The 72,089-nt window shown below is 38.7% G+C and overlaps 4 protein-coding genes across 18 annotated transcripts in view; 2 read left to right on the top strand and 2 right to left on the bottom strand.

The window, feature by feature from the left end:
• The window catches only part of adcyap1r1a (adenylate cyclase activating polypeptide 1a (pituitary) receptor type I), a 29,923-nt gene extending 26,305 nt beyond the window's left edge, over positions 1 to 3,618 (bottom strand). The window contains exon 1 of one of the 7 annotated variants that reach the window (XM_083525307.1): positions 3,235 to 3,618. The gene's annotated coding sequence lies outside the window, so the exon portion shown is untranslated. Of the gene's footprint in view, positions 1 to 2,822; positions 3,052 to 3,234 lie in introns of those variants that run through there. The other 6 variants (XM_083525304.1, XM_083525302.1, XM_083525306.1 and 3 more) reach the window with 6 other exon arrangements.
• Positions 3,619 to 32,315: 28,697 nt separating this feature from the next.
• fyco1b (FYVE and coiled-coil domain autophagy adaptor 1b) lies at positions 32,316 to 51,453 on the bottom strand. 8 transcript variants are annotated; one of them, XR_014530809.1, is made up of 20 exons: positions 51,234 to 51,451; positions 49,745 to 49,850; positions 49,411 to 49,517; positions 49,181 to 49,306; positions 47,879 to 47,985; positions 45,269 to 45,412; positions 43,191 to 43,284; positions 41,255 to 43,000; positions 41,076 to 41,168; positions 39,981 to 40,099; positions 39,717 to 39,884; positions 39,458 to 39,601; positions 38,608 to 38,801; positions 38,134 to 38,275; positions 36,960 to 37,064; positions 36,017 to 36,227; positions 35,740 to 35,849; positions 34,014 to 35,657; positions 32,568 to 33,950; positions 32,316 to 32,522 (listed from the first exon to the last, which is right to left on the bottom strand). XR_014530809.1 is itself a non-coding variant. In XM_083525268.1 (18 exons), the coding sequence occupies exons 2-18, from the start codon at positions 49,800 to 49,802 to the stop codon at positions 35,588 to 35,590; spliced, it is 3,735 nt and encodes a 1,244-aa protein (XP_083381394.1). In that variant the 5' UTR covers positions 49,803 to 49,850; positions 51,234 to 51,453; the 3' UTR covers positions 32,316 to 35,587. The 8 variants fall into 8 exon arrangements, 5 of the variants coding, with proteins under 5 accessions (XP_083381394.1, XP_083381393.1, XP_083381392.1 ...); XR_014530808.1 differs by having other exon boundaries at positions 32,316 to 33,950; XR_014530810.1 differs by having other exon boundaries at positions 32,316 to 33,950; positions 49,745 to 49,892; positions 51,234 to 51,450.
• Positions 51,454 to 53,967: 2,514 nt separating this feature from the next.
• On the top strand, positions 53,968 to 56,699 carry xcr1b.1 (chemokine (C motif) receptor 1b, duplicate 1). 2 transcript variants are annotated; one of them, XM_083525329.1, is made up of 2 exons: positions 53,968 to 54,053; positions 54,319 to 56,699. In XM_083525329.1, the coding sequence occupies exon 2, from the start codon at positions 54,320 to 54,322 to the stop codon at positions 55,352 to 55,354; it is 1,035 nt and encodes a 344-aa protein (XP_083381455.1). In that variant the 5' UTR covers positions 53,968 to 54,053; position 54,319; the 3' UTR covers positions 55,355 to 56,699. The 2 variants fall into 2 exon arrangements, with proteins under 2 accessions (XP_083381455.1, XP_083381456.1); XM_083525330.1 differs by having other exon boundaries at positions 54,052 to 54,179.
• A 4,586-nt stretch (positions 56,700 to 61,285) lies between these two features.
• xcr1b.2 (chemokine (C motif) receptor 1b, duplicate 2) lies at positions 61,286 to 64,496 on the top strand. The gene has a single exon (XM_083525331.1). The coding sequence runs from the start codon at positions 61,629 to 61,631 to the stop codon at positions 62,652 to 62,654; it is 1,026 nt and encodes a 341-aa protein (XP_083381457.1). The 5' UTR covers positions 61,286 to 61,628; the 3' UTR covers positions 62,655 to 64,496.
• The last annotated feature ends 7,593 nt before the right edge of the window (positions 64,497 to 72,089 follow it).

The following is a 72,089-nucleotide window of genomic DNA, read 5'->3' as shown; positions in this document are numbered from 1 at the left end:
GATGCCGTTCTGGAGCTTATAAACGAATTCAAGCTTCATTTGTCTTTCCCGAAGTTCTTCTTTCTACTCGTTCACTCTTTCTGAACTTTGTTTCTGACCATGACCTCATTGCAATGTTCCTCTGAACTTCTGTGCCACAAAACAGATGGCAGAGGTGTAATGACAACGCTGTCATGGAGTCCAAAGCGAATTCTACACTGCTGTGCAGTAAACTAGAGGCTGACTTTATTGTATACTGTAAATGGGACAGTCCTTTTTTCCTTTATTTATCCATACAATTGGTGGTTTATTTGTTCATCCTCTCTTCATAAAATATTTCATCTGTTTACCAATTCAATCAATTCATTTATTCATCACAAACATATTTATCTGTGTGGTTTCATTTATTCATACATACATACACACATACATACATACATACATACATACATACATACATACATACATACATACATACATACATACATACATACATACACACACAATTTACTAATTACTTTGTTTGTCCATCCATCCATCTATTCATCCATCCAACATCCAGCCAGCCATCCAGCCAGCCATCCATCCATCCATCCATCCATCCATCCATCCATCCATCCATCCATCCATCCATCTATCCATCCATCCATCCATGCATCCATCCATCCATTCATCCGTCCATCCGTCCATCCATCCATCCATTCATTTGTCCATCCAGTTATTCAATTCATCTGACAATTAATACATAATGTATTACTGATTATTAATATATATATATTAATTATTATTATTAATAAATATATATGACAGTTCAACTCATTTATTATTCCATTAATCCATCCAACAATTCACAGTTTTTGTTCTTTGTACATTTTTACAGTCATTCATTCATTCATCCATCCATCCATCCATCCATCCATCCATCCATCCATCCATCCATCCATCCATCCATCCAACATTTCATTGATTCATTTGCTTATTCTTATATCCTTTTCAGTAATTCATTGATTAATTTACAAATTCATATATTCATTTTATTTTTATTTTTTTATTAAAACATTCCTTCATTCATCCAGTGGCCTGTCCTTCTTTTTAACTATCTATTCATTCCTTCACTCTTTCATCTTTCCATTCCTTCCAAGATACAGTCATTCACACATCCTTCACGCATTCCATTTGTGCATTCCTTAATAGATGAATCTCTGTTCTTCTTCACCCAGCCATCATCAATTATTTTAATTATTTAGCTTTTTGCTCTGTCTCTTAATTATGTTTTTTTATTCGTTTATTAATTCACTCATTAAATTATTTGTTGGTGAATCATTGATCCACCCAATGACTGATACCTTCAACAATTCATTTTCTCATTAAATTATGCATCCTTTCAGTCCTTCATCCATCTATTAATCCATTAAGTGAATAATTTACTCATGCATCCTTGCATTCCTTCATGCATTATCTATCCTTCCTTTCACCCATTCATTCACAAATATTCTCAATGATTTATTCAATAATTAATTATTTCAATCATCTTTACGCTCATTCATGCTTTCAATCATTCGTTCATTTGTGTATTCACCCACCTTGTGTATTCATCCATCCTGCCATCCAATTATCTATTCAACAATTCAGTAACACATCCCTCCATTCCTTTATAGATTCTTATTCAACCTCTTATTCATTTACCCAATCACTGATTCAATTCCTTACCCATTCACTTAATCACTCAATTCAATCTCTCCCTCCATCCCTCCCTCTCTGCCTCATTCAATCTCTTATTTATTCGCACACTCATTTAATCTTTCACTTATTCACTCACTCGTTCTATCCCTCACGTGTTCACTATTTCAATCACTCATTCCATCCTTCACTCATGCAATGTTGCATTTATTCACTCACTCACTCACTCACTCACTCACTCACTCACTCACTCACTCACTCACTCACTCACTCATTTACTCACTCACTCACTCACTCACTCACTCACTCACTCACTCACTCACTCACTCATTCTACCCCTCAATCATTCAATCCCTCCCTCAATTATTCAACCCTCATTTGTTTACTCAATCACTCACTCACAGCAGCCCAGGTTATGATTTGCCATGACTGCAGCTGCTGTTTTACACTCGTGCAAGGCAGCTTTATTGGGGGCAAAAACACAAATTCCAAAAAATCTGCCTCTTCATTTTCCACCACCTCCTCCCATATCACCAGAACACACACACACACACACACACACACACACACACACACACACATGCACACACACCATAAATTTCTTTTATGTAGTGGGGAGAAATTGTGTAGACGTGTCACCTTTCTGCACGAGTCTCGTCTAAGAAGCAAAAAAAAAAACTAACTCTGAAAGTTTGTATTCAAATCAATGTATAAATCAGCAAAGGATCGAGGAGAATTGAGGCGGAATGAGAAGAAATGAGGAGGATTAAGGAGAAATGAGTAGGAATGAGGAGGATTTTGAATGGTAGCTGCTATATTATGAGCCTTGTGTGGTGACTCACTGTTGCATCAATGTGCCATTGCAGTGTCTAGACAGGAACTATAGTTGAGCTACTGAAGATGAAGATGAAAAATGATGATGATGATGATGATGATGACGGAGACACCATATGATGGAATATATGCCTTGTTGTTAGTTGATGTCTTTTCAACCCAGGCTTTCACGAGGTTTTCAAAGGCTCCATTTCTACATCGAAATTCCTTTTTCTTTTTTTATAAAAAGCAACTTCCTTTTTTTAAACCGATAAAAAGCAGAAATTGCGCATGCACGCGCAAAAGACAAGTAGGCTGCACGTGCATTGCATTTTTTTCTTCTTCCTCACCCCGTTCACACACTGAGTGTGCGTTATAGTGTGCAGACCTTCTTGATTCCTCTATAAGGTGGGATGGGAGTAACGGTAGCACTGCAGCTCGCGCGTCTCTGCATCAGTCCTTGTGCGCATGCATCTGTCCGCTTTATCGTACACATCTCACAATTCTGCACACGCCGAAAAAAACCTCCCAAATAAATAAAATGCATGATGAATAAAACTGCGTCGCTGCATCGTGAGCCAATCATCTGGTTCTCCAAACGCTCCACATGCACCGTGCCATGCAATGCACCGCTCGCGCCCTTGCGCTTCATCGCTACGGAACACGCTCGAGCCGAATTTCTTATCCAGGCATCTCGGTGACACTGGTGCGTGAATGAATGAATGATGTTTCTTCAAAAAGACTACTCGAGGTTCTACTCACCATAATCTCGTGCTTCTGCTGGGACGCCTGCGATCCCTCTTTTCGCTTTGGGGTCTGATTGTGGTACCCGAGAGAACGCGCGATTCATGCGTGCGGTTTGCGCGCACACACACGAACACACACAGTCGCGCACACACACACACACACACACACACACACTAGCACACGTACGCATGCACGCGCGCGCGCACAGGCACTGCGGGGCAAGAGCTAGGTATAAAGCATGCTGTTTGCCTTCTAGTTTCCTCTAAAGCATAGGTCTTTTTTTATATGCCATGCGTCCTGAAATTTATATATTTGAACCAGTCCACTAAAAAAGAAAAAAAAGGAGATCCTCTCTGTGAGACAGTATCCGACATCGCAGTGTTCATCAGACAAATACCCGGATGCTACAAATCCCAAATCACTGGACAATAAAAAAAAAAGTGCATTTTAAAAGTTCTGGCATGTATAAGTGCATTAAAAAAACGCACCCAGATTCCATAGATGATCAATGCACCATATGGACAAAAGCCATACGTGGTTCTTCTCTAAACTGTTCCCACAATGCACCTGTGCACAAATCCATCTCCAAGAAGATATGATTTGAATGGGTTGGAAGTGAGATCTTCCTCTATATAAGTCTGACCTCAACCTTATTAAACAATGAGTGTGAGGCTCCCGGATCTTGTCATCTCACCTACATCAGTACCTGACTTTACTAACACCCTTGTGGCTGAAAGAACCTTCTCAAACATACTCCAGATCCAAATCTAGTGAAACATCTTCCCATTTAGGTGAAGGTTACTATAACAGCAAAATGGGAACTGAATATGTGGTGGAATGTTCAAATATAAACACCAATCTTATTGTTTCAGGTTTTCAGGTAGGGGTCCACGAACTTTTTTTTATATATAGTGTATTATGGGGACACCATATAAATCAACTGTGCATGAATTTATGTTGATTCATTCTCAGGTGCCCATAGGGCAGTAAAAAAATGTGTAATGTATTTTATTATTACAGGGTTTTTGCAGGGTCTTAAAAAGTCTAAAATGTGCTCTTCTAGGTCTTCAATCGGTTGAAACAGGTCTTAATTTTTGAAGTTCTTTCTTTCGTTAGTCCAAATATAATCAGCTGTATTATGACTGCAAATGAGCAGCAGCCAATCAGCTTTTCTGGTTTTGGCACAAATCTCTCTCGGATTGTACCACAGACGTGAAAAGGATTTTTTTATTTCAAGTTTAATGATACTTGGTCTAAAAACTAAATTTAGACTAATTTGGGGCGGGTTTAAGGCCATTTGCCAACACCGTATTTGGGTGTGTGTTTTTAATGTTGTTTAATGTGTAATAAAGGTCTTAAATTTCATTCTTAAAAAGGTCCTAAAAAGTCTTACAAACACTGCATTAATAAAACCCCAATGACGTGTATATTCCCCTACCAGATCTTTGAGAATTAAGACTATTTCATACTGAATAACTCGTACAATACCTCATACACGTGTCTAGTTTGATCTTTAAATGACGTGTGTTACTTCAGGAGACACAAAATGCTCAGTGTTTATTATCAGAAGCTCAGCGGTTTGGGATTGTTGAAGCAAAAGATGTAAATGTTGCATTAAGTAGACTCTGGGGATTTGCAGATGTTCCAATGACCTTCAATATAGTCTTGGTTAATTATTGGTTCCCAAGAACTGTTGTCCTAAATTACACACATTGGGTTGAGCACTAAAATAGTACTCCAGTGAAATTCAAGTGTCTGTGAAATCAGGATTTTATCAGTAGATAAGAAATAAGCAATGTGGTGCCCAGTGATGGACTCAGATCCCATCCAGGATGGAGTCCTGCTTTGCAGTCAGTGTTCCTGGAATGGTCTTCTAAATATGAGGTGGTATCAAATAATTTTGAGACTAGTTTTGAAACACACCAACAGATGGCAGCATAAGGCTGCACGCACAGTCACGGGGAGCACTGACCTTTGTAAGTTAGTGTGCAAAAAGACATCGTCCTGTGTACATGGTGAGCCGTGCAACTGGTGCTCTTCTGACCCTGGCATTACCACGTCTGCTATTCTGCCCACGTGGGCACCCAGTCCTGTCGGAAACAACATGATCTCACTTCTGCACTCATCAGATTTGGGACCTTACCCCTTTCCCAAAAATGAAGATTCAGCTCAAAGGTTGCCTTTTTTGACACCATTGGGAAGGTCCAGCATGAATTGCAGAAGGTGTTCGACATTTTCCAGAAGTGGCAGGAACACTGGGAGCACTGTATTGCTGTGGAATGGGGACTGTTTTGAAGGTGACAGTGTGTAAACATAGTATGTACTTTCTTGTAAACAGAGCTAGTCTCAAAACATTTTGATACCATGAGGATAAATGCATTTGAATGATTGAATGAATGAATGGATGAATGAAAAATGCATGTCCATGCCACTAAGCTCAGAGGTATTAGCTTGGCCTGCATGATGAACAAAGCTGGCTGAGTTGTTAGAGGAGTGATCTTGAGCTCCAATGGATTCTTCCTTGTGTGTTCTTCAAAACCTACTTCTGTTAGAAGCTGTCATGATTGAAGGAAGTGACTTGCTTTACAACAGAGCTCTTCAAACTTATCAGCAATAAGCTGAAGGTTTACAGGCAAAATGGACGCACACTTGACAGTTAATTGAAAACTACGATGTTTGGTTTGAACTCCTGCTTGGTTTGAATGGAAGTCTACAGCCACACTAGGGATAAGATTGTAGACCTCTGATTGAACTTCTGATCCACTGGACTGTTATTCTGCCCAACCCTTGTTTGATCCTTGAGCAAGCTTCTTTTCAATTGCACAAAGGTCGGGTCTTTGGTAGGGTCTTTGCACCAGTCAACCATGTAAAACTGGGTTATGGAAGAAAACCCAGTTTAAAAGGGTGTCCTTAAATTTCCTTTTGTGTACCAAATATTTTTTCATTAATACTGTGTCTTAGCTAGTTTGAGCTGATGTGTGTAGGATCTGCTTGGCTTAGCTCTGATTCCCTGCCTAAATATTTTCCAGAAGCAGCCCACCTGATAGAATTAATCCTCATAAACTGGATTTTTATAGTAAGTTGATGTGCTTCTCCAATAGTAAGCAGGATGGCATTAATATTCTAATAGACAGGTGTCCTTGTGGGAACGAACCCTACTCCTAGTAAGCCCCCTGCTTTCTCTCTTATTTGTGCAAACATTTCTGATCATAGTGTGAAAGAAGAGCCTTTATTTGTCATATACTGTATACATTACAGCATGGTGAAAATCTTCACATATTGTAGCGTTTTTTTGTTCGTTTGTTTTTTTATGGAAGCTGGAACACATAGAGTTAAAGGCATTGCTCATGGGCCTAAGAGTGGCAGCTTGGCGATACCACGGCTTGACCCCCCGACCTTCCGATCAATAACCCAGAGCCTTCCTACCTTCCTAGCTAGCTACCACATAGTGGGTTGAGAAGACTGGCTTGGTGCTGGTTCTACTAAACCTAAAAATGAAAGAGCTCTGTATTATGTCAACCTTGTTCTCATATTTAGTTGATTGCTTTAATGATTTTAGTTTCAAGAAACATAAAGAGGCTTTAAGCACATGAATGATGTCGATTGGAAGTTTGGGCCATGGACGTTTTACACTGTACATGTGTACATGAACACTTTGGAGATTGCTGTATATAAATTTGCAAAAATTGTATAATTATAAATATATTTATGTTTCCATTTATAGCAATTGACTGATGACCTTCTTCTGAGCAACCCACAGAAGTCTTAATGAATACATCCGTGTTTGAAGAATATAAAGAATAATAATAAATAAACTTTTCTGGTAGGTGATATACAGTAGTTACCTGAGTAGTAATGAAGACAGTGAATGGCATCTGGTACCATTTGGAATAGTACTTATTGTGGACCAGGATGGTTGAGTGGTTAAAGTGCTGCCCTTCAGGTCGAGCAGAAAAAGCACTTGATGGTTTCAAATCCTGCTCTTGATGAGACTGCAATCTTCTTTCTTTAAAATGTATTTATTATAATTTTTTTTATATATGATGTCCACTACGATGCTCACTGTAACTTAACCTTCCCTAATTATTAATATATACAACATTTTACGGTTTGCATGTTTTCAGAATCAGAATAGTTTATTGATTTAACAGGGGAATTGTTAAATGTTATAGACCTTTTAGAGGGAAATGTTCCTCTTCAGAATATCTTTGAAAAAATTTGGAGGCAGGTTGGACCCAATAGAGAACATAAAATCCCGCTATCGATTTGGGGGTTTGAAATGCACTCAGCAATTACAGAACCATGGACAGAGACCTGACAATTGTTGTTTTGGAACTAGATTTTAACATCCTCCACCTCTCACATCTCTTTGTCCTGAAAGATTTTAAAGGTGTGATGAAAGGGATTTCCCAAATCTGTTCCTGGAATACCCCCCCAGTGTCCAATGTGTTGGTGGCAGGGACAAGGGTCATCAAGATCCTGGGTTGGTAACTGTTTCATAGAGCAATGATTAATAATTATATAAACTAACATTAAGTGCAAACTTAATAAAAACAATAGAAACATTCTGCATATTTACATGCTTTCTCATTCAATTCAATTAAATGTATAAACTAAGTATATTTACAAATACTAGTGGTTATCTTTTGGCCACGAAATTTTTTTTTCAGCAAATCTGCTCAAACGTTTTCTGTCGTTTAAGCGTGATCGGATTCCGTTTTAGCCTGATGGATTACAATAATCAGGTAAGAGAAGTGTGTGAGAGAGAGAGAGCTAGAAAGTGAAGACAGAATGAAGAACAGTCCCCTTCCCAGTATATAATACATAATATATAAAACAAATAGCTTTACTACAGCAGGATGGACTGTAGGCCATTAAGCATAGTGAAAAATGTAGTGCTGCTTTCCACCTCTCCAGCAAGATGAACTGCGCTTCAACTTTTCCACGATGTGCACCAAGATGAGAAGAACACAGCGAGCTCCTCTAAAGCTGCTGAGCACAAATGAGACGGGTCAAGCATCCTGGGTGATACTGCTTTAGCTCGAGATGAAAAAGAATCCACTGTATATTCTGAACAAAAGATTTGAGAGAATTCTCAACATCCAGGAATGTGGAATCAAGATCACGACAGCAAACAGACATGAGCAATTTTTATCGTATATGGCTGGCACACACACAAAAAAAAACATCAAATCAATAGCTGCTGAACTGTTTCCATGGCAAAAACAGATTATTTCGAGCCTTTCAAGCCAGCAGGAAGTCTTGCGCAGCTCTCAAAGAGCTGGTCGAGACTCTGGGACAGAAGAGAGGGCCACTCCTCACTAATAACCGCCCCCAGATCAACTCAACACAACATCCTTAGCAACAAACAAAGCGTCACGAGAGCACATCCGTAGCTCGATCGAAAAAACATGACGGAGTCAGGAGGGTTTATGCCTTAACGTTTCCGCACCATTGTTTTTCCAGCTCGATCGTTCCCGCAAAACGATTAGACGTCTTCAACGAAATGCTTCAATTAGGGCCCGAGTAGGCCGGATTGCCATGGTGATGAGCCTGTGATGCAGACAGTGAAGGATGCTCAAGGCGCCTGGGCAGCACAACTCCCTATTGACATACCGCTTGGGGGTGGGGTGGGGGTTGGTGGTGGTGTTGGTGGTGGTGGATGGCCTCTGAAATGTACCATCAAGCCCCTCTCTTATAAAAGAAGAGAAGAAAAAAAGAAAGTGGGTACAGTTAACGGAGCATCGACTGCTCAGCTCCACCCCCACATGTGATAGAATGTCCATGTCATAAAACAAGATATATATGACTCATTCGTCTTTCTCTAGACAGGGAAATCAAATGTAGGCCGTATGGAGCGTAGCTGCTATATACGGGTTCTGGTATAAATCAGGAAAAACACAAGCCGATTTCAGTTCATACAAACCATCCTACAAAAATACTGATTTAAATAAATGATAAGGATCGGAATAACAAGGGGACTTGTTCTACATTTTCTTCCCAATCTGCAGCGTCACGCCTCCAGACACCCCGACTGACATGGCAGACAGAGTATATTCCCCTTCCGCCGACGAGAGGACGATCATTTTAGCTCACTTTGAATGGTTAATGACATATATAATGATTTTAAAAAGCATTTTTCTCAACCCCATTATTATTTTTAAAAGGACTATGAACACTGTGTATATCATACAGTAACAGAATGGTAGTCAAAAATAACTAATATTGGTAAATAATAAATTGTGATGCAGTAAATAATGGTGATAAGAATTCAATAGTAATTGAAGAATGTAAAAATAAGTTGTAAAGATGTAAAATCATGAAATGTGAAAAGAAAAAAAATATATATTTTTAATTACAATATATTATATATAATAAAAGATATATACAGTATATATATATATATATATATATATATATATATATATATATATATATATATATATATAGAGAGAGAGAGAGAGAGAGAGAGAGAGAGAGAGAGAGAGAGAGAGATTATAAAAATAAAATATTATATATATATTTTTATTTGTATGATATGAAGCCCCTTTAAAAAAAAATTTTTATTGATTATATATATATATATATATATATATATATATATATATATATATATATATATATATATATATATATATATATATATATATTAAATAACTATAATTATCACATAGCACTATATAATGTGACATGACATGTTCAAAAAAATGTATTAGGTATTTCAAGACGTATACAGATGGTAAAAAAAAATGAATATCAAATACAGACAAATTCAGTAAACTCAAACTTGTCAAAAAACTGGTCAAAAGTTTATGGACAACATAGCAACTTTTTAGTGCTTTTTAAACACCCCAATCCATATTTAGTCCCCATTTTCTCGTATAATTGCTTCCACTCTTCCTTGATGATATTCCACTAGATTTATGCTCATTCAGCCACAGGCTGTTAGTAAAGTCAGGTAGTGATGGAGGTGAGAAGGAGGAGGAGGCCTGGGGTGCTGTCAGCATTCACATCCCAAAGGTGTTCTATAAGGTTATAGAGCTTTAAAGCAGAAGATCTTTCACATACTTCCAACCCATGTAGAGCATATCTTCATGGTGCTGGCTTTGTGCACAGGAGCATCGCCATGCTGGAACAGATTTGGGTCTCCTAGATCAAGTGACGGTTAAATAAGGAAGACATAAGTCTGTACACTCAGGTGTCTTTAAGTAAAGTTGGAAGAATAAAAAAAGAACCTTGCCCGGACCATGCACCTCAGGAGCAGGTGTTTAGAGCTTCATTTTCCACACTGTACCTTTAAATCTGCAAATAAATACATTTTTGCTGAATAACTAAAGCATATGATGTGTGTTTGCGAATAACAAAAAATAATTCAGAGCCACTTCCGGCTCAAAGAAACCCTAGTGCAAATATCTTCCCCAAAAGCTGCAAACATCATGTCACACAGTGCTGCGATCCCTCGCCATCTGCAGGCGCTGTAATTTGTCTGTTTAGTTTTGTTCCATTTGTTTTTGACAAGCGTATTCAGAAGCTGTCTGGCATCAAGGATGAGGATGACTTTACAGAAAAGCTCTCCTTTCTTCCTCGTTTTTTTATTTATTTTTCTTTTTGCTGTAATTGCAGGCTGTCTGTGCGAAAAGCGAGACGAGCCCCGCGAGTGACGTGTGTCACTCTGCGTTCTCTCTCCGCTTCCACACTTCAAGAGAACGTCAATGGGAAAAAAAAGGAAGAGACGATAAAAAAAGAGTGGGAAGGTAGACATGTGAGGTGAAATAAAGTGAGAATTTGGTATCCAACAGCTCTTAGGGGTGATGTTCGATTCAGATGGTAGCCTGATGAAATCGAATTGCCAGTTTATAGCAGAGTGTTGCTAAAATCTCTAATCTGGTTGGCGATCTCTAATCTGGTTCTCTGACAGTAGTTCAGAGGCTTTAAGGATTAAACAGGCGTTTCTATAGCAACTGCACCTTCACGTGGAATGATGGATGAATAGATGAATGGATAGACGAATGAATGCTCCACCTAAAATGGAAAATATACAGGGGAGTCTCAAGAGTGGTTTACTGACATAAAGAACAGATGTTCAAGCCAAGTTGTCACCGTTGGCCCCTTGATCAAGGCCTTTAACTGTTGTCATGGCTGACTCTGTATTCTGATTCCCACAACATGCTGAGGTATTTGAGGGAAGGAATGTCATCATGCTGTTAAGTATATGTGACATAAAAAGGCTTTACCATCTCCAGATCATCTTCTATACAATCTGGAGAATTTATCCCAGGTAATATACAGTACATTCCATGTAAACTGACATCCAATTATTGAAGATTTATCAAGAATTGTGTCTTCTCAATTGTTTTCTGCCAAAACAAAACAAAACAAAACAAAACCCAAACCAAACCAAAACAAAACAAAACAAACCCAAAACAAAACAAAACAAAACAAACCAAACCAAACCAAAACAGAACAGAACAGAACAGAACAGAACAGAACAAAACAAAACCAAACCAAACCAAACCCAACCCAACCCAACCCAAACCCAAAACCAACCAAAACAAAACCCAAACAAAACAAAACAAAACAAAACAAAACAAAACAAAACAAAACAAAACAAAACAAAACAAAACAAAACAAATTACAAACCAAACCGAATCAAACCAAACCAAAAGAAACAGAATCATTGACATGGTGAAGTTTTCCATCTGATGTTTGTTTATTATTGAAGGGAGGCGTCTTCAGGGTATTTACTGACCAGAAGGACAGTTGATTAAGCCAAGTTGTTACCGACGGGCCCTTGATCAAGGCCCTTATTTGCTTTTACTTGTGTCATGGCTGACCCTGTATTTTGATCCCCCAACAAGCTGGGGAATTTGTTAATGCTGTTAACTATGTGATAAATGAAGGCTTTTCCATGTCTAGGTCATCATCTACACAATCTAGAGAATTTACCCCAAGTTAATTATCTATCAACAGATTTAGAAATAATTCAGCCACTTCCTCTCACTTATACAAATATTAATGAAATGGACAAAAACCTATTTGTGGCAAATGTGTTAGTGTTGGAAAATTGCCAAATTGGGACGTTAGTTGGAATTGAATCGATGTGAATGTTGCCTCCTTCCTGACTTAATGTGTTTCCTATAAATTTGGGCTCCCATGGTTTCTCCCCTGATATGATATGACCTTATTATCGGCACGCTCTGTCCTTCTGTAGATATCCTGTTTCCCAGTACGAGGTCATGAAGTCCTATACCTGTGTGCTTTTGATCTGTGTGTGTGTGTTGGTCTTCTTTTTTCCCCACACCAATATTAGTTTAAAATATACACCGTTGTCACGTCCCTGTACGTCCACATACATCCTTATTGAAGATGTGCATCTCCATAACCGAGGCCGATGCAATTCGCATCTCAATGCAGAGCCAGAGATACGATTGAAGACACAAATAAAGCAGCTACTGATGCGATGCGATACGATTCACCACTATTTCAATGCAATGCGATCAGATTTCGATTAAATTACGATGCAATGAAAAAATATGATGCTCTGCAATTCAATATGGTACATATGGTTTGCTTTTATTTCTTTGGTTCAGACAGACAACAAATTAGACATTTTCTTTAGAGCACTCTGACTTCTAACACATGGCAGTTTCACAAACTTTGTGGTGCAAAAAAAAAAAAAAAAAAAGATACAAAAAGATACAAAAATCCAGATGTTCTTTCCCTGTAACAGCTCTACCTCTAGTCAAGTCAAGTCAAGTGTATTTGTATAGCGCTTTTCACAACAGACATTGTCTCAAAGCAGCTTTACAGAAAACAACAGTGAAGGTGAATGGTGTGCGTTTGTCCCTGATGAGCAGCCGTGGCGACAGTGGCGAGGAAAAACTCCCTTAGATGATATGAGGAAGAAACCTTGAGAGGAACCAGACTCAAAGGAGAACCCATCCTCATATGGGTGACATCAAGAGTTTGATCATAAATCTTTCAACAATACAGAACAATTTGTGATCATCATAGATCCAGCATCAGCTTCTCCATGCCAGGGCCTTTAAACACTCGGCATCTACTTCTCCATGATCATCCATAGGTCCATAATCTTCACGAGGTGGGACGTGACTGGAGCTGGCCAAACCTCAGGATGCCTCGGGATGGGGAGAGAAAGAGAAGCAGTGGAGAGGAATTAGCGTAGCTGCTGTTCATGATATTAACAGCACAAGTTGATAATGTGCATGTAATCATATATTCCGGAGCACAAGGTTGTGATGTGATGTGTGTGATGTGTGTTATGTGTAGGCTTTGCTAAAAAGATATGTTTTTAATCTACACTTAAACTGGGAGAGTGTATCTGAACCCCGAACACTGTCAGGAAGACTATTCCAGAGTTTAGGAGCTAAATGTGAAAATGCTCTACCGCCTTTAGTGGACTTTGCTATTCTAGGAACTACTAGAAGCCCAGAGTTTTGAGATCTCAGGGAGCGTGACGGATTGTAGCGTGTTAAGAGACTGGATAGATACATGGGAGCCAAACCATTTAGTGCTTTATAAGTGAGTAGCAGTAGTTTGTAGTCTATTGGAAACTTAATAGGAAGCCAATGTAGGGACGATAAGATTGGGGTTATATGATCGTATTTTCTTGACCTAGTAAGAACTCTTGCTGCGGCATTCTGAACTAACTGAAGCTTGTTTATTAATGATGCAGGACCTCCACCTAGTAATGCATTACATGCCTCTGCCATGTTAATCTGTATTCTATGTGACTCTCAGGACACGCCTCGTTCTCCGTAGTGTTGCGAAACGCCGTATTCCCAAACAGTAGCAGCAGCGGTGCTGAGAAAAGGCACTCGATTATTGGTCACTTTTTACACAATAAAAGCATAGCGCATCTTCTGATAATTATATAAATAAAATAACCGCTCTACTGATGACACCATTGCATCTTCTACACAGACTGATGAGCCACCTGGATGGCAGAAAAGGGAATTGCTGAACATGCTGTTTGTGGACTACAGTTCAGCGTTTAACACCATTATTCCCTCAACGCTCACCTGGTTGGAGGTCCTGGGACTCTGTGTCAATGGATCTTCAACTTACTGACTGACAGATCACAAGCCACATATTTTATTTGATTTATTGTTGTGTTACTTTACGCTTTTTTTTTTTTTTTTTTATCTTTATATTGTATTTCTTTTTTATGTTTACAAGTTGGACAGTTGTAAAAAGCATTTCATAATGTGTCATACTCTGTATGAATGTGTAGGTGATACATAAAATTTGAATTTGAATTTGAAAAAATCCTTTGTTCCTGATGTGAATATGCAAAAAATGATGCCTCGTGATACAAACGCCAAATTATATCCGATACACCAATAATAAATCTTTCCATCCTAATGCTTACAGTATATTGCATGCTCAGTACATTTTCACTATCATTATTTTATAGCAGAACAGGTTCTTACTGATAGATCACTCCACAGTATGCAAACATTCCCTTGCATTTTCAGCAATAAATGAACATCTGTATCAGTACCTTTGTGCCTGAGTGAGTTCATCTCCAGCAGCTGCATTGTGAATGTCACAGCCTAAACCCAATGCAGTAAGAAACATCTCACTGTAATGTCGACTCACCGAAAGCAGGACTACGGTGATGTGACCCGATTGGCGATAAAACTAATCGCCTACGCAATCTGTCGAGGTCAGGAGCTGTGTTTACGTTCGTTAGGTCTTGATATAACATCGATTATACATCATCGAAGTGTGATGTCATGATCACATGAATGAGCTCATCCCTGACAGCATTAGAAATGAGTCTGAGTTCACACACAGGCAGTGGAAGTAAAACGGATGTCAGCCGACGACTCGAAAAAAGTGACGTGGTGGAAACTGTTGTCTGCCGAATGACAAGGGCAGCCAGCTGAGATGATGAAGAGGGGATAGACTACTTCTCTGTCTCCCCGGGTGCTCACACTGATTGTACTTTCCTTTTTTTTGGCACGAGGATAAACTTTTAGACCTTGGCATTGTTCTTTTGTCCATCTGCCTGCAATGTAATACTTCTTGTATGTACAAGGAGTCTTGGCCTTAGACTTAATTCTGTTGCAATTTTCTTGTCTCATAGCATTTAAGAACGTGCCTCATACTATGGTGTTACTATCCAGATCCAGCAGCCCCCATAAGCCTTTGGCTATGGACCTCATGCAAGCCATTAGGGACTTTAGAGTTGAAAAGGATTGGCAGGAAAGACTATGTAGTGTATCTGCAGCCTTATTCATATGGGATTAAGTCTACATGCAGTACGCTGGATATAATACAAGCGTCCATGTCATGTCTGTAATTATTTAAAGTAAGCACCTAATTTGAGGTAATAATGGCTCAACTCTTAGGGATTTATTTACTTACCAGAAGAACAGACATTCAAGCAACTCTATTGGGTCATTAATCAAAGTCCTTAATTGTGTCATGGCTCAGTATTCTGACCCTTAACAAGGTGGGAAAGGTGATGAAGACCTCACTTTGACCCTTAACAAGGTGGGGTCGTCTTCAACAAAATCTGGAGAACTAACCCCAGGTAATATATAATACATTCCATGTAAAACTGATTCATAATCACATTATTTCAAAAGATTTGCCAGAAGTTGCTCAGTCTTTGGGTTGTTTCCTGTCCAGCCCAAACCAAACTGAAATTCAGTATCAGTCTATCAGGCATTTTATGGCTTTAGGTTCCTACCATAGCTTACAAACCTGTAGGCTTACGCAAAGTCCTGTGATCAAAATGATCAAAGGTGAAAACATGCAAATGAGCTCAAAATTGATAAAGCTAGAGGTGAAGGTCACGGGTTGCAATAGATACTTAGAGTAGACAAGGAAGCACTGAATGAACAGATACGAATATATGAATAGGGGATACGCTATTTATGTATTGATTTATTTATTATGAAGCTTATCGCATTTAGATGAGACCCGCATTGGAACCTGCACTTAAGTAAATGTATGATTTGTTGTCTGTAAAATGGAAGTGATTTATCTGTAACATATTGAACTGCATAGCATCGTATTTTTTCCGTCGCATCATATTGCATTGTGTTGAATTAAATCGAAAATCGAGTTCAGAAGCTGCTTCATGTGTATCTTTAATGCATCTGAGCGTTGACTATGCATCGAGATGCGAATCGCATCGGGCTCAATTTGGAACAATATATAATTATGGATGGTAATTAACATATTTCAGCAAATGTGCTGTAAACAAAAAGACGTGTGAGCGAATCTCTGGTTGACGCCAATTATGAGCTCGAATGATGCAATTCACACATCAGTGATTTCTTTGTTTCTGTGGGTATAGCTGATAGATTAAAAAGTGCCTACTTTAGGTTTATTCCAAGTACAGATACAAATATAAATTTGTGGAGCACTAAATAATTGTTCTACACCTACACCTGTTCTGGCTTTATTATTTATCCCGTCCATATAATACTTCTGATCTAAAGAGTACTGATTCAAGGCTTTCGGTGTGTTCGGATTTAAAACCAAGCACAAGACTCCAAACCCTCCATCTTTTCAATCAGGTCTCTATCAGTGAACCTAAAACCATCCCCCTGAACCGATTCTCCGCCTTTAAACCAACTCCTCCAGGCGAGCCTGAAAGCCAGAGCAGGCTTGGCTCAGGGCCGGCGTGGCCGTGTGCCCTGGCAGCGTTTTCCCCTGCACTCCAGCCGGAGGTTAATGAAGGTCTGCTCGCGGCTTTCACCCGCGTCGAGCCCCGAGTCTCCTGCCGATCCACTGCGCTTTTAAGGCCAAGATACATAAAGCAGAGCATAAGGGAGTAATTGGCTCGATTTTATCCCCACCGCGTGCTGTTATTAGAATAAACAAGGCCCGAGCCACATCAAAGACGTGCAAGATTGCTCGGAGAAATTCCGACACGCTTCTCGGGATTTTGGCAAAAGAGTTTTCGGAGCTAATTGGGAATGAATGAGCGCGCGGTGGATTGAGCACGCTAATGCGGGCGAGGATCGCACACGAACACACACTCAGAGACACGCTTGTGTAAATACATACACTAATGTGTATGTTAATATGTTAAAATAACATGAACATCTATCTATCTATCTATCTATCTATCTATCTATCTATCTATCTATCTATCTATCTATCTATCTATCTATCTATCTATCTATCTATCTATCTATCTATCTATCAGTACCTGATTTTACTAACACTCTTGCGCATATCTCCACAAGCATACTCTAAAATAGTGGAACATCTTCCCAGAAGAGTGAAGAAAACACTATATACATTATATTTATATATCTATATACTAATGTTATGCTCCTTAGTCTATAACATTATGACCACCTGCCCATACTGTGTTGGTCCCCCTGTTGCTGCCAAAACAGTACTGACCAGTTGAGCATCAACAGACCAGCCTTCGCTCATCACGTGCATAAGTTCGCCACTGTTCCTTCCTTGGAGCACTTTTGATAGATGCTGACCACTGCAGACCAGGAACATCCCACAAGAGCTGCAGTTTTGGAGACGCTCTACACCAGTCGTCTAGACGCCACAATTTGGCCCCTTACTCAAATCCTTACGCTCTGCCATTTTTTCTGCTTCTAACGCATCAAATATGAAGACAAAATGTTCACTTGCTGCCTAATAAATACATCCCTTACTAAAACAGGTGCCATGATGAAGAGATCATCAGTGGGCTTCACTTCACAGCTCAGAATGTTATATAACCGTAATAATATATGAATAAATGTATTATTTCCTCCTTCTTTTAAGAAAAAAATATGTATGAAAACATTGTCAAGGAAACAGGGACAGGTGGTTCCCCCTTTTGCCCCATTTCTCCAACTTTTGGTTCTTGGGAGTTTCAAGCTTCATACCTTTCACCAGTGAGAACCTGAAAATAAATACACGATGAATTTTTTAATTTATTCGTCAATAACTGCAACAACAAAATGACCCGTGAGCTCTTTCTCCAGAGCATTGCAGTGTACAGTACAACAAATCGTTGTGAATGTCCTATTCACTGTGTACCACACACATCTACACTACACTACACTACACTACACTACACTACACTACCCTACACTACACACACACACACACACACACACACACACACACACACACACACACACACACACACACACACACACACACTCTCTCTCTCTAAATAAAACCTCTGACCTCATCCTGAGTGCCCTGCTACTGTACCATTTCTCTCACGGCCTCTGTTGCTTCGCCTCCAAACCGCGTCCCGCTAAGCCTCCTATGATCTAATGACGCACGATGAGCTGATACTAAACGCTTTCGACGTGGTGTGCGGCGGGCTTCCAGGAGAAAAGCCAGCCTGATTTTTTGGCACTTCCCCGTCGACCAACATTCCGCACAGCCGCGCACTCGGCATGCCGTCTCAGAGTCTCCGTGCCAAATCTCTCCTAGCTACAATTTCCATGGCAACTTTGAGTCGCTACTGTGGCAATTGTCGCATGTTGCAGGTACGGGCCTGATGGAAATGGACCAGAGGGCTGGTGTGTCGGAAAAGCATCATGAATTAGAGGACGAGAAGGATAAATGAAAATTCGGTGCGAGTGGGGGGATGGGGAGGAGGGGTGTAGGTTGCCATATTTCAGCAAATGTGCTGAAAACAGGAAATGAGCAATTTGTTTTTTGGCTCAATACTTCGACTTTCCAATGAGCTAAAACACTAAGAATATTCTGGGAGCATGAGTGGTTGTAGGATAATAATAATAATAATAATAATAATAATAATAATAATAATAATAATAATAATAATAATAATAATAATAATAAAAGATCATGTAATAATAAAAGGAATTAGTCATATTTTGCAATCTCCAAATGCCCCCATCAGCAGTGCCAATAATATTGCTCCATTTCTAAATATAGCCCAGCTGTATAACCGTACCCAAAGAGCTCAGACACATGTAGGATGTAGGACAGCTACATCTTTTTGGAAGAGCACAAAAATAGACACGGTGAACGTCTAAGAAGCTCCGACTGGAAGGTTCTCTGGGGATCCTGAGTTTAGGAACAGAGCCGCGGTTCTCAGGCGAAACCAAAGCGCTGTAGGACGTCTTGCTTCATGCAGACGACGTCATTGAGAAGCTTCATAAATAACACGCGAAGGATCCGAGCGACGACGTGACGAATCAGGAGAAAAAACAAGGTTTATATCGGAGAGAAATCAAGAGTAGAGGAACCCTGGGAAATAAAACATCCTGTGAGGAAACTTTAGATCTTTTTCAACTGATAATAAAAAAAAAGCAGAGGGTTTAAGGGGAATTTTTCGGTTGACATTTTTCCTGATGTGAATTTTTATGGTCATTTTGTTACACTATTTATTATAATGGGACATGAAGGTTAAAACCACCATCCCCTCTCTTTCTCTCCCTTTCTCCATCGTTTCTCTATCTCTCCTCCACTTTTCTCCTTTCACTTTCTTTCTTTCTTTCTTTCTTTCTTTCTTTCTTTCTTTCTTTCTTTCTTTCTTTCTTTCTTTCTTTCTTTCTTTCTTTCTTTCTTTCTTTCTTTCTTTCTTTTTTGTTTTCCCCACCTTTTTCTTCCCACTTTCTTTCTATTTCTCCTCCTTCACCACTCTGTCTCTCTGTTTCTCTCCTCCTCTCTCGCTTCCCTTTTCCGTGACCCATCTCTCTGCCTTCCCCTTTCCCCCTCTCTTTCTCCTTCTTTTCCCTTAGCTTGCACTCTCTTCCTCTCTATCAACACCTTTCTTTCTTTCTTTCTTTCTTTCTTTCTTTCTTTCTTTCTTTCTTTCTTTCTTTCTTTCTTTCTTTCTTTCTTTCTTTCTTTCTTTCTTTCTTTCTTTCTTCACTCTTTCTCTTTCACCCCTTTACCTCTGCATCATTTGTTCGAGGAGAAGAAAATCAGCTTTTTCCTGTAGAAGCAGAAGATCAATAGGAATAGATGAACCTTATATAATCAATAGATATTAAAAGAAAGAAGGATGCAGGAAAAGAAGGAGTGAAACATGGTGGTGAGCGTAAACTCGTGCAAAAAAAAACTTGGAAAAATTTGAAATCTTCCTTTTTTTTGCCCTCTGTCTACATCTTTTCCTTTTCTTTTCCTGTCTTTTGTACTTTCTTTTATTTTTCTTTCTTTCTTTCATTCTTTCTCTCTTTTTCCCCTTTACTTTTTCTCTTTCTCCTTCTTTACCCCTCTCTTTCTCTCCTCCTCTTTCACCTTCTCTTCCACTGACTTCCTCTTTCTTTCTTTCTTTCTTTCTTTCTTTCTTTCTTTCTTTCTTTCTTTCTTTCTTTCTTTCTTTCTTTCTTTCTTTCTTTCTTTCTTTCTTTCTTTCTTTCTTTCTCTTTTTTTCTTTCTTTCTCTCTCCCTCCCTCTCTCCTTTTCTCTATCCCTTACCAGCTTCCCTTTCCCTCGTCTCTTCCTTTCTTTTTTTTGTGAAGCATGCAGGGTTTGGTAAAAGACACTCTTGATGTTCACGTTATGACAAATAGATTTGAAAAGAATTGGATTCATAGCGTTCGTGTGTATAAAGATGTCATGACTGAATATCACATGTAAAACACTGATACCACACTATATTATATTATATTATATTATATTATATTATATTATATTATATTATATTATATTATATTATATTATATTATATTATATTGATTTTTGTTTTGTTTTGTTTAGTTTTGAATGGGGTCATGTGATCAGTGTCAGTGAATGCAAAGTGCTCTTCTCAGGCTCTCGTCTCAAACACGGTGGAGTGGAAAAAGACTTCACACCAGACCTTAGTGGAGAGTTTGGACAGAGAACCATCGAAACCACACCCACACACACACACACACACACACACACACACACACACACACACACACACACACACAAACACACACACACACCGGTCGTCTGTGTGAGCGCCCACACACTCTACTGCCCTTCATCTGTCAGCTCTCAGAGCCAAAACAAACACCCCAACCTTCTGTCAATCATTCTGCCATTCTGTACAGAGCTGCGCATTAAAGAGCTGCGTGTAGAGCTGCGTGTTAGAGCTGCGTGTAGAGCTGAGCTGCGCGTTAAAGAGCTGCGTGTAGAGCTGCGCGTTAAAGAGCTGCGTGTAGAGCTGCGTGTTAGAGCTGCGTGTAGAGCTGAGCTGCGCGTTAAAGAGCTGCGTGTAGAGCTGCGTGTAGAGCTGAGCTGCGCGTTAAAGAGCTGCGCATAGAGCTGCGTGTTAAAGCTGCGCGTTAGAGCTGAGCTGCTCGTTAGATATGGGTTGGTAATAAAGATAACGAAGGCCCGTGTGATGTGACTGGCGTCTCGAGACCTTTTTCGAATGCAGCGTTTCGACGCCGAGCCAAAAATAGAGACGCTGATTGTGAAAATATAATAATAATTCGGCTTCACTTGACATTTGGCATTTGTAGAATTAGAGCTACAGCGTCCGCTGTGCAGATCACAATCTAAATCAAACTAAAGTGGTGAAAGCTCTTTTTTCTCTCCCTTTCTTTTTTCTTCTCTCTGACTCGATTCTTTCTTTAACCCCCTAATTTTATCTCTCTCTTTCTTTTTGTCTCTACCACTCTTTTTTCCTCATTCACTTCATTCCCTCTCTTTTCTTTTCTATTTACATCTTTCTCTCTTTTCCTTCTTTCACCCTTTCTCTTTCTCTCCTTTCACATTTGCTCTTTCTTTCTTTCTTTCTTTCTTTCTTTCTTTCTTTCTTTCTTTCTTTCTTTCTTTCTTTCTTTCTTTCTTTCTTTCTTTCTTTCTTTCCCCTTTACCCCCCCCATCTCCTTATCTTTTTCTCTTTCCTCTTCTTCTCTATCTCTTTCATTCTCTGCCCCTCTTTTCTTCTTTCAAAATTCTTTCTCTCTCCTTCATTTCTTCCTCTTTCTTTCTTTTTTTTCACCCTGTCTTTCTGCTTCTCTTCCTTTGTCATCCCCTCTCTTTCACTCTTTCTGCCTGTTTCTCCATTTCTCTTCCCACCTTTCCCCCTTTCCCCTTCAGAATTTTACTCCATCAATTTTTTTCTCACTTTTGCTTTCTCTCCCTTTTTTCTGCCCCTTTTTTCTTTCTTCATATCTATTTCTATCTGCCTTCCTTTTTCTCCCCCTCTCTTTCTCTTTTCTGTTCTTCTTTCTCCTTCTTTTTTTTTCTCTCTCTCTCTTTCTTCCGTTCTTTTCTCTCTCTCTCTCTCTCTCTCTCTCTCTCTCTCTCTCTCTCTCTCTCTCTCTGTCTCTGTCTCTCTCTTTCCTTCTTCTATCAGGTTAGCTCCGGTGTTTAGATGCGATACGCAGAGCACCCAGAAGCGGCCTGTGGAGGGAAGAATGGAGAGTGGAGCGAATGAATAAAAGATCATAGCATTGATGTTCTAGTCTTCAGGAAGGGTCTAATGAGCTCATCAGCCGCGGATAAAAGCGACACGTTTCACACGAGAAGCACCGACGCAAGACCTCAACGTCTTAATGCGTTCTCCATGGCAGCCGACAAACAGCTAAAATAAGAAATTGGGGGGTAAAAAATCGCGGTTAATTACGTGACAGGTTATTAGATACACGCCGGATGTTTCTGGCACCGAGCGCATTAACATCACGCAGATCCTACAAGGCTTTAAGGCCAGTAATTAGCAGAGCTAATCTCTGCTGTCATTTTTCAATTAGATATTTTAACTCCGTTTGGAGCAGGCAGAGTGGAGCACCTGTTCCTGTAATTCGCAGCTCGGCCGAGAGGCCACGGGCCAAAAGTCGCCGTCGTTCCATTAAAGTAAGACTCGACTCACGCGCTCAGGGAAAACAGCGTACGTTTTCTTTTTTCAAGCTCGAAATTCTGCATTTTGACATCAAACGTTGCAGGAAAACTTGCTTTAAAGACCACTAACGTACGTGAAGCTGAACAAAATGTGCAATACCGTACAAAATACACTCTGTTTCTTCCCTGATCTCTACTGGTTCCACCCCCCTTCACTTTTGTAACATATATCTGTGTTCTCTGTATACTCTGTGTTCTGTTATGTAGCTCTGTATTCTGTAATGTAGCTCTGTGTTCTGTTATGTAGCTCTGTGTTCTGGGATGTGGCTCTGTATTCTATTATGTATCTCTGTGTTCTGTTATGTAGCTCTATGTTCTGTTATGTAGCTCTGTGTTGTGTTATGTAGCTCTGTGTTCTCTGTATGCTCTGTGTTTTGTTATGTAGCTCTATGGCTGTGTTATGTAGCTCTGTGTTCTGTTATGTCGCTCTGTGTTCTGTTATGTAGCTCTGTGTTCTGTTATGTAGCTCTATGTTGTGTTATGTAGCTCTGTTGTGTTATGTAGCTCTGTTGAGTTATGTAGCTTTGTGTTGTGTTATGTAGCTTTGTGTTGTGTTATGTAGCTCTGTGTTCTGTTATGTAGCTCTGTGTTCTGTTATGTAGCTCTATGTTGTGTTATGTAGCTCTGTGTTCTGTTATGTAGCTCTGTGTTGTGTTATGTAACTCTGTGTTGTGTTATGTAGCTCTGTGTTGTGTTATGTAGCTCTGTGTTCTGTTATGCAGCTCTGTGTTTAGTGATTTCACTCTGTGTTGTGTTATGTAGCTCTGTGTTGTGTTATGTAGCTCTGTGTTCTGTTATGCAGCTCTGTGTTTAGTGATTTCACTCTGTGTTCTGTTATGTAGCTCTGTGTTGTGTTATGTAGCTCTGTGTTCTGTTATGTAGCTCTATGTTGTGTTATGTAGCTCTGTGTTGTATGTAACTCTGTGTTCTGTTATATGGCTCTGTGGTCTCTTATGTAGCTCTGTGTTCTGTTATGTAGCTCTGTGTTCTGTAATGTAGCTCTGCGTTGAGTGATTTCACTCTGTGTTCGGTTATGTAGCTCTGTGTTCTGTTATGTAGCTCTGTGTTCTGTTATGTAGCTCTGTGTTCTGTTATGTAGCTCTGTGTTCTGTAATGTAGCTCTGTGTTGAGTGATGTCACTTTGTGTTCTGTTATGTAGCTCTGTGTTCTGTTCTGTCAAGCTTCTTGACTGGACTTGATCCTCACCAGCAGCAGCAGCACTATTATTATCATCACAATATTAATAATAATAATAATATTATTATTAATAATAATCAGCAGCAGCAGGAGCACCACCACCATCACCATCATTATCTTCACCATCATCACCAATTGAATAATAATCATCACCATCAAAATGTAAATAATAATAATAATAATAATAATAATAATAATAATAATAATAATAATAATAATAATAATAATAATAATAATAAGGGGGTTTGGTGGATGTGTGACAGGGTTGAGGATTTGAATCCCACCTTCGACTTTTGTGTGCAGAGTTTTTAAACCCCACCACCACCCTCATGATTCAGAGTATTGATCCTGGGTTTCCTCCTTCAGTTTAAAGACATGAGCTGAACACTAGTTTTGTCTGTAACACAAATTCCAAGTTTAGATTAATGCACTTACTCTGATACAGTATTGTTGCTATGGTAACAGCACATTCAGCAGAGACTTACTGTACATGGCAGACGCCTATCAGGACCTACAAAAAATTCCTTCAAACAAACAAACAAAAAACAAACAGTGCCAGTGCGATTCAATAGAAAAAATATGCTCTGCAATGCAATATGGAACAGATAGTTCGCTTTTATTTCCTCAGCAAATCATCAATATTGCTTAAGTGTCTTCTGACTTCTAATGTGGCCCCTTTCACAAACAGTTTTTTATAGTGCAAAAAAAAAGAAAAAAATACATTATATAAAAACAGAGGTTCATTTCCTGTTGTGTCTTCAGGAAGTTACAGCTCTACCTCTGCCATGTAAATCTGTATTCTATGTGACTCTCAGGACACGCCTCGGTCTCTGTAGTGTTTTGATACGTCAGGAGGAGAAATCGATCTACATATCAAATATTGGTTGTGAATTATTGGTTATTTTTTAAATAATAAAGTACAGCGTGTCTATATATATTTAATATATAATAATATATTTATATAATAAATATGTTAAAAACGATGCATCAAGATCCAAATTCTTGTATCTGATGCACAATTTTTTGAATCAGTGCATCACAGCGTTAACTTTTATCTCGCCATCCCCAATGTATGTGTGTGTGTGAGTGTGTGTGGGCCACAATGGACTGGAATCCCCACCTCGAATTCCAAAGGCTTTGATCATGTGCAACTTACATCATGTGCAACTAGAAAAATTTATGTATAGATAAGATACAAACAAAAAAAACCAACCAATAATAAATAATAATAATAAAATAATAATAACCACGTCATTTAGATTAGGTTTCCTCTCATTCTGTACATATTCGCATGTTTAGGCTGCCGCCCGGCTCGTTAATGGAAGTCAACGGCGTACGTTATCAGCCTTGGCACAAAGGCTTGAGTTACCATGGCAATGCTGCGTGTCCGTCACAATGCTCACAGCTTCGTAGTGCTCTCGCCTTTCATGGCAGCGTGCAAAAGAATACACAAATGCAAAACATGACACACGGTTCATTTGTCTGAAAGAATGCCTCGTGTTCACGTGCGATCGCTATGCCCACCTCTGCCACGGTCTCATTAGAGCGAAACAAATATTGTTAGCTGGTCAGCTTCGGAGCGTAACGAGGGGAGAAGAAGAAGAAGGGCTGAGGGTCTATGGGCAATCAGGGCTTGTTTACGGCTTTGAGAAAGGGTCAGAGACGAGAGGCTCTGAGGGTGCAGTGATAACCCTGTGTCTCGCTCTCTACAGCAGTTTCCTGAATGTAAAACTTGATATATATATATATATGGACAAATGTATTGGGTCACCTGACCTTTCCTGCTATATGTGGTTCCTCTCCAAACTGTTATCACAAAGAAGGAGACACACGATTGTACTGCGATATAATAACATTTTTGCGTTCACTTGAACTTGGCAACCCAAACTTTTCCCAGCATGGCATTGCCCCTGTGCACAATTCAAGCTCCAGGAAGATCTGGTTTTACATAGTTTGTAGTGAACGATCTCCTGCTATAGATCTTTGACCTCAACCCTACTGAACATCTTAATAACCTGGAATAACCTGTAATAAATTTGAACACTGACCACACCCGAGCATTCTCACCTGCCCTGCATCAGTACCTGATTTTACTAACACCCTTGTGGCTGATGAACACAAATGTCCACAAGCAAACTCCAAAATCAATTGAAACATCTTCCCAGAAGAGTGGAGGAAATTATAAGAGCAAATCCTGAAATGTGGAATGCGATGCTCAAAAAGCACCAAATTTATGACCAGGTGTCCGCAAACTTTTGGCAACATAATGTATGTTATTTATATTTACCGGAAGTCACAGAGTTACATCGGTTCAACTTACGATTGGGATGCTGACAGGATGTACGTATCTCCCACAGTTCAGTTGTCTCGGTGTTAAAGCTCCCTTTTCTCTGCGATATCGGACACTGAAACAGAGCGCATTAATTAGTCTCATCGGGCTCATCAGGCTCCGCCCTTCACTTGCGAATCGGTGCTAACCGAGTTTGACAAATCGTGACGTCTAGACGATTTTATCAGAGCATCTCCAAACCTGCAGCTCTTGTAGGATGTTCCTGGTCTGCAGTGGTCAGTATCTATCAAAAGTGGTCAGAGGAAGGAACAGTGTTAAACCGACGACATCAAACTCATTGGTCCGTGTGGTCTGATCCAACAGATCCAAACATGCTGCAGAAGTTTATACTGGTAATGCTCGTGTCAGGACTGTTCTGCCAGCATAAAGGGACCAACACAATATTAGGCAGGTGGTCATAATGTTCTGCCTGATCGATGGCTATATTGTTCTGCCTGGTCGGTGCATATATTCACATCAGATCTCGCCAGAAGGACACTAATCCCAAATGTAATGCAAATCCCATGTATAATCTAAATGGCTTTAGGATTAGTTGCTATGGCAACAGATGGTTTGCAAAGACTTCACAGGGACTGATACATGGACATTATACATAATAAAAGTAAGATCGAAAATTGTATTGATCTTTAAAAAAAAAAAGGAAAATAGGTGAAACCTTCCGTATGATGCTTATTGAATTTTATGGGAGGGGTCTCCAACGTCAGGCCGTTTTCCACCTTTACCTTTTTTTCACTACGTGGAAAGCTTTGTTCATTATATTGATCTTTTTTTAACATAGAGAAAAGTTCCTATCCGTTACGTAGCTCCTATAATGTAAGTAAAACGATGGCAGAATTCCCCCTTCTCGTAGACGGTCCATGAGGTAACATAGAAATAGATTAAAAAAATGTATGTTCATTAAAAAAAACGTATTCAAATTGCAACGTAAGTGCGTAAAGGAGGAATTTGGGATGTGCTTTTGAGAAAAAAATGGGGAATGTGACAGATTAGTGGTTAAGGTATTGAATAATTTTTTTTGGATAAGTACAAATTCCAGCCCACCAAGCTGTCACTCTTGGGCCCCTGAGAAAGGCCCTTAACCCTATAGATGCTCAATTGTGTGAATGTAATTCACTCTTTTTACTCAGACGTATTCACCACCCTACACACACACACACACACACACACACACACACACACACACACATAGTGATATGTACAGTTGCATCTTCACCATATGACGGAAACGTTTAGGCTTTGATCAGTTGAAGTGAAGCCGTGTGTGTGGCGTCGTGTTTATCAGCAAGACGAACGTCCTTTCATCGACCCTTTCCTGATGCCGGTGCCTTAAAAAAAAATTAGATGCCGAGCTGTCGTCGTGGGTCTCCATGGAAACAACGCACATAATACGGTTATCGTTTGGAAAGCTAAATGAGTTCGAAAAAAAAATTCATGAATGAAAGAGTTTTCAATATGGTACAAACCAGCAAAATCTTGTGTGTATATGTGTGTGTGTGTGTGTGTGTGTGTGTGTGTGTGTGTGTGTGTGTGTGTGTGTGTGTGTGTGTGTGTGTGAGCACCGATATGGAAATGACTAGAGAGAAGAAGCGTCCAGAGGTCAAGGTCTGGTTCTTTTTTGATGAATGGGACGCTAAATGTAGAACGGAATTATTACGCTCGGACCTACTTCCTGGCAATCTCTCTCTTTATTTCTTTCTCTCTACATCCATCTCAGAGCCATTCATCATGTGCGACTACACGTCGTCTCGACACAGAGAAGCGTTCTCGTTCGCTCTTGAAATCCAGAAAGGAGACGTGATGGATGAAAGGAAGCGTTCGCTGATGCTGATATTCAGATATATGAACTGAAGCTGTGCAGCTTCCAAGGTTATGGATTTTTCAGGGTTTTTTTATTACACATTTATTACACATATGCATAGGTCACATCTATTTATACACATCATGCTGCCCTGACTGGATATATCATCCACTGGCAGCAGAATATTGGCACACCCCTCCCTTCCTTTAATAATATAGATATATGAAGATATATGAAAGAGGGAGAGATAAGAGAGAGATGAGAGAGATGAGATGAGATGAGAGATGAGACGAGCTCTTCCGCTGTCTGACGGATTGTACTGAAAAGGTCTCGGGAGAAAAAAGCTGCATTGGAATTGTGTTTGACATGAGCAAACAGCAGCCTCGAACGGGTCAGCGGTCAATCTATTACCTCGGCTGGGAGGGTTTTTTTTTCTTCCTCGCACACACAAATAAATAAATAACTGAAAAATAAGAGCAGCACATGCAGGAACCGCGAGGACATTCGCTGACAAAAATCCATAAGGGTTAAATGCAATTTACACCACTTTCCCCTTCACTCGAATGTCCGTCGCTCAGCCGTGACATGTTTCTTGACATTTTCTTCAGAGCGTCGTGTTCGGCTGCTAGCTGGAAGAGCTAATAGCCATGACGATGCGGGAACATCACTATAAACACTTTATGGACAAAAGTTTGGACTCTAAAACAGTGGTCCCCAACCACTGGGCCGCAGACCGGCACCGGTCTGTGGGTCAATTGGTTCCGGGCGCACAGAAAGAATACATAACTTACATTATTTCCGTTTGATTTATTATCTGATTCTGAACAATGTTTTATTTAGGAAAATTACCGGAAGAATTTGCACGGAGTAGTGCACTGAAAGGAGGTGTGGCCTGTATGAGTATTAACCCAGCTGAAGGAGGCGTGGCCTTTGAGCTTGTGACTGAAAGTAAAAAAGTCGTGGCCTTTGCCCCTCAATACACTGAAGGAGGCGTGACCCTTGTAACCGTAAAAAAACTACTAAAGGAGGCGTGGCATCTGTCAGTAAAAGTAAAGGAGGCTTGGCCTTTGTGCCTCAATACACTGAAGGAGGCATGGCTTTTGTTTCTGTTAGTTACAGTGAAGAAGGCATGACCTGTGCACCTTAGTTACATTGAACGTGTGGCCTGTACTTGTCAGGAAGAATGAAGGAGGCGTGGCCTGTGAGCCTTTATTATATTAAAAAGTGTGGCCTGTTTTATGTCAGCAACAGTAAAAGGGACGTGGCCAGTGCACCTCTGTGGTGTGGCCTGTGCTTGTCACAAATAATAAAGGAGGCGTGGCCTGTGCACCTTTGCTCTATTGAAGAAGGTGTGGCCTATTTTGTTAGTCAGTGACAATAAAGGAGGCGTGGCCTGTGTACCTCAGTTACATCAAAGGTATGGCCTGTTTTTGTCAGCGACAGTGAAGGAGGCGTGGTCTGTGCACCTCAGTTACACTGAAGAAGGCATGGCCTGTGCACCTTTATTATTTCAAAGAAGGCATGGCCTGTTTTTATCTAGCAGTAAAGGAGGCGAAGCGTGCACACCTTTATTATTGTAAAAAAGATGGCGTCTGTTTTTGTCAGCAGCGGTAAAGGAGGCGTGGCCTGTAGGTGTGTCAGTGACATTGTAGGAGGTGTGGCCTTTTTTGTTCTCAGCCATAACAAAAGAGGTGTGGCCAATTCATCAGTAAGGCCTAATGAAAGAGGTGTGGCCTTTGCATCTCAATCACATGGAAGACGGCGTAGCTTACATTTATGTCAGTGCGTGTGAAAGAGGTGTGGCATTTGTATTGTTAGTCCTACTAATGGAGGTGTGGCCTTTGTCTGCCAGTCACACAGAAAGTGGTGTGGCCTTTAAACGCCACTGTATTACACTGTACGAATGGATTTAAATTTTATGTCCTTTAATATACAATCAGAATTTTATATTAAAAACATTGTGCATAATTTTTTCTCCCAAAAAAAAAAAAGAAAGATAAACACGGCTCACTTGTTTTGCTTCCGCTTTTTACACATGTTAACACAATCATCAGTCCATCATCACGGTCCAGGGGACAAGAAAGATGTTGTTCTCTCGTCTACAGACAGAACATGAATCATTATTGTAATAACCAGTATTTTTGAATGTTTATCTGAGACAGCTTGGAGCGCCACCTAGTGATCCTGGACTTTGTTCCTACTTATGCGGTGGGCTGTAAACACTATGCACAGGATCCATCTGGACCATCCATCAGGATCGTTAATTTCACTGCCGACGTGAGAAAACACTTTGGTCCTAGGCGGCACGTCTGAATCGCTGTCTGTGTGTCTCTCACGCAAGCTGCGACGGGAAAACCCACTGAGCTCAGGGCCTTTTAAAAGCTCATCTGGTGGAGATGTCTGGCACGCCATGGGGGTGCAGCGGGCACAAAAACCCTTAAAGGTGAGATTGATGATGCCGGCTTTGGCTACGCTTCGTTCAGAATGGATGGCGGCGTTTACAGATCTCTCACCTGGCTAACGACGCCTGTGGAATCTGATCTAACAGGCAGAGTGCTAAAGTGAATGTTTAGGAGATACTGATGAATGAGCAAGAACACGATTTAACACGCCTCCTTTTGTCTTTTGTGTGCATTACGATTTTCCTGGGGATTCTAAATTAACGCAAATTGTGCGTTTATGTGCAAACTCTATGAAAATAAACACCGTTTGAAACTGTCATGGCCGACCGTTCCTCACGATGTCCTGCTTTTCTTGAAAAGTCCGTCTTGTAAATGTCCCTGTAAGTGTATCTGTGACCAAATCCGTTTCTTTTCCTCTGTCAGCCACTGCGGAATAAAATCCACATGAATATCTAAACTTGTGCAGATTGCTTCAGATGCGGGTTGCGAGCTCTGAATAGTGCGCTCTCTGACCATCCAATCAAAGGACGTGAAAATTCTGAGGTAATTGTAAGCCTGCTAGATGGCCCAGAACTTGAAATCTGATTGGTTACATCTTCAAGCAACATGGATTGTAAGCTACAGGGTGGCCACACTGCTGATTCAGAAGAATCGAAGCAGGTTCCTATGATTGAAACGCTAACCTAAACTTACACTTGGTGGCACTGCTCTTAAAATGAGCGCAAGTAAAAGAGAAGTTTTGAAATGAAGAAAATAAAACTATTGTGAATAATTTAAGATCTATTTATGAGCAAAAATCTATTAAAACCTAAGTCAGTGATTCTGATTTAGTTTAAGCCCAAAGAGGTCTTGCTGGCATTGTGACTGAACACCTCAAGGTACAACTTCACCCTCTGACTCCTCCCCCAAATGCTACATTAACATAATAAAAGCCTAAAGGCAGACAAAACCTTTTCAAATTGCTGAGGGTTTTTTTGTAACGGCATTTCGTCGAAGATTCCTTTCACCTTTAAAGTTCAATAAAATGTTTCAGCAAAAAAAGTGTGTGTCGAGATTGCGAGTGCTTCATAAAAAAAAAAAAAAATAAATAATGAATACATAAATAAGAGCGTGTTATTTACAGGGCGCATGAAGCACTGGCTTATTTACTGCCTCCAGAGGTTATTGATATGCAGCCCACGTGTTTGTCCATCCCCCCATCTCCCATCCAACCTCTTTCTCTATATGCATTTATGTGTGTGTGTGTAGAGGCAGAAGGCGAGGCTCGGCCGGAGGACGTGTGCTGCTTGGAAACGAGCTCATTAACCTTGCCGGGGCGAGCTGGTCACCGCTAGCTAGAGTCCTGCCGCGGCTGTAACCGCCAGCGAGCAGCAGCCAAAAACCCACGTGGCGAACTCGTGCGGGTTCTCGCAGCATGGCTTATTAAAACGAAGATGAAGACAAATTGCTCATTAGGGTACTGTTTAAACAGATATCCAGCTGAAGTTTTTTTCGAAGGAAGGAATCTTTTCTCCGACTCAAGGAAAGGAAAAAAAAACTCCAAGTCTGCTTATTCGCAATCGGTTCGATTTATTACAGTCACGTGACCGCGCCGAAATAGAAAAACGCGTTTCACATGTAATCAGCAGCCCTGTGTATTTAATCCCAGTGTCATTCTAAAAGGTCAGTAAACGTATTGATAAAAAAAAAAAAAACAGTTGGAAAAGTGCATTTCTGAAAAAGTAACAGAAGGAAGGGATTGGAGAAAAGATCCAAACTCCGTATTTTCAGTACACTGGTGCAAAACTACTCTCGCAAACACAGATCCGTTTCGGTAAAATATACTATACGGACAAAATGATAGGGACGCCTGACTTTTCCAGCCATATGTGCTTCTATCTCAAACTTTTTACCACAAAGTTGAAGCCACGCATTTGTATTAGACGTCTTTGGATGTGGGAGGAAATGTTTGTGGAAGATCTCCTATTACAGAGCTCTATAGTACACCTCAGGCTACATTAGTATCAGAAGGAGCACAAATCTCTACAAAATCAACATCTTCCCAAAAGACTGGAGGTTATTCGAACAACGGGAACTAAAAATGGAAGATTAGTTCGAAAAATATACCAAATTTTACGCTCAAGTGTCCACAAACTTTAGTCCATATAATATAAATCTACACACATTCTGATGTGATTCAGGCCTTAACCCTAAAAAAAAGGATATAAATGTTATATGAGCTGCCATCTTGGACACGCCCCCTAACAGACTCCGCCTCTCAGAGTTTCTACGTCAACGACAATCACGTCGTTTTGTGCTCCTATCGAGTTCCTATTGGTTTCTTCGTGTTATTTGAGAAAGATTTTCTTCTACATCATCATCTAGGGATTGCTCACCAAAACAAAAACAAAAAAAAGATTTCTGTCAGGAAGATTTCTGGGGACGTTTATTCATTTATAAATGTATAAATGTAGGAAATTTAAATTAAGGAATGAGAACGCTTCCTGACCGAGCCGAAATAATCGAACAAATCTATTGTAAAACTGTTGAATGGAGAAGAACTCCAAAACTCTACCAAAAGCTTAAAATCGCTTTTTAAAAATCATAATTAAATACTAAAAATCTATTCAGTTAAAAAAAACCAGACTGGATTTTCAATTACGGAAAAAAAAAGCAGCCTAAAAAAACACTGAAAGAATTTTTTACCTCAGTGAGTTTAGACGTATATGGAGTTTTATGGGCGGAGCCTAATGCAAACTGTTCTACAAACCCGCAGGGAATTTTCCACACGTTCAGCGTCGATTATAAACGATTTTTAAAAACGATTCCCGAAAAGATTTGTGTCCGAGTCTTTCGCTAGCCTTCGAGTTACAGTGCAAAACTACAAGCGTGTACATGTCGTGCACCAAACACATTTAAAATTAAAAACTGTGAAACGTTGAAGTTTGATTCGAAAACTCATAAGTAGAAATCATCGTCTATAGTAATAATAAAATAACTCCGGGTCCGACTTGGTTCGGCTCACCGAGTTACAGATCTTGAGGGGGTTTCATTTGGATCCAAAGCAGCAAAGCAGATATTTATAATATTATCCTCCTCACATCAGCGGAACCGAAATGTACGAGAGTGTTTTAGTGCCACGTTAAAAAAATAAGAAAATCTATCATTAGGAAAAGTCTAATTATTTTGAGAATAAGGTCAAAATCTCGAATAAAGTCGTAGCAATACCAGAAAAAGTCAAAATATTTAGAGGAAAAAAAAAAATAACGAAATTTCGAGAAAAAGTCGTAGTAATACCAGAAAAAAAATCTAAATATTTTGAGAATAAAATCGAAATTTCGAGAAAAAGTCGTAGTAATACAAAAAAAAATAATTCTAAATATTTTGAGAATAAAGTAAACATTTTACAAGTTGTAGCAATATAACAAGTATAAAGTGGTAACATTTTGAGAAAAATCACAGAATTTACGAGAAACATTTCACTGTTTTGCATAAAATTAACGTGGACAATTCATATAAAGTGGCAGTTCTGAGGTTCTCTTCGCCAGAAATTCATGGCAAACACAAATCTGTTCTCTCTAAATAAGTGGCTGTTTGTAAAGAAAAGTGCTCCCTGTAAGAAGACAGTATTTCAGCTCTGTGTACTTACAGAATCTTCTTATTGCTTTTCGTTATTTTCGTAAAAAAATACTGCGACTTTATTCTCGTAGTACTGTGACTTTTTTCTCAAACTATAATGATTTTATTCTCGTATTGCCCCAAATTATTCTCATAAGTTAGACTTTATCCTTAAAATTTTACGACTTTATTCTCGCATTGCGACAATATAAGTCTGGTAATTTAGACTTTATTCTCCTATTGTTACTATTTTATTCGTACTTTTTTCCTCAAAATATTCCGGCTTTATTCTCGTAATTCTGACTTCTCAAACCATTACGAGTATTTTCATATCGCTGCGATTTTATTCTCGTAATTTCGACTTTATTCTCAGACTGCAATGACTTTTACGCTCGTAAATTTGACTATTCTCTCAAGATATTATGACTTTATTCTTGTCATTTTTATGTCTTCTGAAAATATTACGACTTCCCATATTGCTACGACGTTAATCTTGCAATTTCGACTTTATTCTCGTACTGCTATGACTTTTTCCTCAAAACATTATGACTTTATTCCCACAATCTTAGATTTTTTACATGGCACTAAAACGTCAAAAAACCCAAAAAAAGAATAATAAATAAATAAAAAAGTGACTTTATTATAATGTGCTTGTGCTCGGTACGATTCCGCAGCTCGTCTCGGGGATGCGCGCACTCGCTCGGAGGTGCTCCAGAAAACCTTTAAACGTGCGGAACCGCCGTTTTGAGATAACGAGTCGGGGCGTTTGTGCTGTCTAAATAAAAAAATAAGAAAGACAAAAAGCTTGTGCCGTCATTAACATTCCTGCGCATAGACTCTCTGTAGCGTTATTTTAGTGTGAGGAGAGTCTTTATTTTCAAGCGTAAATAAAACAGAAAGCTCTTCAACACTCGTGACGTTCCGTCTGCGCGTGAATCTGTCGTATAGAATGTGAAAAATAGATTTGAGTTTAAAATATAGCGCTATACTAAATATCTGAAGCGCAGCATGGTTTGTAGTGCACGTCGTCTCCGACCCTCGTTCGCGCCTTCTCTCGCGTCTCGCTTTGATCGGCCGTACGGAAGCTAGATTAGCCGTCCTGAAAACGCTAAAGCAATTCTATAACTCTTCATTTTCACCAGGAGTCTCTTCACCCAGACAGACAGAGAGACAGACAGACAGACGGGCGGATGTGCGTCTGACGAGTGCTGCCCTGTTCCGCGGTCACTCGCTGCCATCGTAGACGACCGTCTGCTCTACGCTCAGTTTGTACTGCACCTTTTTCGAGATGAACCTGCAGGAGGAAAGAGATGCGTTCTGTGATCGTGGCTGGGTTCAAATGATCGCTGCAAACGACATGGATGTGAAATGCAGACCTGGAGAACGAGTTGTCGAAGATAAGCGAGTACTGTCCGGGGTTGCGGGCTTTCACCTGGCCCTGGATCGTCTCCTTGTGGGAGTTACACCTGGTTAAAGGGATCAGGACCTGCAAGTGAAGGGAAAGCAAGAGGACACGATGGAAGACTAAATTTCAATATTTACACATCAATTTGTGTGTGTGTGTGTGTGTGTGTGTGTGTGTGTGTGTGTGAGTGTGAGTGTGAGAGAGAGAGAGAGAGAGAGAGAGAGAGAGAGAGAGAGAGAGAGAAAGACCTTGGCCTGCTCCAGTGGAATATCTGTGCTCTCTCTGTACACCACGCTGAACGAGATGCTCTTTGGTGAAGAGGAAAACATCCAGCTGATGGTGGGTCCAGCGGTAACCACGGTGATGGAAATGACACTGTAGCAACTCGATTTGATGAAGAGTTCGCTGAACTCCTGACGCGAGTTGGAGATCTCCTCCAGGCCCACCGGCACCGTCTGCCTGCAGGAGAGCAAACGCAGATCACGTGACCCCGTGACTGCCAATAGAGACTGACTGACAACCTACAGGGGAGCAACACATCCCAGGGCCATCTGATAGTATGAAAAGAGCATACACTGATCACATGACCCTTTAAAGGTATAACAGGAAATCACAAGACCCTTTGACACTAAATATAAGGGCATACGCTGATCACATGACCCTCTTAATAGCATATAAGAAAAGTAGACGCTGATCATGTGACCCTCTGATTCTATACAGGAGAGCATATACTGATCGCAAGATCACATGACTCTCTGATACTGTATAAAATAGCATGCACTGATCACATGACCCTTCAAAACTGAATAAGAACATACACTGATCTCATGACCCTCTGATTGTTAAGTGCAGCTCACAATAATTCTTACATCACGCTTTAATAGTTTATGAGCGACTCATCGAGAATATATAAAAATGCTTACACTGATCACATGACCCTCCGATGGTTTATACAAGAGTTCACATGACCGACAAATAAGTGTTTACACACTGATCACATGGTCGAGATCATATGACCCTCTGACATGGTGAAAAAAAAGATCACATGACCCATAAAACAGCAATAAAAAGCCTTATATAACAAATTCCCTCAAGTAGTATTGCTGCATTCACTTATTTATTGTGAGTTATTCGTATTGTAATATATATCGGTGTGTGTTTAGGGCTGGAATGTCCGTCGCGTGTACGTACGTGACTTCTCCAGACTTGAGCAGGCAGATCTCTGCGTCCTGCACCGAGCTCGGCAGCTCCTCCGACTCGTCCGGTGTAAGGTCGCCGCCGCTCGTACTGCTGCTGCTGCAAAAACCACAACAAACAAGTCACATGGCAGGTCTCCGAAACAGCGCTGAGCAGAAACGCTCCAACACATTACTGTTATTCACACGGTTATTCTGTTGATGTACCACAAAATCCAAGGTGCATCTCCATCTGATTTTGTTTTTATGAAGTGAGTAAAAAACTGCCTTTAGGTGCTTGAACATCGAACTGGACCGAAGCTTTATTAAGATTTAATGCAACTATTATAAGAATATATTCATTTAATACATTTTCTGGAGTATAGGAGGAAATAAACCATTTCATCACATGCTGTTATAGGACAAGAATTTATTTTTGTCTGGGGACAGTGTCACTGTGTCATTATTTTCCTTTAACAACACGCCCCCATGTGGTTTATTCTTACTCAGGTTACGGCTGTATTTTCAGCCTGGACAATAATCATAAAGTTTCAGTCAGTCAGTCAGACAGACAGACAGACAGTCAGACAGACAGACAGACAGACAGACAGACAGACAGACAGACAGACAGACAGACAGACAGACAAAAATATATTAAAACAGAAAAAAAAGAATGCAAAAGAAAGAAATAAAGAAAGGTTTACAAGAAAGAAAGTATAGATAGATAGATAGATAGATAGATAGATAGATAGATAGATAGATAGATAGATAGATAGATAGATAGATAGATAGATAGATAGATAGATCTAAAAAGAATAGTTCAATATATAAATAAAAAGAAAGAAAGAAAGACTGGATAGATGGATGGAAGGATGGATGGATGGATGGATGGATGGAAGGAAAAATGAAAGAAAAAAAAAGAAGAGAGAAGGAAAAGTGGGCGGATTTAGAATGTAGCAACGTGTCTGTGTTAATTTCTTCTTCGTTTATACTCTGGAGCTGATTGAATGTTGTTTTGGAGGTCGAAAAATACGACAGGTTTCCATGGTAACCTGGTTGCATGCTGTGCATCATTTATGGCACAAAATGGCAACTGATGGGATAATTTGGAATAACATTTTGATTGAGATATGCCCCATGTGTGTGTGTGTGTGTGTGTGTGTGTGTGTGTGTGTGTGTGTGTATCTCACATCTCGTGGATCCCGTGCTGCCTGCTTCCTGGAGACAGAGCAGTGGTGTAGAGCAGCGAGTCGCCCTCGTAAATGCAGTTCACCTCCTCGTCTGTGATGATGTCGAACGCTGCGTCGTCTGGCCTGAAAGACTGCGGTGCCACTGTGCGGCCGAGAGACGAAGAGGGAGAGACAGAAAGAAACAGGATGCGTTAAGTCGTGCCTCGTTTCACTTTTTAAACTTGTTAGTCCCAGATCGCAGTGTGGACATGATAAGTATTTGTATTAAAACTTTAAATATACATATAAATAATGACATTTTTGAGAGTAAAAAATTTTTTTTTTCCGTATATAAATATATATTTAATTTTTCTTATATAATTAATATTAGGAATAATAATTTAATTAAATAACTAAATAACTAATAATATAGTTTATGTGTAAAATCTGTAAGACTGAGTACTGCAGCTTGATTAGGGATGTTTGACCTCTGACCTGTGACACTGGGCATAGAGGCCCTGGTGGGGGTCGAACACAGGGGACTGTATGACCCCCGAGACGGACTTCCAAGTTCCTCTACTTCGGCGTGTCGTGTGTAACAGTCTTTGCAGCAACGCTCTCTAGCGCCGCCCTGCTGGCTGCTCACTGTGTTACTGCAGCAGGAATAGCAAAACGGCCGACCGCACAGCCTGAGACACACACACATACACACACGCACACACACACACACACGCACACAGCACACACACACACACATTAGTCACTCTAGTTCATTTCCACATTGCTAGACAAAATAAAAAATAAATAAAAAAAGAACACAAGAGATTTAAAGACAGATAAAGAAAGAAAATAGAAAGGAAAAAATGCAAAGGGAAAAAGAGAAAGGGAAAAAAATTTACAGACAGAAAGAAAGAGAAAGGGAAAGAAAAAGGTGACAATGAGAAAGAAAGAAAGAAAGAAAGAAAGAAAGAAAGAAAGAAAGAAAGAAAGAAAGAAAGAAAGAAAGAAAGAAAGAAAAAAGAAAGAAAGCATAGAAACACACTAAATAAGAAAAACATACAAGAGGCTAACTTATAGACAGATAGACAAATGGAGAAAGAGAGAAAAAACAACAAGAAAAAATGCTGAGACAAAAAAACTATATAAAAATAAAAAAATAAATAAAAATGTAGGAAAATACAAAAGAAAGAAAGAAAAAAAAAAAGAAAGAAAGAATCTAACAAACAAACAAAAGGAGAATAATGACAATGACAGAGATGAAGTGCATTAAAACCCATCAGAGCCCCTTGATTGCAGCCCCTTGAGTGTGGCCCTTCAGTACGGCCCCTGAGCCCAGTGTTCTTACTTGCAGGTGTATCTGTGGATCCACCAGCTGAACTGGGTGCGACAATCGGCGCAATAAGGAACCTCTCGGACCGAGTGCTCCTCAGCTCTCAGCCTCTGTTCAAACTCCAAAGCGTCTGATTTCTGCCACAGGACATCTTTCTCCCTGCAGGGGGCGACAAAGAGAACACCTCTGTACTGTACACTGGCTGGCAAAAAAAAAATATATATATATATATATATATATTTATGTTTAAAACAAATGATGAAGACATGAGTACCGAATAAGCTCGATAAGTCTTTCCTCCAGGTTTCTCTTTGTGCGATAAAGATCGTCTATCTCTGCAGACGTCTTGAGATCACTCGACTCCTTTTCCAAGACCATCCTGCGCAGGTTCTCGCTCAGGTCCTGACAGGATTTCTCTTTAAGCGCAAGTTCCTCCTGAGCCCTGATACAAAACACACAGATCATGTCTAGACGTCACAAAAGAAACCCCAGGTTTTACCCAGTGTGTGTGTGTGTGTACATGTGTGAACTTCCTCACATGGCCAAAGCGCTCTGTGTTTGCTGGAGCTGTTCCTCTTTCTGCTGAAGCAGCACCTCAGATTTAGCAATGCAGGCCTTTGTGTCATCGAGTGTCTCACTGTGGCTGGTGTTAGTGGCCTAAACACACAACATATACAGTAATTAAGTAATAAAGTTAAACATAAAAGAACAATAGAAGAAAGAAAGAAAGAAAGAAAGAAAGAAAGAAAGAAAGAAAGAAAGAAAGAAAGAAAGAAAGAAAGAAAGAAAGCCAAAATGATCAAAGCAAAACAAGGAAATCGAGGAAGAAAACAAGAATAGACAGACAGACAAATAAAACTGACAAAAAAACAAGACAGAAAGAAAGAAAGAAAGAAAGAAAGAAAGAAAGAAAGAAAGAAAGAAAGAAAGAAAGAAAGAAAGAAAGAAAGAAAGAAAGCCAAAATGATCAAAGCAAAACAAGGAAATCGAGGAAGAAAACAAGAATAGACAGACAGACAAATAAAACTGACAAAAAAACAAGACAGAAAGAAAGAAAGAAAGAAAGAAAGAAAGAAAGAAAGAAAGAAAGAAAGAAAGAAAGAAAGAAAGAAAGAAAGAAAGATATACAGAAACAAACAGAAGAGACAAAATGATAGAGTGAAACACAGACAAAAAGAGAGAGCAAAAGCCAAACAAATACAGGGATCCAAGTATGGATGGATGGATAGATAGATACATAGATAGATAAAACATTTAAGAATAACAGACTGACAAAAAAGCGACAGGCAGAAAAACAAATAAAAAACTGGACACAGTATTAAAGAAAGAAAGAAAGAAAGAAAGAAAGAAAGAAAGAAAGAAAGAAAGAAAGAAAGAAAGAAAGAAAGAAAGAAAGAAAGAAAGAAAGAAAGAAAGAAAGAAAGAAAGAAAGAAAGAAAGAAAGAAAGAAAGAAAGAAAGAAAGAAAAGATAATAACCGTGTGACAATAAGATTGATCTGAAATCTAGATTACACAGCTCTAGAAGCTTTCTGGCAGTGTGGAATTCCTGCCCCAGCTTATGCAGATCAATAACACAAGTAAAATGAACAATCACATCTGCTGCTTTGGGAAACATCTCTGGAGAAACCCTACCTCAAGTTCTGCCAGTCTGCTCTCCAGGGCTGACACTTTTTCCTTCTCTTTTTCCACCTGAGACCTTGTGCTCAGAAGTTCCTCGTTCAAAACCTACAACCGTATATACAGTATATCAGTTCTGTGTAATGGTTTCAGGATTTGCATTCTGCAGATGATCGAAAGTTCAAGATGCTGACCTTCATCTGGTTTTGGTGGGTCGTGGATGCCTCACTCAGCTGAAGCCGAAGAGCACTGAGCTCTCTCTGGTTGCTTTTCCGCAAGTTCCTGATGTCTTCCTGCGACCCCTCAAGTCTCTTCTGGAGTTCCTTCATGGCGATTGTGAGACCCTCTGCTTCTTTCACCTTCTCTTGGAGTTGAGCGTTGTCTTTCCTCAGGGTCTCCAAAGAGTCGCTGAGGGTCTGCGAGCACTTCTTCTGCCCTTGCAGCTTCTGCAGTTTGGTTGAGAGTTCTTCACAGAACAACTTCGCCTCTTCGTTCTGCCCGGTCAGGGTACACACTTGGATACCCAGCTCTGCGATTTCAGTGTTGGCTCTGTGAAGGGACTCTTTTGCCTCTTCGTTCTTCAGGACAAGGGCGCTACTCTGCATCCTCAGCCCATCCAGCTCCTCCCTCATGCAGTTCACCTTGGTCTGTAGGTTGGCATGAGCCTGGGTTTCATAATCTAATTGCTTCTTCAGTACCTCCTCCTTTTCTTTACAATGCAGGAGCTCATCTATATTTTGACGATTTAGATGCTCAACCTGAGACTTGAGCTGCTCAGTCTGAGCACTAAGATCAGCCCTGGAGGCCTCAGTCACCTCCTGCAAAGCTTGGATCTTCATCCTCTCTTCTATAGTCCCTTGGAGCTGGGCTCGAAGACTGACAACTTCCTCCTGGAGCCTGGAGACCTCCTTCATGTTTAGGTCTAGTTGGGCTTCAGCTAATGCTAGTCTAGAAGCTGATTCTCCAGTTTCAGAGTGCTGGGTTAGGTCGAGATCTTTACCGAGATCTGTCTGCTTAGTTTGTTTTTGGTGAAATACTTTCTTGCTTTCCTTGGGACTTGGTCCATGACCCTCTTTTATACTAGCTTCAGCTTTCTGGGTTTTCTCCTCAAGATGCTGGCTTTCCTCAAAAAACAACTTCTCACTCTCCACCACTGAACACCCAGTGGAAGCCAACTTGTCCTTGCTTTGCTTCTCGAAGGCTTTCAAAGAGGTAAGTTCTCTCTCCAGAGCAGCTTTGGAATGCGCCAGCTCCTTGTTGCTTTCCTCGCTCCTCTTCACCGTACTAACCAACTTTGCATTTATCTCCATTAAGCTAACACACTGAGACTTGTACTCGTCCAGCTTCTTGCTCTGGCTTTCCAGACTTTGGTTTTCTAACTGGTGGATCTTCTGAGTGCTAAACGAGAGCTCGATTTCCTTTGCTTTCAACTGCTCCTGCAGTGATGCAACCTGCGTATCTAGGGCCTCCTTTAATTTGTGGTTTCGCTGTTGAAGCTCATCAAGCTGAAACTGTGCTTTCTTTTTTACCTCCTCGAGCTGATCGACTCTTTCTTGCAGTGAGCATTGCATGTCCTTTGACTCCTGCTCTTTTAAAGACAGTGCTTCTTTGAGGCGATGGACCGTCGCTTGGAGCTCATCAACCTGCTGCATCGCAACAGTTTTTTCCTTCTCTTCCTCCTTTGGCCAGTCCTCGGCCCTCTCCACTTTAGCCTCTAGACTGGGTGCCTTTTCAGCAGCAAGTAGCTTCACTTGGAGATCAGCAACCTCCTGCTTTAATTCGGATACTTCTCCAGTAAGCCGGTGAACCTGCTCTTGAAGTCGTTGTTGCTGTAACTCTGACTGGTCGAGTTCGACCCGCAGGTCATCCTCAGCACTACAAGAGAGTTCTCCGAGTTCTCCAAGGTCCAAATCTGCCCCTGGGAGAAAATCCGGCACTTGCTGTCAAAAGAAAAACCAAATTAACCAAAGCTAGACTACAAAGCTAAGAGAGCATAGGAAATGGACTAGAACTTGGTCTTGGCTTTTACTACATGTATAATGACTTGCAAATGCGGTTTAACATGTAACGGTATATGTTCTTTTGATTCCCTGATCTCGCTGGAAACATTCTGACAGACTTGGTTGAGACCTGCGAGAAGCTGCTGACGATACTGTTGACACTGGAGCAGCGGCTGGGAGGTCTCCACATGTGGGCACCTGGCACTGCTGATGCTACTGTTCTCCTATGAACACAAAAGTCATGCGTTACTAAAATATTGCTTAATTCTTCAGATAAGAGAATTGAATGCGAATTAATTGTCGTCTTCCCAACAAATATGGTGGCAAGCACTAGACCAGGGACCTCATTCATCAATGGTACATAGGCAGAAGTATTGGTAATTGTGGTGGTAATGTGGCAATTGAGGTAATTAGGGGTGTAACAGCACACATATTTGTACCAAACTGTTTTGGTACATGATTTTCGGCATATGTGTACTGAATACAATCCTTGTTTTACGTGCAGAATGTAGTTCAGATCTGAGTTCCCTGAGGAAACATAGTTTGTTTAGTCTGCAAGTTTGTTTAGTCTCCACTTGTGGCTACTTGATCCGTTCCAGAAACCTGATTTGTTCTGCGCATGTGAGAAATCGTTTTAACAACATGTCTAGCGATACAGATTCTTTAGTTTTTTATGTACAGAATAAATAGAGAAATTAGCTGAATTAATGGAGTGAATGAATAAATAAAGGATTTAATAAACTTGCAGACGCTCCAAGTACATTAGTTTAAGACCAAATTGTGTATATCTAAACTACAACGAAGATATATAATATCTTATAATATAATATATAAAATAATATAGTATGAAATCGATGACGCAATTAAGTGTAACACATTCAATGTCAACACATTTGCGGTAACTTTTAGATACAGTGTTAAACAATATAATCTTGTTTCGGTTGCCTGGGTTACAAATGAGAGTCTTTTCAAAATATATAATATGATTTAGGTTACAGAAACATAATAAAGGAAATGTAAGTAGAACATTTCCTGGAGTGTTAGAATGCCAGAAACACTTTTGGCCTGAATTAAATCAAGTACAGTCCTAAAACAGCAGTCATAAAGCGCCATCAGAAAACCATTTCATAATGAAGATATATATACATGTGACTTGGACATGCTTAGTAAGAACAACAATCCAACCAAGCCATTCAGCAGTCACATGCTGGCCTCAATAGTGAGAATCAGGAAAGAACTCGTCATGCTGACGGTAATGAAAACTGATGTAACAGGTTTTAGCAGCTTTAAACACAGAAACAAGGTCTAACCAAACCACATCCTTTAGATCAAGCTTGTTCACATGTTTACTCGACTCGAGAATGGGGAGGGGGCGCTGAAAACAACTGTAAGATGGGAACCCAAGTTTACTATGTAATCTGCAACAGTAGGAGGTATTAAAAAACATGGAAACATGGCGGCCCATTTCAATGTTTAACATTTGGTGATTAGCCAGTGGTTATGGTTTATAGTGCAGCTTTATTTTACTGCTTTTGGCCATGAGAGGCCTTATTTGAAGTGGAGACTAGGAAAATTACTCCTCTCTTTTTATTCAACACTGCCTCTAGCACTGTAGCTACTCCCTGGCCCAATGAGATGCCTTAGATTTGGCACAAAAAACAGGATTTGCTACAGGTGTTTACGGGATTTGAACAAATCCACAAAACTACGCCATAAGTGTATCGGTTCCAATGTCAATTTTCCCCCCAAGTTTTCGAATAGGTGTGTTAAAATCAAATATTGAAGCCTTACAATCTTTGGAGTTAAGGTATCAAAATTGGCTAGAGCTGTCTGGGATGGCTGATATACTCTGTCTTCCCTGTCAATCACAGAAACACTTGGCAATCAAATGCGTTTGGGGGCTCATTTATGCGCAAGAGGACTGATAGCCAGGAGAGTTTGTTGGTGGATGGGAAATTGGGAGGCTTTTTGTGGGGAGGTGGTAGTTTCATGGTTAAGGCATTAGATTCAGGATCAGAAGGTTACAAGTTCTAGTTCCAGCACCATTAAGGCGTCATTGCTTGGCTCTTGAGCTTAGTTGCAAGTTGCTCTGTTTAAGGTGGTCTGACAAATGCAAAGAAAATACAATGAAAATAACTAATGCCAGTTGCCAATCTGCGTTCTACAGTACATGCAAGGTCATCTTATATTGAACATAGATCAGACAACCTGGCAAAGGTAGGCCACTCGGAGTCCAAGTCGTATCCTCTGGAAGCCACATCGAACTGGATCTCGTTCAGCTCGTACAGGTGATTGATGATGTCGACATTGAGATGGGACTTCAGGAAAGGACTGCGGGCGTAGTACCAGTCACTGTGGTGAAAAATTAAACAGGACAGAGTTGGCGCAAAAATTAAGATCTGACTGGACAACGAGTCAAAAATGCAAAGTTTGAAAAGGAGGAGAAAATCACTGTCTGTAAATGAGCAACAGAGGAAGGGAGATGTTTTCATTAAAATGTCAGACAGAAGTAAAACTCAGAAAAGCGAAATAAAACTGAAAACTGATAAGCGTGTGCTGAACTCTACAAAAAGTTTACAAAAGAATGACGTCCAAGATTGCTGCGTTTTGGAGAATGCAGATCTCACAGGCAGATTTAAAGGAAATGACTTTATCTTCTATCTTCGTAAGGCTGTTCTGCTGTGTAATAAGCGCACTATGTGGCAGCTGCATCGTTTTTCCACAAATTAAACACATTTCAAACGTAATCACGATAAAAAAGTTATACAAAAAATATAGTTAATTGAATTAATGCCGTGCTGTGCATGCATCATTTCTTGCTCTAGCACGCATTTCTTGCTCTAGAATGCATTACTTCCTTGTGCGTATTTTGTTTTTTTCCAGTGTACTCTTGCTACACAGGTGGCACATTTCCCTATTCTTGGTTGCGGGTTTTGTAATTTGTATTTTCAGTTCAATTCGCAGTTCCAACGCACCGCAAAGAAATGTGCATGTGCTTCTGAATAATATTACATCACGCATACACAACACCGGACTGTACGGTGTTTACGGCGTGCGTGGACAAGCCTGGACACGGACGTGCACTGGTCCTCCAGATGTTTAACAGTGTGAATTCTTGCCTTTCGAGAAAAAAAAAAACATCGGTATGGTGTTGAAATCAGTAGTAGATCAGTAGCAACTAAGGCTCTTGTTCTTGTTACTATGGAAATAATCTGTAAAAAAATAAAAATGTAAACAAAAACATGCTATAACACTTGGGGTTGCAAAAAGGCTGGAAACTTTCCATGGGAATTAACAGGAAAATATGGAAATTAATGGGAATAGACTGTGAATTTACAAAATTGCAGGGTCCTGATTAAAACAACCAGATTTAATGAAATTCTACCCTGCATTCATCAATCGCATGCACACAGCCTACTTATTGCAGCGAAACAAGAAAATAAAGAATCAGTTCTGCATTTGAGACTGAAAATGACATTAATTCAAGTAAGTTTTGATATTACTTGGGTATATATATGTTATCTATGTTATTAAAGTTTCACTAGCAAATACCAAAATGTGTTTATACAGTAGCCATACAGTAAATCAGATATGCTCAAATATAAGATAGCACTAGTTTTTGACAATTTATGAGGCCAGCTAGCTCAAGCTGTAATGCTCTACCTCCTTCCACCTTCTGCTTAGTTTTCTGTTATCATACAAAAGTACAGTACTGGTCAAAAGTTTTGACACATTACAATTTATAATTTTTTTATAGAAAGTTTTTTATGCTCATCAAGCCTGCGTTTATTTTGTTTTAAAAAAGTAAATTCTGTTCTACAATTAAATCAAAGTCAAAAAAAATTATAATTTTTGCAAATCTGTATTAGTTTGCATGCATGTCAACAAACAACATTTTGGTTTATAGTTTATATACATTTCTAGTGAATTACCGTAAATTCCTGGTAAGTTTCCATCTTGGCATATTTCCCAGGTAAATATTCCCTGGGAAATGTACCGAAATGTTCCTGCCCCTTTGCAACCCTGATAACACCACATGTTGCATAACCAGATGTACATAAGCGACTGTAATACTACACACTACATTGACAAAAGTTTGTGGACACCTGACCATAAGACTGATGTACTTTTTAAATATCCCATTCCACATTAAGTCTCCATTTGTGGTTATAAGAAGCTCCACTCTTCAGAAAGGTGTTCCGACAGATTTTTTTGTGTGCTTGTGGAAATCTTTTCTCATTCAACAACAAGCATGTGAGTAAAGTCAGGTAGTGATGGAGGTGAGAAGGTGAGGAGGCCTGGAGTGCAGTCAGCGTTCACATTCATCCCAAAGGTGTTCAATAGGGTTATAGAGATCTATAGCATGAGATCTTCAACACACTTTCTTTATGTATTCTATTTAATTCTATTCAATTGTGTGCCTTCAACTTTGTGAGACCGGCTTGCAGAGGAACCACAAATGCCTCAGAAAGCCAGGTGTCCCAATACTATTGTCCATAATGTGTGTGGATGTACAGTATATGAGATTTTTGTCTAGATCTAGAGCTGAACTATAAACAGCATTGTTGTAGTCCATGTTGCTGTGGTGATTCAATGCGATGAGACCGCGCATGGTAATTAGTCATTAGCGTTAGTAATAGCAGTGTAGTGACATCATCATGCGTGATTATGATTTGTGATAACGGTCGTGATGGAAACCATGCAACCAAGATCCTGTGAAATCAGGATTCAGCCAGAATGGGTTACACCGAAACACCGTTCTTGGATTCCTGCTAAAGAGGCTCTGATAGTAAACACTTTTACTTCCTGTTCTCCTACCATGTGACTCTCTGGTTCATCAGGCATTGCTGGAGGGTGTCGGCCAGCCGCTGGTGCACCAGACAGTAACGGATGAAAGCTCGACCTTTACCCAGCGACGTCTTTAGCTGCGACACAAAAAACATAATCGGTAGTTTAAAGTATATATATATATATATATATATATATATATATATATATATATATATATATATATATATATATATATATATATATATATATATAAACGTCTCTCAGACCTTGAAGTCGAGCCAAAAAAAAAAGTTCGAGATCCCAAAATACAAAAAGATCATCTGTATATAATTACAGGTTAAAGGTTTTGGTAGCTGTTTACTCGGTACAGAGTGCGTCACCTCGTAGCGGAGCAGATGGCAAGACTTCGCAAAAGCAGGCAAATGAAAGAACATACGGATGGCAGATGTCACGTCGCGGCTCACGGATAACGCGTGCACTTCTTTCGGGATTTTCAATTCTCCTTTTATGTGATGGAAAGGGGATTTGGAATCTGAGTCTCAAATAAACTCAGGGGTACTGAGCATCTTGATGACAGAATGAGAACCAAAGCCATTAAGTATGTTTAGTAGTAATTTTTTTTTTTTATCCAATTATAGTTACATAAAAGTCCATGCGAGTTGCCTTTAATCGCTATCTTCTTTTTATCCACTGTCTTGAAGTTAATCTCAAAAATACTTCAGTTTTTAACAGAAAAATTGTCTGTCCAGAAGACTTTCCTGTGGAGGAAAAACCTAAAGCACACCTGTACCTCTAAACACTGCATACTGTAGGGCTAATATTGGAGACTAGAGGTTGACCGATACAGCTAGCTAGTTTGGATCATATTTGCCAATAACCAATTTATCAACCGAATAAATGTTGAGGAAAATAAAAGGCAAACAAACAAAAAGTAACAGTTCAAATAAATTAATTATATCCATAATGAATAATAAAAAAAGACTCAGATAAACAGCATGTGGCTTCAGTGATTTGCCTCTAGAGGCCTCTCTCGTACTGTATAACGCAACCCGGAAAAACTATCGCTACAAAATATTGGTGTCGATTAATTAGCAAAACGGATGACTCAATCGACCTCTACTGGAAACTCCTTCCAACAATGTTTAATTAAAGTTCCTATAATAAAGAAAAAATAAACAAAAATTTTCACAGAGTGAGAAAAAAAACCTCCCTATTATTACACAGTACTGACACTGGAGACTCTTTCCAGAAACTGTTTTTATTGTTTCTTCTGTTTATTTCTTGTGAGATTTATTTATTTTTCATATATAAGTAATTTAAGGGAATTACCTCGGAGATGGACTTGACAAAGCGAATACCATCATTAGTCCCTTTGTTCTTGGCCAAGCAATCACAGAAATAGTTCCAATAGTCTTTCCTACTGCCCATAAGAGTAGATTTCTCTTTCAGGTCAAACTGGAAATGGAAAAAAAAATCATATGAGTTTATATATAAGGATATAAAACAGGAGACTAAATGGAAAATAGAGAGAATCTCTTTAAATTATACAGAAAACGTACTTGCAGGAGGTATTCCAGTTTGGAGGAGAACTTGTGAAGACTGGGGCTGTCATCAGTAATAGGTTCTCCGCTCTCTGCATGCTCCTTGGTCAACTCAGTAACCGCATCTGCACAAGCAAAGCATCCCAAGCGTGAGGTTATGCAAAACGAGTAATAAGGATAATATGGTGTAGTAATATTGCATGCTTGTAGATACAGATACATGGCGTGATCCAAAGAAACACAGGGGCAATCATAAAACCGAGTACATGGTGTGTGTGTGTGTGTGTGTGTGTGTGTGTGTGTGTGTGTGTGTGTGTGTGTGTGTGTGTGTGTGTGAGATGTGGTCTCATACCCTGCAGATCTCTGATTATCCTCTGGAGCTGATTTTCACCAACTGTTCCGGGTGCCATGGTGCAGCAGGAGGAGGGATGAGGGTTACACTGTCATTACAAACTGTGCTGTATATTCAGGGATAAACAGGGACAGAAGACAAGGAGGATCTAGTACAATTTTACACACACACACACACACACACACACACACACACACACACACACACACACACTTAAATAAAGTATTAAAGTATATAATTAAGTATGTATATTCAATTGGTCTCGCTCTCAAACACACAAACAAACAAACACACACACACACACACGCACACGCAATATGACATGCAGTTGGTGAAATTTCAAAGAAAGAAAAAAAAAGAAACAGATTTTATATAAACTACAATTGAACATTTACACATGTAAAGAAACAATGGGGTATTAAAGACAGACAGACAGACAGATAGATAGACAGACACATAAACTCCAATAAATAAGTAAACAGATAAATATACAGACAGACAGGTAGACATTTAGATAGACAGACAGATACACCAATAAATAAGTAAACATACAGCTGTATAGATATACAAATAGACAGACACATAGACAGACAGACAAAAAGACACATAGACCGACAGACAGACACATAAACAGACACATAGACAGACAGACAGACAGACAGACAGACAGACAGACAGATAAACAGACACATAAACAGACAGACAGACACTTCATAGCCATACAGACAGACAGATAGACTGATAGATAGTACACACACCGCTAAAGAAGTGAACAGACATATACACAGGTGGACAGACAGACAGACAGACAGACACATAGACAGACAGATATTTCATATAACTGGTTTCGAAACAATTCTAAAGATTAAAACAATGGTACGGCCTTATTGGTGTTCAAAAAGTATAAAAGTTTACAATTCACGCCTCTGAGGAACATATTTACTACTTTACTCTTACAAATAATAAAGATTTTTTTTTTTTTTTTTTTTTTTACAACTTTAACATTTCCAGTGTTTGTTTGTTTGTTTGCTTCCACTGAAACTGTCCGTTTTATCAGCTACCGATTTAATCCCAACTAAATTGACGAATATCAGAAATCTAAATCTTTAAAATAGTTGCATATTAAAATATTGTGTGTAAAATATTAGTGAAGTTTTGCACAGAAAACAGAGCCGCACTACGTCACCGGCAGGTTGGTGCAGATGAAGGAAATGACCGGAGAGAATAGTTTCGATTCGATTGATTTGACTATGACGTTATATGTTTGATCTGAACTGTGGATCAAAACATCACGAAAAATACATTCATAAAAAAAATATCCAAACTCTTCTGCTTTCCTGGAGCCCTGCACCTGCTCATAAATTCCCTGAACAAACACTACAAATGTTCTCTAATCTAAACATAAACCTCTTTATCTTCATAATAAATAAAAACAAATCGGTTTAAAAAACAGGATATATGAGATAATAAAAAGTATAGATATACATACTGTACTTCCGAGAGGAAAGATGATCCTCCATATAGATTTATTTACAAGATAGAACAAGTCAACCTCTTTGCAGGGAGGCGGGACAGAGGATGATTGGCAGTCCGAGCAACCAATCAGAGCTGAGCTGACTAGCACGTTGGGTTGCGCCGTATTGACAGAGTAAATAAGGTCATATGACAGAGATTGCTGAGTTTACAGAAAAGAACTAAGACGTGTTTTGGGATGTTTTTATGTCTAATAAACTGACTTTATTAATCAAATATATTTTAAAACAATAAAAATGAAAGTGACATTACTGTCTGGAGTGTTTTTGGAATTTAGTGAATAATTACTGATATATTTTTTTTATAACATGAAGCCTGTGGAGCAACTCAGCCATTATGGTTGCACAAGCCAGTGAAAAACATGTGCCAAATCAGATATGCAGATTACAAACTAGAATTTCATACCGTATCGGTCGAGGCCCGGGTTACCAACAACCGCCACAGGGTACCGGTGGAAATTGGGCCACCTTTGGCTGAAGAAGACAAAGAAGAAGAAGAAGAGTGGGAAGATGTCTACAGAGATGACATGGAAAGGAGAAGTGTAGAGTAGAGGTTAGGAAGGCACTTTAAATGTTGGTACTATGACTGGTAAAGGGAGAGAAGGAGCTGATATGATGGAGAGGAGAAAGGTAGATATTGTGTTGTGTATTTAGGAGTCCAAGTGGAAAGGGAGTAAGTCGAGGAACATTGGCGGTGGGTTTAACCTATTCTATCATGGTGTGGATGGAAAGAGAAATGGTGTAGGGGGGATTCTGAAGGGAGAGTACAGTAAGAGTGTAGCGGAGGTGAAGAGAGTTTCTGATAGAGTGATGAACGTGAAGCTGGATGTTAAGGGGTGATGATAAATTTCATCAGTGCCTATGCTCCACAAGTGGATTGTGAGATGGAGGAGAATGAGAATTTTTTTGTATTGTATTACTAAACTTTTTAATAATATTCTAATTTATTGAAATGTACCTGTATATATGCAGTACGTCTGGGAACTATTCATTATTTTTTCCATAATTTATAATTACAGTGTTATTCCAAAATGAATTCAATTAATTATTTTCCTTAAAATTCTATAAACAATAACCATAATGACAACAAAGAAGTTTGTTTGAAATCTTTGCCAATTAAAAAAATAATAAATAAATAAAAGTATTCACAGCCTTTGCCATGACACTCAAAACTGAGCCTGATTGGAGTCCAGCTGTGGTATATTCAGTTGGACATGATTTGGAAAGACACACACCTGTCTATAGAAGGTCCCACATCATATAATTATATATACATTTTAAGTAAGGAACTTAAGAAGTTTTTTTATTATTTATGTATATATATATATATATAATCAAAAAACTTCTTAAGTTCCTTACTTAAAATGTCACTGAATGAATTCTCAGTTCTACATAAGTTGTATTGGTCTTTCTCGCTCTCTTACTACCTCTCTCTCTCTCTCTCTCTCTCTCTCTCTCTCTCTCTCTCTCGCTCTCTCTCTCTCACACACACACACACACACACACACACACACACACACACACACACACACACACACACACACACACACACACACTATAGCCTGCAGTCCGTAACATAGATAGATAGATAGATAGATAGATAGATAGATAGATAGATAGATAGATAGATAGATAGATAGATAGATAATAGTAGTAATAATGATAATAATAATAATAATAATAACAGTAATAATAAAAGTTATTGTAAACAGATCATTGTCTCAAAACAATCTAAATGACATTTTTCAATTCCTTACTGAAAATGTGACTGAAAGAGTTCTAAGGTTCCAGTACCCCTGTGAAACCAAAGAGCAGGGAACCTGTAGATATTTTACTATTTATTATTCTACTATTTATTATTACACTCAAATATTATTTTCTTAATATTAATTATAAATATTGTTTTTGTTTTTATTTGCACTTACTTGTTTTTACACTAATGGACAGTTGAAAAGTCTAGAAAGACCAGAGGATATTTTTACTATTGTCCAGATTTGGTGTCCACTTTTCCCTCAGATTCCTGTTCTTGTCTAACTGGAGACAAACACAATCTTGTATCCAATCTGCCTAGAATTAGGATCAATTTCAAAATGCTTACGACTGTTGTAAAGAATCGTTATTTGAGCTACCATAGTGTAGTCCTCCTGTCTGCTCGGACCAGCCGTGCCATGGTCTTCTGACTTCTCTCTTCAGGAAGTTCAATTCAATTCATTTTTATTTGTATAGCGCTTTTGAGAATAGACATTGCCTTGATGCAGCTTTACACAGATAACGTGGTAATAAAATAATATATGAGGTAGTCTAAAAATGTTTTGAGTCTATTTTTGTAACACAACAACAAATGGCAGCACAAGGCTGCTCGCAAAATCGCAGGGAGCACTGGACGTTCATAAACATACGGCCTCTATATGATGTCTAGAAGACTGGGCCAGAGCATCTCTAAAACTGTGGGGTTTTACCAGTCCGTAGTGGTCAGTGTCTATCCAAAGTGGTCTAAGTAAGGAACAGTGGTGAACCGGCGACAGGGTCATGGACGGCCGAGGCTCACGCTGGCCCGTGTGGTCCGATCTAACAGACGAGTAGCTAAAATTGAACAGGTCAAAACTGTTTAGGCAGCAATAGGGGATAAAAAAAGGGGGAGAAGGAGTTTCCATGGTATTTAAATGAATAGGAACTGTGTATTTCTGATAGAGTTTCAAAAAGGAATTGAAGCAGTACCAGACGTCCTCACCTTAGAGACCGCATTTTGGAGACCAACCGCGGAGCGCTTATGTCAGGTATGGAATTAATATAAGCCATCAAGAATATATAGCGCAGAAGATACTAGTAAAATGTAGTTACAATGTTGTTAGTGGAGGTTTGCTTTGTGTGATGAAGTCGGTAAATGGGACACAGTGAAGAAGGTCGGATAAATGGAACCTTGTTCGTCTTTTAAAAAAGCTCTAGAAATCATTTTTAACAAGACAGAACCTGAAATATTTATTCTGTGCATTTTCTATTTCGTCTGAATACATACTGTATTTTTTATGTCTTTTCCTTTAGCATGGCTCTGTTTGAAGGCAACAATTCCACAGATGAATACGATTTTAATTATTCAGGTTTAATTGAAGGGCCATGCCACAAAAACACAGTGATCGCGTTTGAAGCCACGATCACACCAATCATTTTTATCCTGGTCACCGTGTTCAGCTGTGTGGGAAACGCATTGGTCCTGTGGGTGCTGATTAAATATGAAAACCTTAAATCCATGACCAATGCGTTCCTCTTGAACCTGGCCATCTCAGACCTGGTCTTTACCATTGGCCTGCCCTTCTGGACCTTCGAACTCATCTGGGGCTGGACATTTGGAGAAGTTGCGTGCAAATCAATCCGTTTCATCTTCTACCTGGGTTTCTACAGCAGCCTGATCTTCCTCACTGTTATGACAATTCATCGATACGTGGCTGTGGTGCACCCGCTGGCTGTGCTCTTGAACCGGACCACATACTACTCCATCGGGATTTCTGCGTTAATCTGGTTCCTGAGCTTCGGTGCTGCAACCCCTTATCTCATCTTCAGTAAAGTCGATATCTCCTACCATTCAGATAAACCAGAAGTTTACTGCACTTACAGCGCCCACTGGAATCGGGGGGGCACGTACATGCAAAACGCCTTCTTTCTCGCCGCCTTCTTCACCATCGCATTCTGCTACATACGGATCCTCGGACGCCTCCTCAGGCCCACAGCACACACCCGGCCCAAGACCGTCAAGCTCATCCTGTGCATCGTGGTGACATTTTACTTGGGTTGGGCACCATATAACATCTCCATCTTCCTAAGTTCTCTGATCTCGTTCAATGTCTCGCCGTTCAACGAGTGCCACATGAGCACTATGCTGGATTACGTTTTCCACATCTCCCGACTGTTGGCGTTCTCGCACTGCTGCCTCAATCCGGTCTTTTACGTCTTCATGGGTGTCAAGTTCAGAGATCACCTCAAGAAGGCGCTCAAGACCTTCTGCAAGCAAGACGAGCAGCCTTTTGACAGACGCCAGAGCCATCTGATTTACTCGAATAACGAGGAAATGACCTCTTATTAGAGCCTCTGACAGCAGGAAAGCAGCCCGAAGTACCTGTGAGCTTTCAAATTTCAACCCGTTTCACAAATATTTTGTATTTGAAAGTTTTCTATATCTTTTTTTTATCCTGAATTTGTACAGTAATCCACAAAAACTGAGATTGACTGCAAAAGACTGTAAAAAAAAATCTCAGTTTTTGTGGATTATTGTACAAATGCACAATAATAAATATATATATATATATATATAATTTTTTTTTATTTTTTTTTTTTTTATATGTGCTATTAAAAATGTATTTGTACCCGGCCAATTTTTTAACTAATGTTTTTTATCTGGAATTAATAAAGTAATCTATCTATCTATCTATCTATCTATCTATCTATCTATCTATCTATCTATCTATCTATCTATCTATCTATCTATCAAAATTTGCATATAACAATCAAAAACTTATGCATTATACATGTACTATTCTGCTGTTTGATGTAAAATTCCTATGCTTCCATCCCAAATCCAATAATCAGTCTGACAAATCCAAGTTAAATCCAATGTCAATTTCAATTTTATTAAATCGATTTAGATGAATTTCAGAAAACAAAATTTGTCTTCTTGCCAGATGCCTTTATCCATAGGGCCTCAATAATTAAAAGTAAAAAGTCCTTGCCCAAGGATCCACCAATGGCAGTTTGGAGTTGCTGGGAATCAAACTCATGATCTTCTGAGATGAAGGCCAGCAGCTTAACCACTGAGCAACCACTTGTCCTCATGCAACCTACCACTATCTCCTCAAAGACAACAAATTTTATTATGAACCTGCAAATGAATACTATGGAAGGAAATTAGGGGCCCAGACAGCCTTTTTTAAGGGTCAGGGGGTTGGTGGTTCTAATACTGTGCAAGGGTCTTCTATGAGAAAAACCTTTTAATGCAATATTTTTTTAATATTTTAATAATATGTGCTATTAAAAATCTATTTGTGCAGGACCAATCATTTTTTACTGGTGTAACCCTAAATTTGCTAATAACAATCATGAAGTTATGCTTAATAAATATACTGTAAAACTGTGGGACATGTGACAGATCGAACTAGTTTCTCCATTTCTGCACGTCTTCTGCTTTCGTTTTTAGCCCGAAATGATCTCTGCACTGTTCTCCAATCTGTAGAACAGAATCTTTACAGAGGGTTTAAAGGGTAGGAAATGAAGACCTTTTCTTCGATATTACTAATCTCTCAGAAATATTATTTAGCTGTATTTAAAATGCTCAAAATACTAAATAAAATGGCTGAAAGTGATTGCATAATTTTTTTCTGTCATGTACGTCTCCACAGTTGGTGTTTCGAAAATAATAAATCAAATATGATCAACATTTTTGGTGCATTTATTTATTTTTTTTACTGTATTTTCATCATTTGCTAACTACATTCACATCGATGCAAGAGTTATACATTTCTGAACTCTTGATCAAAATTAAAAAACATGTAAGCAAATGTCGATCGAAGCAGCTCAACCTGATGTACAAAAACGAAGCAGCTACTTACTCTATGGTTATTTTGATGACTTCAAATGATACTGAAATGTTTGTTTGGGCTGTGAGTAAGACTGAAACATAGATCTTGTGGGGAAAAAAAATTATTCTATGTTTCGGTACAGTGGCGGGCCGTGCTTTTGGTACCTGGGCGTTCAGTGGGGACTTACCCTAGAGAGACATTACACATATGGATGGTGGATACCATTTTACTAAAGCAAGAAACCCAGTTAAGACAACTTTAAACCTCTACACTACAACCGCAACTGTGACAACTACATCATCTGGAGCAGTTCAGAATCAATATTTGTCTAATAACATGACAAAAACATTAAAATGTAAATAAAATACAACCTACTTACAGAGATGCAGACTCGTAATTTGCAGCGCTCCTCAGAGGCTGTAATCCAGTGGTACCGCTCGTATTCACTGGTATGAAATTGGTGAACAAACCCTTTCCTGGGCTGAGACAACTAGCTTGTGTTTGGCCGACCTTCTTATGATGTCTAGCTTTTCTTAAAAATTTATTTTTATGTATGTCCGTGACCAAATCAATTTCTCTGTCCTCTGATTGGATGGAAAAATGCTGACGCTATTCTGGGCCAGCTAGCTGCCCTGTGAGGCGAATATGAAATCTGATTGGTTAAAGAAACAAACTCATTTATAATATTCTCAATGGTGAAAGAGCCAGCAGTACAGACTTTGAAGGCAGATTAGATTGACATGGCAGCACATAGAGGCTAAAATTTAATTGGACAAAAAATCTAACATCCACATACACGTCCTGGAAGCAGTGCAGCCAAGAGAAACGCTACGAAATGAAGAGAATAAACTGTTGGGAATAAATTAATACAATTTCATGGAACAAATATTAGAATTTAGGTTGTAAATGTAGGTCAGTGCTTCTGATAGTGTTTAGATCAGTGTATGACCACCCACCACTGGTTTTGTTTTTATTTATTATAAATGAATGCCAATTATATTTTCCTCACCAACTTTTATAAACCTCCAAATAACCTCGGGTGAAAACAAAAATAATCCACATTTTAAGATCTAGTCATTTATTTACTCCAAAATATAAACCAATAATAATAATAATTAAAAAACAAGATGGGAAAAAAAATTAAGGACAGTCATTAAGAGAGTATTTAGCAGAAAAACAGCAGGTGTTGGCAATGAAATCTACAAGATATGTCAGTTTGGTGCAGGAAGCATTCAGGTGTGTCTCCATCATGCCAAATAGAAAGGATGTCAAGCATGAACCAAGGAAAACAATTACTGCTGCTCATTATTCTAGGAGGGGTTATAAGGCCGTCTCCAGACAATTTGAAATGTATTGTTCTACAGTGAGGAATTATTAGAAAGCCTTCATGATAGCTGCCCATCTTCCATGTTCAGAAATATAAAGAAGAATCCTACTTTTCCATAAGATTTTCATGGAAGGGCAGCTAGAAAAAGGGCAACATGAACAATTCACAACAGTTCTGAAAGAATTGACTTTTTAACTTTTGGTCTGATGAAACCAATGTGAAGAAGTCTGGTTATCATGGTGTTTGGCAAAACCTAATGCTACTCATCACCACAAACACCTATACAACTGTGAAGCCTAGTGGTGGGAGGGTGATAGTTGAGGGCAAATAGTTGAAGAGTTTAAGCTTTTTTTGGCAGCAACAAGACCTGGCAAAGCTTGCAGTCATTTACATAACAATGAAATCTTAGTCTTGTAGAATATTCTGGAGACAAAAATGAAGCCATTTACCATTATAGTGCAAGCACACCAGCAGACCGACATCTATTTTGCTAAAATCGGAAAAAAAAGTACAAACCTTATTCCCATTGAGGTGCTGAAGTAGGATATTAAATTAGCTTTGCACAAAAGAACACCTTCAGATACCATTGAACTGTAGCAATGTGGTAAAGAAGAGTGGGTCAAATATTCTTTAAAACAATAACAAATTCCTGCAGAAAGTTATTTAGGCCCTGAAGGATATAAAGCAGGGGTCACCAACCTTTTGAAACTGAGAGCTACTTCTTGGGTACTGATTAATGTGAAGGGCTACCAGTTTTATCCACAGTTTTAAGTTTAATTATTAATTAATTAATTAATTAATTAATAATTAATGATATTCATCTATGTGAAGACACTGATCGTGTTAATGATTGCTCATAATAAGTATCAACAATGATTTAACAAAGGAGGAAACAGCTATATTTAGAAAAGTGGTACTCATGTGGTCCTTGCGGGCTACCTGGTGCCTGCGGGCACCATGTTGGTGACCCCTGCTATAAAGTATAGAAATGAAGGTGGGTGCACTTTCTTTTTCACCCATGACAGTTTGTAGAGAAAGAAAGAGAAAAAGAGAGAGAGTGAAAAAGAGCAACAACAAAAGAAAGAGAGTGAGACAGAGAGAGAGAGAAAGAGAGAGAGAGAGAGAGAGAGAGAGAGAGAGAGAGAGAGAGAGAGAGAGAGAGAGAGCAAGAGGGTGAGAAAGATTAAGAGAGAGAAAGAGGGAGAGAGATTTAAAACCTCTTTATTGCAAATAAAGAAAAAACAATTAAATTAATACAGTGAATAAACAACATTATGTTTTTAAGACAATGTGTAGTTCATCATCAATGAGAGAGCACTGTCTTCTTTAAGGCACTAGAGAGAGAAAAAGAAAAGGAGAGAGAAGGAGAAAGAGAGAAAGAGAAAGACTATATACAGAATATCTGGTTTATTCATATCGTATAAATGAACAAATGCATATATGAATCTAAATAAATAAATAAATAAATAAATAGGGAAATAGATAAAATTGACAACTATTTCTATAGAAATATATAGAATATATTTATATAGAGTTATATTCTTGTTTTAAATTACACTATGCAGCATGTCTCAGCTGTGAAATGATTGACTGAGTAGCAGTACAATTTGATTTCCTGAACAGGAAACACTGACTCATTTCAGGCTGGATGTTAAAGTGAAACTCTGGTTTAAAAAAGGCACACATGAAGTAAAAATTGCACGCAATACCTGCTAACAAGGAAAATTAGACACCAAGTGAAAAATAAATTGAGTAAAATTTGTGAAAAAAATGCATCAAATAGTAGCTTTGTTTTGCTTGTTAGCAAGCTAAATTAGCCATAGAAAAACAATAAATAGCTAACTTGCTGTCTGGCTAGCCAAGATATTTTCACATTATCATTGAAAAAAAGAAGCTAATTTATATCTGTAATCTAGTATCTATAAAGTTTTAATGTGTTCAAGCTGTTAATGAAACATTTTGTTGTGTATCTGTAGAAGTAGTAACTGCTTTTGAAAATGCTAATCACACTGACATGCACCTGGGTTAGCTAGCTATAGAGTACATGATGTACAAGCTAAGATAAAGAGTTTATTTTACACTTTTATGCGTTGTAAGGACTCTCCAGTGTCAGTTTTTTTTTATATTTTGAGACAGAATGCAAGTACGCTACAAATAAGGGTTAAAGTTTGTGGACACCTGACCTTTAGATTCATATATGTGTTTTGAAACCCCCTCATTCCACATTGCTAAGAAGATAAAATTGCATTAAAAATGCCCCCAAAAAAGAAAAAACAGCAATATATATATATATATATATATATATATATATATATATATATATATATATATATATATGTATATATATATATATATATATATATATATATATATATATGTATATTGCTTCTTCTTAGCATGTTACACATAATGCTCAAGCATGTTTTGCACAAACCTGGTGCAAAACCTTTTTCATAGCAGTAACTTCAAACTTGTTGGAGAAATGAAGGTGCTAGCTATGTCATTAATTAAGTTTTGATTCCATTTAGGTTTGCAAGAACCAGGTTCCTGCTTCTGCTCAAGTGTAAGTGGTGGCTGTATTTATTTTTTGTGAGCCTGAGAAATTATGACATATGCTTATTATATGATTGTTGAAACAACAAATTAAATCAAATTGAATGTAATATATATATATATATATATATATATATATATATATATATATATATATATATATATATATATATATATATATTCCTGTTCTTGACTGTAGAATTGATTTTATTAATATAGTTCAAGGTTTGAGTTCACTTTAAGTCCTTCCTGCTGTGTTTTTGTTTACAGCACATTTCCTCTTTTGAGATTTATAAATGAAAGTACTAATCAACTTCAGGGTTGTATTCTGTTTTATCATCCTGTTTGGTTCTCTGTCTGCACCACAGCTGATTTTAAAATACTGTTTATTCCAGTATCTGTACATTTTGCCATCAGATGGTTTGTGGCCTGTGGCTTTGCAAGTCCATGGAAGCCTGCGCAGGCTGAGAGAAAAGCATAGGGCAATATTGGAGTTTTTTGGTCCGATTTTTCATTATTGTGACATTATTGTTGATGCTGTACAATTTGATTGGTCGTTGTAAGACTGTGTCACGCGTTTCTATATTGGAAACGCCTTTTTATGCTGAAGACATTTATTATCTATCGCTTTCACACTTGCCCAAGGCATCGTGGTCTGTAACGTGTAAGTCCTTTTCATGCTGTTCAAAAGTGTGAGTTTCACAACTTGTTTCTTTCTGAGTAGACGAATAGGCAAAAAAAAAAAAAAAAAAAAAAAGAGGAACATCTCGCGGACTAAACCCTGTAATCTGTTTTATTTTAAGCCATTTGGAACTTGCATACTTCATGTCAGACATCGAGTTTTTGGATATACTGTAATAGGAATGTTTTAGGAGGACTACACAACAATCGTGGACCCTGCAGGAATGGATAAAGTGAACCAGAGCAGCGAGATGAATGACTCGTATGAGTACATCTATGATGGGTTAATTGTGCAGTGTCATTTAGAGAAATACCATCACATCTCAGGAATATGTTTCATCGCCATCTGTTGCTTCAGCTTCCTCGGGAACGGCATGCTCGTCTACGCCCTGGCACGCTACGAAGATCTCAAAAGGGTCACCATGCTGTTTCTGCTCTTCTTGGCGGTTTTCGACCTGCTGTTCACCATGACGCTTCCTTTCTGGGCTGTGGATCATCTGATCGACTGGGTCTTTGGTGATTTCATGTGTAAGGTCCTAACCGGGGCCTATTTCGTCGGCTTGTACGGAAGCCTGATGTTACTGACGGCCATGACGGTCGACTGCTTTTTCTTCATTGTCGTGCGCAGCCAGTGGTTCACCTGGAGAAGACGGCTGAATTGCGCGAGGGCGGCTTTCGTAGGGTCGGCGCTCATCAGCTTTGGAGCCAGTATGAAGGAGGTCCTGAACTCCACCATTGAAAAACAGGCCTCTGTGCGCGTTTGCAGATCTATGCATTCTGACGATGACTACGTGGGTTACTACACTCAGTTTGCCATGCTTTTCGTCCTTCCACTCGTGATCATTAGTTTGTGCTACGGAAAGATCTTGCACACGATCATGTCCAGCTCAGGCCGCCGGAGATATAAAACCGTCCTGGTCGTGTTTCTCATAATCCTGGCGTTCGTCGTGTGTTGGGGTCCGTATCATGTCATCATAATCGTTAAGCCACAAGAGCCGGTAACAAACTGCAGACTCGATCAGATTTTCATCGCCTGCCGCATCCTAGCCTATTTTCACTGCTGTGTCAATCCACTCTTGTTCCTGATCAGGGCGAGGTCCAGGAAAATGCTGTCCACGCTCCTGTGCTGCAAACCTCAACACCGGAGCACCGAGCCGTCCGACAGATCCTCAGACCCCAGTTACTTCAACAATCACCAACGAGCCAGCATTGCAATTCCACAAAATGTAACGGAGCTCAAATCGATTTGAGAGGTGATACTGACATCAGACACAAAACTGGTACATTTCTGCTTTTTTTTGTGAGTGATTCCTTTTTTCCTTTTTTTTTTTTACTTTCACTTTAAATACAATATTCCAGATTATCATTACATTAAAAAAAATCTTCAATTTTTCATTCGTTTTTTTTTTTTTACTATATTAAATCTTTCCTTTTTTTATGTGTTTTGCATTAACATTTTTCAATTATAAAACAAATAAGCTATTTTTTGGGTCATAACTGCACTTCTGCAATAGATTTCAGTTCGTGGTCCGTTTTCTTTTTTTTTTCTATTTTTTTTTTTTTTTTTAAGAGACAAAAAAACAAAACAGATAGAACCTTCCATTGTGCTAGATTTACCCTTTTTATATTGATGTTTTATTCTTTTTTTTTTTGTTATTATCACTGTTTATTATTACTATAAATAATGTTCATACATAGAAAATTCTAGACAATGGGTTTTCGTATAACTATAGCATTTACACCTATTGTCTATTGGTGAAAATGAAACTATACAAGTTGCACAATTGAAAGACGTGGGTGTTACGGTAACATACAGAATGTGTTAAAGTTTCAGGAAACAAAAAATTCTTTGTGCCATGTTAAGTCAACTTTTTGCAAAATCAAAGTATAATCACAGTTTATGTTGTTCCTCTTATTGTTATTGTTATCATATTATTAGATATCGCATCTTGTGATAATGTAGTTATTGCATTGTAAAAAAATTTTTTTCTCAGTTCCTGGATCGTTTTTTATATCAGAAATAAAATTCGCAAAACCTACTTGTTCAACCTACACATCATTTAATCATTTGTGCTCGTCATAAAAGTCATTCTTGTTGCTTTGATCAAATTCCAAATATTTTGTGCGTTCATTTACAGCTTTTCTCAGTTGTTTTGGAGCATTTGTCAAATCATGTGTTGTACGAACAACACAACACATTGGATTTCTTGCAAAAACTGTCCTTAGTTTATTTCTTAAAAGTAAGTATTTGAGTCAATGAACATCTCATTCCTTTCAGAATGAAAAGTCCCTTTGTTGTTGTTCACAAACTAAATCATCGAAATGTTTAGTTGTGTTTTCAGTATGATGCCGCACAGTTTCAATATTTCTTAATATAAATTACGGTTTGTATCATAACGATTGGAAATGCATAAGGCTAAATTTCTTTTGTTTGGCATCGATGAATTTCAGCAGCATAAATGTATTTATTTTGATTGCACAAGACCGGACAGGATTCACACTTTTACCGTAATAGGGTTCGTTCGTTTCTTGGTTGTTCTTCCTTTTTCAAAAATTGTAATTCTGTGTTCTGTCTGTCTGTCGCCAATTGAAGGTTCACAAGATTCACCTTTGACCTGTTTTGGAGATTGGTTGATCTGATGCCGTTCATTAGTGACATGCAAGATTAATCTTTACAATTCATCAATTCAACACATTTACAAAGAAAAGTTTAATAGAGATGACAGATCTATTATTTTGAATTCAACAACATATTCAATGAACTGATGCTGAGATGTTTTGGGGGTTAAAACTATTCAGGTGAAAGCAGTATAATATATTTTGATCCACATGAACATAAACAAGTGATAGTGTAAGAAACAGTAGACTCTCGTACACAATCAATTAAATTAATGTACTAAAGCTTTCGCAATTTAATTCAAAGCAACAAGAAATGCTTTTATGTTGAGCACAAATAATGAAATGATCTGAAGGTTAAACAAGTAGTTTTGAGAATTTCATTTCTGATCTGAGAAACGCTCCAAAGCAACTGTGAAAAATGGTAATTGATTGTACACAATGTCAAGCTTCAATTTTTATGAAACATTTTTTTTAATTGTGACTTGAATTGATGAATTGTGCAGATGAATATTTAATGGCGCAAATGAAGACGAGTGAACGATGTCAGATCGACCGATGATCAACCAGTTCTCTAAAACAGGTCAAAGGTGAATCTCGTGAACCTTTAGTTGATGACGAAGACATAATTACAATTTCTGAAAATGGATGAACAACCAGGAAACAAACAAATGCTAATACAGTACAGTAAAAGTGTGAATCCTGTCCGGTCTTGTGCAATCGGTATAAATCAAATATGCAAACAAATAAACGAATTTTTGCTGCTGAAATTCTTATATACAATACAGAAAAAAAATCTAATTTTATGCATCTTTAATAAAAACCCAAACCGTAGTTTATATCAATAAATACTGTAACTGCGCACCGTCAGACTGACAACATGACAAAGGGACTTTTCATTCTGATGGGAATGAGATGTTTATTGACACAAATACTTACTTTTGAGAGACGAACTGAGGACTTTAAGAAAAGTACAGCTTTTTGCAAGAAACTCAATGTATTGCACTGTTTGTACAAATTGTTTTGAAAAATTGCACTTACTGGTTTGCAAATATTAAGGATGATTAGAGAAATGCTCCAAAGCAGCTAAATGTAAAAGATAAAAGATAAAAAACTATCTGTGTAGGAAAATACCGCTTTTGTAACAATTGCAATTTTGCATTATACATAAAATTTTATAGTTACATTCAATGTTCTGGGTCACCTTTAAAAGACAGTACAAGTTGAAAAATTCATGCACACATGCAAATGCACACACATCCACACCCACACAAAAACCCACACACACACATATACAGTACATTGGTTTCAGTTCAAGTGCAAACTCCTGAAGACTTCCCCAAGGTACAAAATTACCGGCTGTTGCAAAGCTTTGATTTTTGGAGACGCCTTCCAATAATGTTACATGTTACAGAACGTGATTTACACTGTTGGATGAAGTAGATTCTTCCTGTACTTGAGTAAAAGTGCAAATTCCTTTTTTAAATATAAAAAGTTAAAGTTCTCCATTTTTACTGTGTAAAAGTACAAAACTTTGGAATGGATTTAAATCTGAAAAGTAAAAGCACTGATCTCGAGCTCTGTATAAAAGGGATGCAGTTCCACAGACCTGTTTAAGGAGAGAGTTTTCTATAGTTACAGACACACCACCTGTTCCTGTGTTCACTTTAAAGCCGAAAGGAATTTTTACACATTATTATTATTATTTATTTTAATCACATTTTGTGAAATCTAAATTTCTGAAAATACTCTGATAAAAAACAAATACTTGAAAATGTACTAAAGTACAGGAATGATATAAAAACACTTTGTTACTTTCCAACATTTACATTTACAGCATTTGGCAGATGCCCATATCCAGAGCGACTTAGCAGTTATCACATAATACAACTGCGCTGTGTGGGGTTAAGGGCCTTGCTTAATAACCCAGCAATGACGGATACAGCAGGCAGTGCTGGGAAGTGAAATCACAACTGAATGATAGAAATGTTTTAACCAGTGAGCTAAAAAGGGCATTATTATTAACCTTGCATCTATGACTCCAAATACCATCAGAGTTGTTGTTATAATGAATAAAACAGGGTCTTCAACCATTTGTACCTGTTTATTTTGACAATATTTTTACGAATCGTCTTAGGGGTTGTTGGACAGGGCTTAGGGGTCTGGGGGTTGTATCTATCTGTCTGTCCGTCTATCTGTCTGTCTCACTGTCTATTTGTCTATCTACACTCCACTTGCATATAGGAGTAATACTTTTCAACTGAAAATATGTCATATTGTAGGTTCTTCAAAGTAGGCATCAAGAGAATGCCAAGAGTGTGCAAAGCAGTAATCTAAGCAAAAGGTGGCTACTTTATAGAACCTACAATATGACATATTTTCAGTTGTTTCACACTTTTTTATGTATATAATTCCACATGTGTTAATTCATAGGTTTGATGCCTTCAGTGTGACTCTACAATTTCCATAGTCATGAAAATAAAGAAAACTCTTTGAATGAAAAGGTGTGTCCAAACCTTTGGTCTGTACTGTATATATATATATATATATATATATATATATATATATATAAACTTTCTTTTCGGCTTCTCCCGTTAGGGGTCGCCACAGCGGATCCTCCGCACGTTTGATTTGGCGCATGTTTTACGCTGGATGCCCTTCCTAACGCAACCCTCCCCAATTTATCCGGGCTTGGGACCGGCACTAAGAGTGGTTGGGGATGGTTCCCTGACCGGGAATCGAACCCGGGTCGCAGCGGTGGGAGCGCTGCATCTTAACCACTAGACCACATATATATATATATATATAAATTATATCAGAATAATAATGTGGAATTTGGGAAAAAAATGTCAGATTATATGTTGGTACCTGAATTTCCACAAAGAACGATATATATGTTCATAAAATATATGATATGATAGAAAATATATGTTTAGCAAGTATTATATTAGTGGATAAATGTATATATATATATATATATGTGTGTGTGTGTGTGTGTGTGTGTGTGTGTGTGTGTGTGTGTGTGTGTGTGTGTGTGTGTATTTATATTTATAGTATGTTAATATATATTCTTTGGTTACTTGCTCACCAGCTACAGCACATTTTTGCATTTTATATATATATATATATATATATATATATATATATATATATATATATATATATATATATATATATATATATATATATATATATATATATATAAAAATGAACATATCTAAAAAAAATATATATATAATTTATATAATAAAACAATAATTAAAATGTTAATGTCAAAATGTATGGGATGTGTACAATGTATGTAAAACTTTACAGAAGTTAGACACAGTGTATATACAGATGATTTTTACATTGTTAAAAAGATACCATACCTGGATTTCCTTTATTTTTGCATTTGAGGGTAAGTAGAATTAGAAGAAAAATGCTATAATTCGGATTTGCAGTCGTAAATGTCAAGTCATAACAGTCTGTAGATGAAAAGTAATTACGTCATTTTTTCAACATGAAAATGTTTGATTTTCTCATAAAGGCTCTATTTAAAGGAATCCGCTACTACAGTGGGTTTATTCATATCATACTGAAACTCCAAAGACGGTTCTGAGAGTAAAATAGACACGAATGATGACTAACACCGGTTCCACTACCAAGGTTTGACACTTTGAATACTAAATTCTGAATCTGAAAGTAGTACACAGCTAATTTTCTGTTATACAGTAGATGGCAGCAGTGGCCTGAGCCATGTGGAGCCTCTTTGGTTGCGCTCAGTTTAGAGCAGAAGCATGCTGAGACCAAAGGGATGGGATTTTAGCAGCACTGTACTGCCAGTGAACGAGGCCCTGAGCACAACAGACGTGTAGCTGAGGTCGAAGGACATCTGGCATTACCCTTTAATATGCAGTGGACAGAAGTCCCAATGAGTGTTTCCTCGGTTTGTTGTGAAAAAGAATCAGAGACCACACAGATGTGTTATGAATTTAAATGGGAAAGTTTGACGCATTTTTAGCATCAATCAGAACAACTTGTAAGCCTTAAAGCCCTTTTCTGTCAAAAGTATGACAGTGTTATTACAGGGAAAAAAACGTATTACAACAGTATTACAAAATATTAGTATAGATTATTGTACATTGATTATTGGAGGAACAGAGACTGTTGACGATAGTAATAGGATCCAATTTATTCAGCTCTAATTTGACAAAAAAAAAAAACTTTTAAAATGTAATTGAAACATTTATAACATTTTCAAAATATATAACTGTTTTGTTTTTTCAATTTCATAGAAGCAGTTAAGTAATACAATGAAGTTATGATTGGAGGACCAGAAATGGCTGTTTCTAGCTGCTACAAGATAAGTAATAAACACTATTTCAGTTTACTGAAGTAAACTAAAGCCATGGGATTACCATGAATGGGGTTTGAACACACGAGGACAAATGCCCATTGAATCTTTAGGCCAACGCCTTCACCACTCAACCATCCTAGCATTAGGCTTCTAAAGGCTTGAATGAGAAATTAATCCAAGTCAGGGTCTAGGAAGTTCTCTGAAAGACCCGTCTTCAACTAACAGCTGTAAGCTTGTATGTTTCTGCCTAATTACTGCATGTTTCCATTGCAAGTTTTCTAGTTAAGTCAGAAGTTTAACTAAAGCTGTATGTTACTAGGAATGGGGTTTGAGCCCATGAGAATATTTATCTATTGGATCTTAAATCCAATAAAATAGTTCTGGCATTTTATTGCCGGAAATTGCAGAGTCATGGTCTGTAGCACTACTTTATAAAGCTCTCTGAAAACCTGCTGGTAATTTGTATAATTTTATTCAACTAAAGCTGTTACCAGGAGTGGGGTTTGAACCTACTTAGACATTCATCCATGGGATCTTAAGTGCAATGCCTTAACAACTTGGCCATCCTGGCTCACCTTCATCACAAGACTCTTTCTTTAAACTGAGGACTCATGTTTAAAATTTATCATCAGAAACAACAAAAGGGCCACCATAATTCCACAGATTTTATTTTAAAGTAGCGTTACACCTTAATGGATTCTACATATTTACTGAATATTTCCATAGTAGTTTCTGTACCAACTGAGGACTTGTGGTCAAGCATTTATTGCCAGTAATTACTGAATCCTGGTCAGGGTCAGCAGCACTACATAATCAGGAGAACCTCCTTCAAGGAATGGATTTCAGCTGCTTGACATTTGTGTGTAATTTCTGAAAGTTGCCAATAGGTGCATTGTAACCAAGTGAGAATTCAACTAAAACTACTACCAGGAGTGGGCTTTGAACCCACGAGGACATTTGTCCATTGGATCTTAAGTCCAACGCCTTAACCACTCGGCCATCCTGGTTTACACGTAGTGCAGACTTAATCATAACAGTCTTTCTTCAGACCTTTAAACATTTCTCATTAGAAATCAGTTGAGAAATTGTCTTTTGGCATCTTGAACAATGAGTTCAACTAAAACTACTACCAGGAGTGGGGATTGAACCCACAAGAACATTTGTCCATTGGAGCTTAAGTCCAACGCCTTAACCACTCGGCCATTCTGGTTCACCTGTGGGCCAACTTTCTACATAGGATCCTTTCTTTAAACTGCTTATGGGATTTTAAGGATCCAATTAAAGGATCATGGATTCCACAGGTTTTACCTAAAAGTAGTGTTACACCCTAATGGATTCCATAGATTTACTAAATATCTCCATGAATGTTTCTGTAACAGTTGAGGACTTGTGGTCAAGCATTTATTGCCAGTAACTACTCAATTCACCACTTAACCAAGAGAAAGTCCTTAATGAAATGGATTTTAGCTGCTTGAAATTTGTGTGTAATTCCTGTAAGTTGCCAATAGGTGCATTTTAACAAAGTGAGAGTCCAACTAAAGCTACTACCAGGAGTGGGGTTTGAACCCACGAGGACTTCTGTCCATTGGATCTTAAGTCCAACGCCTTAACCACTCGGCCATCCTGGTTTACATGTGGCTCAGTCTTACTCATAGGAGTCTTTCTTCAGACCTTTAAACATTTCTCATCAGAATCCAGATAAGAATCCTGGTCCGGGTCAGTAAAACTATACTGAACAAAACTATAATACGCAACACTTTTGTTTTTGCCCCATTTTTCATGAGCTGATCTTAAAGATGTAAGACTTTTTCTCCATACACAACAGGTCTATTTCTCTCAAATATTGTTCACAAATCTTTCTAACTCTGTCTTAGTGAGCACTTCTCCTTTGCAGAGATAATTCATCCACCTCACAGGCGTGGCATAATAAGATGTTGGTTAGACAGCATGATTATTGCACAGGTGTGCCTTAGGCTGGCCACAATAACAGGCCATAATTAAATGTGCAGTTTGTTCGCGTATATTTTGCCCGTAAATGACTGAATTCTGGTCAAGGTCAGTTCATTACCTTGGGAAGTTCTCCAGTATGTCAGAAATCAACAATGGCTGTTACCAGGTATGGGCTCAAACCCACAAGGACATTTGTTTACTGGATCTAACTGCAAGTCCAACACCTTAACCACTTGGCAATTCTTGCTTACATAGACATTTCTGTACAGAATGAGGACTTGTGGTCAAGCATTTATTGCAACTAATTACTTAATCCTGGTCAGGGTCAGTTGCACTACATTAGCAAGAGAAGCTCCTTCATGGAATGAATTTCAGCTGCTTGACATGTGTGTGTAATTCATGAAAGTTGCCAATTGGTGCATTTTAACAAAGTGAGAGTTTAACTAAAGCTACTACCAGGAGTGGGGTTCGAACTCACGAGGAATTCTGTCCATTAGATCTTAAATCCAACCCCTTAACCACTCGGCCATCCTGGTTTACTTGCCACACAGGACTTATACTGAGGACTCATGTTTAAACATTTATCATCAGAAACTACTGAATCTTGGTAAGTAAAAGTAAATTAGGAGTTTCTCCTTAAAAGAAAGATTGTCAACATGAACAGCTGGTTTCCATATAATTCCAAAAGGTTTCCATTTTTTGTCATGTATAGCGTTTGTTTATGAGAGTTGAAGGATCATAGTGATTCCACAGATTTTACTTGAAAGTAGTGTTTCACCTTAATGGATTCTCTAGATTTACTTAGACCTTTCTGTACCGAATGAGGACTTGTGACCAATCGGTGCATTTTATCAAAGTGAGAGTTCAACTAAAGCTACTACCAGGAGTGGGGTTCGAACCCACGAGGACTTCTGTCCACTGGATCTTAAGTCCAACGCCTTAACCACTCGGCCATCCTGGTTTACATTCATTCAAGATGCTGAATAGGCAGCATGATTATTGCACAGGTATGCCTTAGGCTGGTTATTTCCATGTAAATTACTAAACACTGGTCAGGGTCAGATGCACTACATTAGCACGAGAAGCTCCTTCAAGGAATGAATTTCAGCTGCTTGACATTTGTGTGTAATTCATGAAAGTTGCCAATTGGTGCATTTTCACAAAGTAAGAGTTCAACTAAAGCTACTACCAGGAGTGGGGTTTGAACCCACGAGGACTTCTGTCCATTGGATCTTAAGTCCAACGCCTTAACCACTCGGCCATCCTGGTTTACGTTAGCACAAGATGTTGATTAGGCAGCATGATTATTGCACAGGTATGCCTTAGGCTGGTTATTTGCCTGTAAATTACTGAATCCTGGTCAGGGTCAGTACATTACAGTAGGAAGTTCTCCACAAGAAGTCAGAAATCAACAAAAGCTGTTAACAGGTATGGGGTTTAAACCCACAAGGACATTTGTTTACTGGATCTTAAGTCTAACACCTCAACCACTTGGCCATCCTGGTTTACATAGATGTTGCTGTACAGACTGAGGACTTGTGGTCCAGCATTTATTGCCGGTAATTACTGCGTCTTGGTCAGGGTCAGTAGCACTACATAAACAAGAGAGGCTTATTCAAGGAATGAATTTCAGCTGCTTGACATTTGTGTGTAATTCCAGAAAGTTGCCAATTGGTGCATTTTAACAAAGTGTGAGTTCAACTAAAGATGCTACCAGGAGTGGGGTTTGAACCTACGAGGACTTCTGTCCATTGGATTTTAAGGCCAACACCTTAACCAC

Source organism: Silurus aristotelis (genome assembly GCF_946808225.1).
Source record: "Silurus aristotelis genome assembly, chromosome: 22".
Taxonomy (NCBI): Eukaryota; Metazoa; Chordata; class Actinopteri; order Siluriformes; family Siluridae; genus Silurus; species Silurus aristotelis.
The sequence above is the reverse complement of the archived record's forward strand: the minus strand, read 5'-3'. Positions and strand labels throughout refer to the sequence as shown.

Excerpts from the sequence above, each read along its gene's own strand:
- fyco1b (XM_083525266.1), bottom strand. The coding sequence starts at position 49,802 with ATGGCACCCGGAACAGTTGGTGAAAATCAGCTCCAGAGGATAATCAGA. Across the intron at positions 38,802-39,457 it reads ATCCACAGATACACCTGCAA|GCTGTGCGGTCGGCCGTTTT; the intron begins GTAAGAACACTG and ends TGTGTGTCTCAG. Across the intron at positions 36,228-36,959 it reads CTCAAGTCTGGAGAAGTCAC|GCAGACGGTGCCGGTGGGCC; the intron begins GTACGTACACGC and ends GCTCTCCTGCAG.
- xcr1b.1 (XM_083525329.1), top strand. The coding sequence starts at position 54,320 with ATGGCTCTGTTTGAAGGCAACAATTCCACAGATGAATACGATTTTAAT.
- xcr1b.2 (XM_083525331.1), top strand. The coding sequence starts at position 61,629 with ATGGATAAAGTGAACCAGAGCAGCGAGATGAATGACTCGTATGAGTAC.